The 72,089-nt window shown below is 43.2% G+C and overlaps 1 protein-coding gene across 1 annotated transcript; it reads left to right on the top strand.

The window, feature by feature from the left end:
- The first annotated feature begins 24,053 nt into the window (after nucleotides 1-24,053).
- LOC121866244 (peroxiredoxin-6-like) lies at nucleotides 24,054-47,592 on the top strand. Its single transcript, XM_042365860.1, has 4 exons — nucleotides 24,054-24,285; nucleotides 40,233-40,389; nucleotides 41,714-41,928; nucleotides 47,049-47,592. Exons 1-4 carry the CDS (start codon nucleotides 24,200-24,202, stop codon nucleotides 47,248-47,250), a joined length of 660 nt encoding a protein of 219 aa, XP_042221794.1. The 5' UTR covers nucleotides 24,054-24,199; the 3' UTR covers nucleotides 47,251-47,592.
- Nucleotides 47,593-72,089: the final 24,497 nt, after the last annotated feature.

Raw genomic sequence — 72,089 nt, forward strand, 5'->3', positions numbered from 1 at the left:
ATATACTTTGTGTGAGTCCTCTCTACTTATAAATGTGTTATTAATTTTGCTTTTAGGCCGTTGTAGAAGTCTATTTTATATTGACTATATGTGAAGACTTCTGGAAGTTCACTGAAGTGTAGTCTGTAAAATAATGATTCGTGATCTATCTGACCGAAGAATCCGTAGAGTTTCGACGCCGGGTGGTGATGTCAGAAGTCGATGACATCCTGCTCTGGGAAGGATCACGCCACACGTCTTGCGGCGATCAACCTGGGCTGACCTTTCTTGCGGCGATCAACCTGGGGCTGACTTTTCTTGTGGCGATCAACCGGGGCTGACCTTACTGCAGGCGATCAACCTGCTGACCTTTCTTGCGGCGATCAACCTGGGGCTGATCTTTCTTGCGATCAACCGCAATGACCTTCAAAAGTATCAACCCATAACCTTTCTGTGGCGATCAAACTGGGCCTAACCTCTTCGCGCGATCGACCTGGGGCTGACCTTTTTGTGCACTGAAAGGCTTGCTTGTTTACAAGAGACTGCCTGCTTTGCAATAATCATGGCAAACGTCCTAGTAACACCTGTGTTATAGTGCAGAGCGGCAGAAATTGGACAGTGATACATAAGTTCTTCAAGATCGTCTTAGTGAGGTGAAAGTGTAAATCGATGTCGGACTTTTCATGCTAGACACGATTGTATTTTGAAAACTCAATTTCCACCGAGTTGGAGGTACAGCCAGGGTCACAGGCCTATAACCACACAATCACTGCCACATGACAAAGCTTTATTTTATTTTATTTTTTAGGGTGTTGTGGTCACGGCTGTGATAAGGCCAACCAGAGTGTAGTACTGTGCCTTCAGTTAAATCAGTTCATAGTTGTCATCAGTGAATACAGAAGAGACTATAATAACTTAAAAGTGAATACATATTGGCAATCAAGCTGGTAAGGACAACTGCCAGCCTATTCGTGTCATAGGTGCCAAGAGACTTTAAATTTTATTTTGTTTGTGTGCTTTCCCAGGACTGAATCTGTGTTTATAATACACCACTCACAGGGAGATACAGTGTACACAGTGATAGTTCATAGTGATGTCAGTGACCGCTGAAGTTGTAAATAACTTAGTGAGCGCTCACTGCAAGCAAGCTGGAAAGGCACCGTGCCAGCTGAAACCAAGTCGTGTCATAGGTGCCACAGAGACTTTAAATTTTATGTTGATTGTGCTTTCTCAAGGACTGAAACTGTGCCTACAATACACCATTCACAGGGAGATACAGTGTACGCAGTCGCAGACGACAACTCCATAGGCAACAGAGAGTGCTAAGTACTTTTCTCTCTTTATTTTCTTTGAAATAGGTGTAGATTTATACACAGTCTGCACCTAACAACAACAACCATGAGTTTGATATGTGATTACTGCAGGGAGACGTCGGATATGGAGGATACAGGCCTAACTAATGCAACGTTTAGGAAGTTACTAACTGCCGTAAACGATGGCTGTTGCTGGTATTGCTCTGGCTGCATAGTCAAGGTGAATGAAGCGATTGCAATCCATAAGGAACAAGTTCTCTAGGGACGAAAATAGATGAAGCAGGAGCCCTGCTGGTTGACAAACTGGAGCAAGTTGGGAAGAGATCCTTGCTAAGACTGAGAGTAGCTAATAGAATGGAGGTGGTTGCTAAGAGGAGTTATGCTGACGTATTGAGATAGAATCAGTACAGGTTCTACAGCAGATTGGGACTCTGAAAAAAGTGTGTCGAAAATGAAAATTGCACCTACTGTTGGGAGAGGAGGAACACCAGGAACGGCTCCAGCGCAGGAACAATGTAATAGTTTTTGGAGTCCCGAGAGCCAGGCAGAGAACTGTGAGTAAAACACGACAAGGTGCTGTTTCAACAGGTTCACGAGATTCCAGCCTCAGGACTTGCAAACATGACAAAAACTCTGGAGAAGTGAAACAATGTGACACGAGGCCAGGCAACAAACCACCCATTTCCTTCTGAATCTGAAATTCAGTTCATACCATTTCGATTCCATGATAGAGGTACCAACCGCCTGTTGGGTTGTATGTTCAGGGGAGAATCGACCCGGAGGAATCCAGTTCAGTATTCGATGACTCATTTCTGAACTAACTCAGGCTCTGCAGAGAATGTGGTTATCGCTGAACATAAAACAATACAAGGATGTTTTTGAGATAAATCAAAGGAGACATATCAGTAGAGATTCAGATCCAAAACTGTGACCCTCAAATCAAGACAGACACCAATAAACAATGCTCAACCCCTCTTATCGTGAGACTTGTATGGGGCTGGTAGTCCCCTGATGACTCCAGTATTTTCTGAGCTGTGTGAGGGCATTACAGAGAATAACCATACTCATCATATCTTAATGATAACTAGACACCACTGATTCAATCCTGCGATCATGTTCGTTCAACTTTATTTCAAGTTCTAGAAGACAATTTACGACGGGAATTTAGTATTACAGTACGTGGATAGGGAAGACCAGGGTATCAACTGACTTATTAGGTACAAACATGAACACTTCGCTGAATAATATAAACACTACTAAAATTACACCAACCAGATATTGTGGGGTTGTAGAACTGATTGTACCAGAACAGGAGAATCGACCCAGAGGAATGGGGTTTAGTATTGCCAGACCGCACGGTAATGCAGAGGAACAGCACAAGAAGCTCCTGCAGGACTTGAAGCAGAAGAGGGAGGAGTCGAGGAGGAACGGGGACAGGTGCACATGGGTTATACTCAGGGGAGGTAGTGGAAACAAGTGTGCCGACACAGGGCCAGGGGCAGCAGTGCACCCTCCACCCACCAACCCCCACCCGGGAGGCAGGCACCAGCTCAGCCTACCGACAGGAGGGAACGAGCGCCAAACAATAATTTTTAACCACACCCTGCAAAATACAGTGTACTTAGCAAATGCTGCAGCTTCTGAGAATGTGGGTGGAGCGGGTTTATTACTAAGAGCAGAGACGTTACGAGAACAAATTCTGGCTTGAATGTCATGTACACTAAATGACACGTTCCTTGATAAGAGAGAGGAGTTTGAAACACTACTAAGAGTACACCAACCAGATATTGTAGGAGTTGTAGAACTGTTGTACAAGAACAGGAGAATCGACCCAGAGGAATGGGAGTTTAGTATTGCTGGATATGACTCATTTACGAACCTAACTCAAGAATCCTGCAGGAGGTGTGGTTATCTACGCTAGGCAAGACCTTAGAGCCAGCCAGGCGAGGGTACAGGGAGAGGATGTTTTGAAGAGTCCAAGTGGTAAAATTAAATTAAAGCAAAGATAGAGTGTAGGAGGCATGGAAAAGGAGTTCCAAAGGCTGGTTGCACGCGAGGTCAAGTCAAACCCAAAGGCGTTTTACCGCTAAGTCGAAATTGAAAACGCGAGTAGGAGATCAGACCTGAGGCTTGAAGATGGTAGTTATGCAGATTCTGATCAGGATAAAGCTGAGGCATTGAACAGCTTTTTTCTCAGTGTTCACAAGAGAGATGCAACTAACCTTCCTGCGTTTGAGGACAGACGGTTCGACACAGCACTGACCCACATTGTGTTCACAGAAGAGGGTATTAGAAATAAACTGTCCAGGCTAAAGGTCCATAAGAGTCCTGGACCTGACATGGTGCATCCTAGAGTGCTAAGGGTTGGGTCTAGATCATGATGACAACACACATAAAAAACTACAATGGGATGAGGGAAGAGATGAGGGTATCAACTGGTCCCGACTTATTAAGGCACAAGAAAGACACTACGCTGAATATCATAACTAGTAAAATGACCCATTTCATCGGATAATGATATACCCAAGACCAAACCTGCGTTTTAGGAACAGAGGGATCCTACATATGAACCATGCGGTGTCGACAAAATTAAGAAGAAAACCCAGAAATCGAAGATGTGGGTGGGTCAACGATGAGCAAGACAGGAGGATGGCAAGAGCCAGAAACCAAGGTAAAAGATAGAGTGTAGAGGAATGGAAAAAGGAGTTCCAGCGGCTGGTTATAATGCGAGTCAAAGTAAAACCCAAAGGCGTTTTTTACCGCTATGCAAAGTCGAAATTGAAAACGCGAGTAGGGAGATTGTGACCCGAGGTTTGAAGATGGTAGTTACGCAGATTCTGACCAGGATAAAGCTGAGGCATTGAACAGCTTTTTCCTCAGTGTTCACAAGAGAGGATGCAACTAACCCTTCCTGCGTTTGAGGACAGACTTGTCTGACACAGCACTGACCCACATTGTGTTCACAGAAGAGGGTATTAGAAATAAAACTGTCCAGGCTAAAGGTCCAAGAGTCCTGACCTGACATGGTGCATCCTAGAGTGCTAAGAGAGCTGTGCAACGAGCTTGCAGAGCCCTGAAGATTCTGTTTTGTAAATGCCTGGATGAACAAATGGGTCCCAAGGAAACAGTGGCCATGGAGTCCTATCTTCAAGAAGGAAGGAGAATACCCACGAACAACTATAGACCGCAGGAGTGACCAGCATAATATGTAAAGTACTTGAGAGCATTATCAGAGATGCCGCGATGGAACATCTACTGGGCTTAAGTCAACCTTGCAAAGATTGCCAACATGGTTTTGCCGGGCGCCTTTGCTTGACACAATTGCCTGGCGGCTTGGATATTTGGCCCCATATTCTAGAACGGGGTGGTAATATCGACACATTACCTAGATTTTGCCAAGGCTTTCTTTGCTGTGTACCCGTACGAAAGGCCGGGAAAATCAAACTGGAAGGGTACGAATTCGGGAAATGTCCTGAAGCGTGGATAGAAGACTTTTCTACACATCACAAGCAATGTGCAGATTAATGGCACGAAATCGTCATCTGTACTGTAAATAAGTGGGTACCGCAGGGTAGTGTATTGGGCCCGCTGTTGTTTGTTTGTTTCATAAATGATATGCCTGACGTTGTACACTCCTCCATACAAATGCTTGCCGATGATGGAAGTTGGTTTCCGGGAAATTAAGAACCAAGTGGACTGTGGAAGGACTGCGCATGACCTCTGTGGGCCCGGTGAATGGTCGCAAGAATGGCTGCTGAGATTCAATGTCACGAAGTGTAAGAGGATGCACCTGGGCGCAAATACCAACGGTAAGGAGGTGCAGTATCATATGTCCCAACGGGATAAAGAAATCAAAATTGCTGCACTGTGTGTGAGAAGGGACCTAGGTGTGGGCAAGGACAATGATGGAAGTTCTGGGCCATTATGAGAAGAAGGCAATCAGGCAAATAAATTATTGTCTTATAAAAAGGTCGTTCAGATATCTAGACGGTCCGTCCTCGTGATGATCTTCAGGAGTGAAGTGCTTCCCATCTGAGTACTTTCACCCCATCTGGTCCCTCGAGATATGCTAGGGACTGTCAGTTGGCTGAAAAATGTTCAAAGGAGGGCCACCAAACTGGTGCCTGCACTTCAGCACCTCAGCTACCCTGAGAGATTGAGCGCCTGAACTTGCCTAGCTTATACTACAGACGGGCAAGGGGACCTAGTTGAGGTTTATAAGCATCTCAGGGGGCATCACACTCTCAGTTGAGTGTCCTTACTTGGAGCTGGAGGACGCCTGCCCCACAAGGGGTCACAGCTCAAGATTGAAGAAGCTGCAAGTCCAGAAAAACCCGAGGGCAAACTTTTTCGGAGGAGGGTTGTAAACTCTTGAAACAATCTACCAGAGAGTGTTGTGACGGTACCCGAGTGAGCTCTTCAAGAGAAGACTTGACCAACACTGGAGCGGGTCTAGGTGTTATCCAGGAGCCGGTATGCCCAGTATTTGCCAACAGTGCGTGACAGAGACGTGACCGATCGCCCGGTGGCTAGCGAGCCGATCTTTGGTGAAGAATATAAATGAAAGAGACGTGACAGATCGCCCAAGTGGCTAACAAGCCGATCAGTGGCGAAGAGGATAAAAGTAAAACAGGCCTGACTTTATTAAGTACAAGAACGCAGACAATACGTTGAACATCATAACTAGTAAAAATGACCCATTTGATCGATAAATATATACCCAAGATCGTTCCAGTGCTTCTAGGAATACGAGGATCCCTACACATGAACCATGAGGGCGGGTCGACAAAATTAAGAAGGAGAAACCCAGAAATTCAAGACGTGGGTTGGGTCAAATGATGAGCAAGACAGGAGGATATATGCAGAGCCAGAAACCAAGGTAAAAGATAGAGTTCCAGGAGGCTGGTTGTGAAAGCGAGGTCAGGTCAAAACCCAAAGGCGTTTTTACCGCTATGCAAAAGTCGAAAATTTAAAAGAAGTTGAGTATCAGACCTGAGGCTAGTGGATGATAGTTGGCGCAGGATTCTGGACGAGGATAAAGCTGAGGCACGGAACAGCTTTTTCCTCGGTGTTCACAAGAGAGGATGCAACTAACCTTCCTGCGTTTGGAGGAGTCAGACGGTTTGATACGGTGCACTGACCTACATTGTGTTCACAGAAGAGGGTATTAGAAATTAACTGGTTCAGGCTAAAGGTCCATAAGAGTCCTGACCTGGGACATGGTGCATCCCAGAAATGCTAAGAGTTGTGCAACGAGCTTGGCAGAGCTCCTGTGAAGATCCTGTTGTGTAAATGCCTGGATGAACAAATGGTCCCAAGTGAATGGAAAGTGGTTTATGTGAGTCCCATTTCAAGAAGGGCGATCATCACCCACAAACAACCTGGCGTGACCGGTGAGCCTGACCAGCATAATATGTAAAGTACTTGAGAGTATTACCACGTGAGTTTCTATTCTACCTCATTCCTGAGTGTGAGATATCTACATGTACGTACGTTGTGTGGCCATACAAAGAGATAATAGACGTCTGAAGATAATTGACTACTGGCCACAATACAGTACGCTACAATTTGGACCCATATTCTGGAACGGGTGGTAATATCGACAATATTTACCTAGATTTTGCCAAGGCTTTCAATAGTGTACCCCACGAAAGGCTGAAAATCAAACTAGAAGGGTACTGAATTCGGGGAAATGTCCAAGCGTAGATAGAAGACTTTCTACATGACCGCAAGCAGTGTGTGGTGATTAATGGCACGAAATCATCATCCGTACCTGTCACAAGTGTTGTTTGTTTGTTTCATAAATAACATGCCTGACATTGTACACTCCTCCATACAAATGCTTGCCGATGACGCCAAGTTATTTCGGAAAATCAGGAACCAAGCAGACTGTGAAGAGCTGCCGAAGGACCTCTGTGGGCTCTAAGAATGGTCGAAGAAATGGCTGCTGAGATTCAATGTTTGCAAAGTGTAAGAGGATGCACCTGGGGCGTACCAACGGTAAGGAGGTGTATCATATGTCGCAACGGGATGAAGAAACTGCATTATTTGAGACTGAATGTTAGAAGGACCTAGGTGTGTATGTTGACAATGAACTGAAGTTCTCGGGTCATTGCGAGAAGAAGGTAAATCAGGCAAATAAATTATTAAGTATTATAAAAAGGTCGTTCAGATATCTAGACGGTCCGACCCTCGTAACGATCTTCAGGAGTGAAGTGCTTCCCCATCTGGAGTACATGTACTGTCACCCCTTCTAATCCCCGAGATATGCTAGGGACTGTCAGTTGGTTGAAAATGTTCAAAGGAGGGCCACCAGACTGGTGCCTGCATTTCGGCACCTCAGCTACCCTGAGAGATTGGAGCGCCTGAACTTGCCTAGCTTATACAACAGGCAGGCAAGGGGTGACCTAATTGAGGTGTATAAGCATCTCAAGTGGCACTACTTAGTCGAGTGTCCTTACTTGGAGCTGGCGGACGCTCGCCCCACAAGGGGTCACAGCTCAAGATTGATGGAGCCACAAGTCCAGAAAACTGTGAGGGCAAACTTTTCCTGAGTGAGGGTTGTAAACTTTTGGAGCAATCTACCAGAAAGTGTTGTGACGGCACCGAGTGTAAGCTCTTTCAAGACAAGACTTGACCAACGCTGGGGCGGGTTCAGGTACATTCAGGAGCCGGTGCATTCCCAGTACTTGCCAACAGTGCGTAACAGAGACATGACCGATCGCCCAAGCGGCTAACGAGCTGATCAGTGGTGAAGAGGATAAGAGTTAAAGTAAAAGTACAGAAATCTCTACTCTCTAGAGCAGTGATTCTCAACTTGGGCGGTAGCGCCCCCCAGTGGGCTCTTTTTTTTTTTAAGGGGTCGGTAAACCCATATGGGGGCGGCAAGGGGGTGTGGAGTTATGATATATTGGTTCACTCAGGATGGGATGGAGAAAGGAAACTCACAATGTGCTCTCTGTATACATATTGTATTGGATGTACAATGCAGCTTCTTGCTGGGTAGGCAGCATGGTAATAAGCGTTGAGTAGAGAGAGTTGGGCGGTGAGGGTGCCCGAGGAGGACACGCAGCTTGAGGGACGCCAAGGTCGCCGGCGGGAGCGGGAGCCGCCAGGCTGGCGCGGAGGAGGAGGTGTTGCTTGCTGGTGGCAGTGAGTAGAAAGAGACTGGTCGGTTGGTTGGTTGGTTGTACGGAGAGAAGAGAGCAGTAGCTCTAGGAGTGGGAGAAGGGTAAAAGTACAAGGTAAAGTTCAGAAGTGGGAAGTAAAGGAGAAGGTTAACAGCAGGTGGGCTATCCACCTTGCGGAGACGGGTTTTTTTGTCTTCCGTAACTGTGCTGCATTAGAGGTTCATGGGGTTAGGGAAGGCCGGTCTCAGCCAAGCTAAGCTAAGTTATTCCGAGTTGTCCTTGGGGCATATTATCTTAGGGTGGGGGGGGGTCCCTCCAGGTCCTTGTGGCACTGTAGGGATGATCCCCATCTTTTTTTTCTTTTTTTTTAACTATTTAGGTCTCTGTTTATTTGTGGGGTCCCTCCAGGTCCTTGTGTGACTGGAGAGTTGTGCCCATCTTTTTGGTTCTTATTTGTTGTTATTTTGTTGTTATTGTGTATATAGAGGCTCTGGTTCTTCATTATCATTTTTCCTGCTTCTAGGCCACCATCTGTGTGATGTGTTGTTGTTTTCCTCGATTAATTTGTTTAGTATGGGATCCTGTTCTTGCTGGATTTTTTCCCATATTGCATTTGCTTGGGTGTGTATTCTGATGTTGAGTGGGTCTATGCCGTGTTCTGTGTGTATGTCTTGTACTGTTTGTGTGTATGGTGGTTGGTGTTTTGCCGCTCTTCTGAGGGCTATATTTTGTACTGCTTGATATTTAAGTTGATTAGTTCTTGCGATTGTGTTCAGAGGTATCGGAGGGTATTCTAAGTGTGGTCTGATCAGTGCTTTGTATAGGTGCAATTGCGTGTTGGTGTCCAGTTGGAGGAATCTTCTGAGTTTTGTAAGTTGTGTTCTTGCCATAGCTATTCTTTCATTAATGTGAGGGATTATTCCGCTTCTGGATATCTTGAGTCCTAATGTTTTTCCCTTGGCAACATATGGTATTTGTTGATTGTTGATAATAATAGGGCATGGGTTCGTTTTTGCGATGTGAATTATTTGGAGTTTTTGGACATTGGTTTTTATCTTCCATTTTCGATCATAGTTGTTTATTAACTCTATTTCTCTGCATGTTCTAATGGCCATCATTTGTTTGGATTTTCCCGGGTACCTGATTATCTGTGTAACATCATCTGCGTATGCTATGTATTCTGATTGCCGTGGTTGCGGCATATCTGCCGTATATACAGTGTATAACGTTGGTGATATATTGCTGCCTTGGGGAACTCCGCTATAAAGGTTGAAGGTTTGTCCTACATGGTTGTCAATGATTAGTTTGGCCTTTCTGTTATCTAAGAAATTACATAGTAGTTGCTGTGATGTTTGTAGGCATGTCCAATTTGATTATTTTATACTTCATTCCTTCATGCCAGACTTTATCAAATGCTTTTGAAACATCTCTTAGAATTATATTACATTGTTCTTTGTTACTTGCAGCATTTGCGATTGATTCGTATATTAGTGCTATTGCTGTATTGGTTCCTCGGTTTTTTCGAAAGCCGTGCTGTCTCGGGTTATATTTGTTTTCTTGGTCTAGAAAATTTCTGAGTCTGTGATTAATTATTTTTTCTAATATTTTACCGGGTGTTTCCAGTAATGAGATGGGTCTGTAGTTTTCTGCTTGAGTATGGTTCTTTCCTGCTTTCGGGATGAGTCTGATTTTGGCTAATTTAAATTTGGTGGGGAAAAAGCCAGTTGCAAGTGAGGCATTGTATATATTTTTGAGCTGTTCGATCATAGTCTGAGGAATGTTTTGTAATACGATTTTATTAATTTGGCTTATGCCAGGTGCTTTATTCTTGAAACTTGCTATTGTTTTTACAATATCATTTTGAGTTAGAGGAGCAATTATTGGGTTGTTGATGTTTAAAGAGTTGAGGTTAATTTTTACGGTGGGTTTCCATTTCTCTGTGTTCTGGCTCAAATATGTCCTTGTTGCCTGTTCTGTTTCTTGGCAAAAGCTTCTATTATCTTCGTCGTTGATTGTGAATATGTTTTTCCAGAATTCTCTAAATATTGGTTCTTTTTCGTGTGGTTCTGTTGCTTTTCTACCGTTTTTGTCCTTAATATAACTCGTTTCTACCGAATTAGTTCCCATTAGGTTTTTAATTTTTTTCCAGAATGCTTTTGGGTTTCTGTGATCTGCTTGTGTGTCCTGAATCAGCTTGTTCCATGTTTCATTGTGTTTGTTCTTACTTATTTCTTTCAGTTCTTCTTTTATATTCCTGTATAATATTCTGATGTCATTGTTCCACCCGTGTGTTTTGGTGTATTCATATAGATTGGTGAATCTAGCTTGTATCATTTTCTCTTCATGTGTTAATTGTGCATGTGGTAATGTACGGTATGTTGTTTTTGGGATATTGTTTTGCATTGCTGTTGTTACTTCATTGTACCATTTGTCCAGCGATTTGTCGATCTCAGTTGTGTCTTTATTGTGTAGGAGTGTTGGTTCGTTTTTGCTGAGATCCAATTTAAATTTTTCCCAATTTGCTCTATTAAGTGAAAATCTTGGGATTGATGGAATTTGTATCGGAGATGTGGATAAAGTTGCTATTATGGGTAAATGATCACTGGTTGTTGTGGGTCCAGCTTTTAGATGTACATTTAGATGGTGATGCCTATTGGTTAAAACAATGTCAGGTTTCCCAGTATTACCGGCTGATACGTAAGTTGCGAAGTCGGGCCCAAGGTGAGTTATTGTCCCGTGTTCGATGAGAGCATGTAGAATTTTTCCTCCTGGGTTTCTGATATTATTTCCTAGGGTTGTGTGTTTTGCATTGAGGTCTCCTATAAAGTATGCTGGATTGTTTTGCCTCATTAGTTTTAAAATATCACCTGTAGGGAATATTGGCCTTCTAAATGTTAAATAAGACGTTCCGATTAATATTGGGCATCTGGTTGTGTTTACTTCGGCTGCAAGAAAGTTGCTATGAAAGTTGTCTATGATTTTATACTGTATGTTGCGTTTTATAGCTATTGCTATGCCGTCGTGTGGTTCATCATGAATGTTCATTTGATGTACATGGTAGTTAAAAATCTTGATTTTGTCACCTTTTTTCCGACCATGTGCGTTGATAAGAATAATGTCTGGGTCTATTGTGCTGTATATATTGGTGAGTTCTGATTTCCTCGTCAGATTCCAGGCAAGGACGTTGTGCTGGATTATCTTTAATAATTTATTTTGTGTAATCGTGGATCCCGAGAACTTGGTGTAGGGTGTTTGCTGGCTCGTGCATCTCCTGGTGAGTGTCTACTCCTTTCCTCCTTCAGTCCCGTTCTGATTTTCTTAAACTTGGTTACATCCACTCTTTCGATTCTATTATATTTGGTATTTAAAAGTCCTGCAGTTATCAATTGGTCTATATATGTTTCTTCTACCCTATCGTCTTCGTAGGTGAATTTTACAGTGCCTTCCTTGATTTCCTGCAGAAGTCTGTCATTTGATATTGTAGGTGGTGTGTTGACTGAGTAAAAGCGGATGCCGATCTCATTGCCTAGGTCTGCTGGCTGCACATCGCTTGGTGAAGATGGGGGGGCACGATGGCCAGAGTGGGATTCTTTTCTTAATTTTGCTTTGGTTGGATCAAATTTTGCAGATTGTGATTTCTCTGTTTGCTGAGTGGTGGAGTCTGATGATTTGCGGTGTGGTGTGACTTCTTGGGTGATAGGGTCTGTTTCCATGACGGTTTCTTCTGTGAATAGTTTGGTTTTGTGCTCCCGTGGTTTCGTTACTCCCAGGCTACTCTCGGTGACGATTTTAAATATTTCTGTTGAGGGGGCGTCGTCTGGAAATTTTACCTCTGGCAGATTGTTTGCCGCAAACATTTCTCTAATCGTTTTTCCGAATGTTCCTGGTTTTGCAATGTTATTAAGGTGTGCATGTATGATACTAGTTAGGATCGTGAAAGGTAATCCTTCACTCAGATTGAGGTATGTCGGCTGCATGAGGGGATTTTCTTTAGTTTTCTTCAGGACTTTGGAAGTGGTATCTTGTAGCTTTGCAATTGCTGCGTATGTTTTGTTGGGGTCTGTTTCAATCTTCTTGTTTGTTCTTTCTTTCTCTCTCAGGTTTCTAATTATTTCTTTTCTTATGGGACAACGCGCTGCTAATGTTCGGTGGTCCCCATTACAGTTCAGGCATTTTGGGTTATCTTTATTACTACATTCTCTGAATGTATGGCCCTCTGTTGCACATTCGGAGCAGAACTTCTTATCTTTTAGTGGACAATTTACGGCTAGATGATTATATTTGTAACAGGTCCAACAGGGTGTTATTGGGAAAAATTCCTCCTGCTCAATTTGATGTTTTGTCAGATGGTAGTGGGAAATACAGAGGCCATTCTCTAGGGCTTTTTGTGCCATGGATATCTCTCCAAACCTAACCTTCATCATGGTAGGAGCACCAGGCATTAGCACAACCTCCTCGACTCTGGCCCATGTGTTCTTCTCTTCTATGTTATTGGCAATATCACTTGGTGTTTGTTTCAATATGTTCTTATCTACCCTTTTAATCACTATGGATTTTTTGGCTCGTAGTTGTGGTGGTATTACTATTTCGAATCCGTGTTCTTTTAATATCTTTGTTGATTCGTCTGAGAGCATGTTGTCCACATCTTTTTCTTCAAGGCACAGGACTATGTATGAGTCCTTTGTTTCTATTAATGCGGCGAATTTGATGTTTAACTGGGCACACAGTAGTATACCCAGTTCCTCCTTACGTTTTTCCGATACGCCCCCCAAGAGGGAGCGTACCCGTATCCTGTTTCCGGTTGTCCTAGGCATTGCATTTGGTCGTTCTCCGTGTCGTCAGTATTAATATGGTTTTTACAGTCACCCTACCTATTCCAGGCGAGCAGGTCTTATAAGGCAGGGGTAGGTGTGGGTTGATAGTTGACCCCCGCTCCGTAGGCGGCGCTGGAGGCGTAGGCTGGGGAATTCGAGAAGGTTCGGCTACTCAGCGATAAACGGCGCTTGTAGGGGAGGAATCCACTACAGGGGCACTCAAAAAATATTGTGAAACAAAATTTTTAAAAGCTCAAACAGAAATTTTATTTTTCCACAATGCTGATATGTTTATCACCTTTGCATCTGTTGACCTACAATCCTGTAATCTACTACAACACTAGACTAACAGTGTGTCTAATCATGTTGGAACCTACTTTGAGTCATGGGGTGTGCTGGCGCCGACACAGACGATATGTATCTCACAGACGCACGGTGATTGGCTTTCTGTTTTCTGAGGTTAGACAAGCAGTAATATGTCTCGTACTAGGTAAACGCCACACAAAAAAATATGCTGGTCTACTGTCTTCAGTTGAGATCCCAAGCGAGTGGTGCACATCGCGTACACATCATCTGCTTAATTAGTTAGATTGCTTGTTGTTTCAATGATAAATAGTCACTGATCAACATGGACAAGAAGAGAAAGTGCTGGTAATATTCACAGGATTACTTAAAATTTGAAATTATTCCATCTCCTTCAAATGAACATCTCAAATGAAGCTATGAAGCCTTCAAGATTGAGTGAACATTTAAAAAAGAAGCATGCAGATAAGGTGGGCAAAGACATATCATACTTTTGAAATTTGAAGGAAAAATATGAAAAGCGAGTTACTGTTAGTGGACTATTGAAAAAAAACATTCTAGCCAAATAGATAAATGGCCTCTTGTTTCCAATAAGATTTCTTTATTAATTGTTAAATGTGGAAAACCGCATACTATTGGTGAGACCTTGATTCAGCCCGCTGTGAAAGAAGTTGTTAACACTATGTTGGGTCCTGGTGTAAGTAACGTAACCTCACCAATTCCACTGAACAATAATTCAGTGTTAAGACGAATTGATGAGATGGCAAGTGATATTGAAAGTAAGCTGTGTAACGTATTGCAGACTACCAAATTTGCGTTACAGCTGGATGAGCCAAGTCTCTGTGATAATGAAGCCATACTACTAGCTTAAGTGTGTTATGTAAACATCAGTGAAGTAGTGAGTGAAGAGTTATTATTTGCCAAGCCGCTGACAGCAGACACCAGACGCTTGTCAATATTTCAAGTGGGTGAACGTTTTTTTGCTGAAAAAAAATCCTCTGACAAATGTTATTGCATGTGTAACAGATGGTACACCAGATATGATTGGCCGTCAACCTGGTTTCATAGTACATTTATTCATCGGTAGCATTTAGTTGCGAAACATCTCACTGATAGACTGCGTAAGTTTTAAGATGACCTCGCTAGTCTTGTAACTAACACTCCTTAGTATGAACCCAAGTACTTTATTTGCCTTGTTTCGAGCCAAGTAAACAATACACAATGTTTACTTGGCTTAAGATTCCTACTTATCATTACTCCTAAATCTTTCTTGCAGTCGGATTTCCCAATAACATCCTTGTTCATCTGGTATCTGGTTTCTCTGTTTTCATCTCCTATACTGAGTACTTTACATTTGTCCACATTGAATTTCATCTGCCATTTTTCAGACCATTCTAAAATTTTTTTTAGATCTTCCTGTAGTTTTGCGGAGTCCTCGTCAGATTTAATTACACGCCCTATTTTAGTGTCATCAGCAAATTTACTTATGTTGCTTTCTATGCGGATATCTATGTCGTTTTTGTATATAATAAATAACAATGGTCAGAGTACTGAGCTTTGGGGAACTCCACTAGTGAAGTTGCTCCAATGGGAGTTAGTGCCGTTAACTGTTCTTTCGCTGTTTCCTGTCCTGTAATCACGCCCTAATCCATTTTAGAATATCTCCTTTAATACCATGAGCCTCCACTTTTCTTATTAGTCTTTCGTGGGGTACTCTGTCAAAGGCTTTGCTAAAGTCGAGATATACCACATCATAAGTGTGCCCCTCGTCCACTGATTCGAAAACAGATGAAAAGAATGTTAATAGATTAGTTAGACACGAACGCCCTCTTGTGAAACCATGTTGGGAATCATTGATCAACTTGTGCTTCTCCAGGTGATTTCGAATAGAGTTTGAAATGATTCCTTCCAGTAATTTGCCTACAATTAATGTTAGACTGATTGGTCGGTAGTTAGAGGATAGTGATCTATCTCCCTTCTTGAAAATCAATATTACATTCGCTATCCTCCAGGATTCTGGTACTACACCCGTTTTTAAGGACACAACTTTCCTAAGGGCATACTAAGCTCTTCCGTACATTCCTTTAATACTCTAGCAAATATCTCATCGGGGCCTGGTGACTTATTAGGCTTTACTTTGTCTATTTCCTTACTAGCATCGTTACTAGTCACTACTATCTCGCTTAATTTATTTTCTTCACTATCTCTGTATAGAGTCGGTGCCTCGGATATCATGTTTAAATTTTCGGTGGTGAAAACTGTTGAAAAATATTTATTCAGATTATTACTCATTTCTCCATTGCTATCAGTTAGCTCGCCGGTATCTGACTGTATTGGTCCAATCTTTTCTCGTGTTTTAGTTTGATACATTTGATAGAATCCCTTGGGGTTTGACTTCGCCTCCCTTGCTATCTTCAGTTCATTATTCCTCTTTGCTTTTCTTATCTCTGTCTTAACTCTACCGGCCAATACCTTATAATAATCATGGAGGTAAACTTTTCCACGATTTATTCTCCTACCTATAGCCTTCCTTTGTCCAATAATATTCTTTAAATAATTATTTATCCATTTAGGGTCATTGTTGTTTGATCTGGGTTTTTTGTATGGTATGTTCTGCCTTTGTGCATTAATTAACTCATAATTTAAATTGTTGTGGAACTCGGCAACCTCAAATCTCGTTATCAGGTCATCCCCAACCACAACCGTCAGGTCTCCAGGGAAGGTGAGGTCGCCCTCTGTGGGTACATTGTGTGAGGTCATCTCATGTGAGGTCATGTAATTCACCCCCAAGTGCGATACCCTTCTCTCAGCTGCCTCTTCAAACTATCAAAATCTGGGACTTTAGTGGAATTTTCCTTGTGTCTGCTCTGAAATTCTAACTGGAATCTAATTTCTTTGTGTTCGCTGTTAGCAAGTTCGTTCCCTACCTCGACATTACTAATGAGCTTTTCTCTGTTTGATAGAACTAAATCGGGTATATTATTACCCCGGGTGGGTTCGGTTATATGTTGGCTTAGGAAACAGCCCTGGATTGTTTCAAGAAAATCCTCTGATTCTGAGTTACCCATGAGGTCATTCTAATCTATTTGGCTAAAGTTAAAGTCGCCTACTATACAGACTTTGCTATGAATGGAAGCCATGCGCATTTCATCCCAAATAAGTCGCTCATTAACTCTATCAAGATTAGGAGGTCTACTGTATATATTACTCCTGTGATTAATTTTCCCTACCTTTCACATCCCCAACTTTGTAGATATACTGTAGGTACTTTTATACAGCTGGTTGGGCTGAGGGTACCCCAGGATTAAACCAGCGACCCTTTGGACAGGAGTAATTGCAATGAGTGATAAAAATAAATAAAACCCGAATTTTTTCTAAATTATACCTATTAGTAGAATAAATATTCGAACATCGATAAATCCTTATGTGGTTGAAACTGAATTCGGTTTTGTGTGTGTGTGTGTGTGTGTGTGGAGAGAGCACTAACATATGCGTGTTAGTGAACGTGATGTAAGTATAAGCATCTCTGCTGCAACCTGCAACAGGGTCTATATCTATAAAGAAGGGGTGATGTCACTGTGTCCACTACTCTAGGAAGAGGTAATTTCCTTTGGTAAACTTTTGTTGGAAACGAAGAGTCTTATGTTAACAAAGATATCATGACACACCATTGAAGTACAAAATTATAAACCTGCCAAGTCATCTCTCGCTCCAAAGGGGAAATGAGAGGCGGGTGAGACGTGGTTGGGTAAGCAGAGGTAAAGGGTAAGTAGAGGTTAACAGGAATGAGCGTATTTATTTTTCATCTCTGTTTTATTATATACTCGTATTATATAATATATTTTGTGTATTAATCACAAACACGCTGTTATATACGGTTGTGTTACCACTTACCATTCATATTCAAGGTCATCCACTGTTCACAGCTCTCACTCTGAAAAAGTTTGTCCGGACAATGTTTTGAACTTGAGCTTCTTCAACTTTAAACTGTGACCTCTAGTGCAGCAGGCATCCGCCAGATCCAGGTATGGACACTCAACTGAGAAGTGCCCTCTGAGGTGTTTATACACCACAATTAGGTCACCTCTTGCCTGTCTGTAGTATAAGCTTGGCAGTTGCAGGTGTTCTAATCTCTGGGTAACTGAGGTCTGTAGTGCAAGCACCAGTTTGGTGAACCTCCTTTGGACATTTTCAATCAACTGACAGTCTCTTGCATATCTTGGGGACCAGAGAGGGTAACAGTACTCAAAACGGGAAAGCACCTCACCTTTGAAGAGCTGTACGAGGGAAGGATCATCTACGTATCTTAACGACGTTCTTATAAAATCCGCAAGCTTAGTGGCTTGATTTACCTTCTCACAATGCTCTCAATTTTTTAGTTCGTTGTCAACATAGGCACCCAGGTCCTTTTCAAATTTTGTCTACGTTAATGTTGTCTTTTCGTCCCATTGGGTGATACGCTTCCTTACTGTCAGTACGACCCAGGTGCATCCTCTTGTATTTTGTCACGTTGAATCTTGACAGCCATTCCTTTGACCACTCTTGAAACTAACAGAAATTTTTTCTGTAGCTTTTCACAATTCGTTTGGTCTTTAATTTCCCTGAATAACTTGGCATCGTCTGCAAACACTGGCATGAAGAAGTATATAGCTTCTGGCATGTCGTTTATGAAACAAATAAACAACAACGGGCCCAGTACACTGCCCCGTGGTACCCCACTTGTCACAGGTATGCATGACGATTTCATGCCATTTATCACCACACACTACTTACGGTCACAAAGAAAGTCTCGGATCCACGCTAGGACACTTCCCCGAATCCTGTACCCTTTCAGTTTAATTTTCAACCTTTCATGGAGGACACTATCGAAAGCCTTGGCAAAGTCCATATATATATATATATATATATATATATATATATATATATATATATATATATATATATATATATATATATATATATATATATATATATATATATATATATATATATTGTCGTTATTACCACCATGCTCCAGGATCTGGGTCCACACTTCAAGGGCAAGTAATTGCGTCGAGCAGGAGTGTCCCGGCATAAAACCGCACTAGGATTAATTTTCAAGGTTGTTTTGTAATAGATGTTCCATCATGGCATCTTTTAATATGCTCTCTAGTACCTTACACACTATGTTAGTCAAGCTCACCGGTTTAGACTTATTTGTAGGGTGGCGATCTCTCTGTTTGAATATAGGATTAATATAAGCCATTTTTCAGTCGCTGGGATGTACCATGTCACGGCCCGAGCTCTTATAAATCTTTAGCTTTGACAATTTGTTCCTATTACTCTCATCTGAGAACATAAAATACCTCAATGCTGTGTCAAACCCTCTTTTCTCAAATGCAAGATGGTTCGCATCCTTTCTTGTGAACACTGATGAAAGGAATTTGTTTAACGCCTCCGCCTTGTCCTGATCTGAATCTGTGTAACTACCATCTTCAAGTCTCAGATCTGGTACGGCCGTACATGTCTTTAATTTCGACTTTGCTTAATGGTAGTAAGCGTTTTGATTTGTTTGACCTCGCTTGCAATCCGCCTCTGAAACTCTTTTTTAGCCCTTCTATACTCTGCCCCGTTTATCATTTGTCTCGACCAATCTCTTGAATTTCTGAGATTTCATCTTAATTTTGTGAACCGCTGTATAGTTCAGGTGTAATGGTTTCCTTGTATTCCCGGAGCCACTGGGTTTTGTCTTGGTTATATATTTATCTATCAAATAGTTCACTTTACTGATTATGTGTTTTTGTTTACTTTTTACTTTTATCCTCTTCGCCACTGATCGGCTCGTTAGCCGCTTGGGCGATCTGTCACGTCTCTGATTACTTTTCCTTTTCATTTATCCTCTTCACCAAAAGATCGGCTCGCTAGCCGCTCGGGCGATCGGTCACGTCTGTGTCACGCACTGTTGGCAAGCACTGGGCATGCACCGGTTCCTGAATGTACCTGAACCCGCTCCAGTGTTGGTCAAGTCTTGTCTTGAAAGAGCTCACACTCGGTGCCGTCACAACACTCTCTGTTAGATTGTTCCAAGAGTTTACACCCCTCACTCCGAAAAAGTTTGCCCTCAGAGTTTTCTGGACTTGCGGCTTCTTCAATCTTGAGCTGTGACCCCTTGTGGGGCGAGCGTCCGCCAGCTCCAAGTAAGGACACTCGACTGAGTAGTGCCCTCTGAGATGCTTATACACCTCAACTAGGCCACCCCTTGCCCGTCTGTAGTATATGCTAGGCAAGTTCAGGCGCTCCAATCTCTCAGGGTAGCTGAGGTGCAATCAAATCAGGCCAATGAATAGCCCTCATCTCCTTCATCACCATTATAATATTTCAACCTTGGTCTGCTCTTATCATTACCCAAGTAAGAGTCAAATCTGAAGGACAGTGGGAGTGAATTCAAAAGATCATCAAGATCGTCTTGGGAATGTGCTGGTGTAAATCGATATGACATTATTGCTGTTATTCGCGATTAAATATTGAAATATTCTTTCTACTTGACCAAAGCCAAACTGTGTGGGTACAACCGTAAAATCAATGTCATATGCTGAGAGTTATACAGAAAATTTGAAATTGGCGTGCAGACGTGTCCATCGCTTTGATTGACCGTCCATAAGTCGATCATAGAGTCTAATACTGTATGTTTTCAGCTAAGAAAGTCCTTACTGATAACAGTGACTACTTTGAAAACTTAAAAGAAAATATAAGTGGTATAAATTGGAGGAAACAGTAGGCCTGGAAGTAACAAGGAAACAATATTGAGGCCACAAAGAAAGGAATTTTTCTGTTTTCTAAAGAACTGTGATAGTGTATTATGATCCATCATTCATAGGAAGATCTAGTGTGGCAAGAATTACTTTAGAGGAACACACACTAATACAGGAAAACTAGGAAAAAAAATAAAACAAATTAAAGTGGGAACAAACTTTCCCAGACAGTAACCCAAGTCGAACGAGGGTGCCAACGAGGTCAAGACCAGCAGGACAGCTAAACGACTTTTAAATAATATTATCCTTTCACTAGGGCACGGACATACACATATCTTAGTACACTTAGATGACATCTTGCAGGAGGTGTGATTATAAATGAAGTCATCCCAGTAGCGTGGTGGTTTAGAACATAAGAACATAAGAATGGAGGAAACTGCAGCGGGCCTATTGGCCCATACTGGGCAGTCCCGTTTACACCCAACTCCTATTGCTCATATAAGCATCCAACCTATGTTTGAAGCTATTCAGCGTATTCGAGTTAATGATGTTATTTGGTAACTTGTTCCATTCATCCACTACTCTGTTTCTAAACCAGTGTTTACCTATTTCACGCCTAAATCTAAATTGGTCTAATTTAAAACCATTGTTACGAGTTCGCTCCTGGTTGGATAGTTTGAGTACCTTTGTAATGTCCCCTTTGTTTAGCCCTGACTTCCACTTATACACCTCTATCAGGTCCCCCCTCGCTCTACGTCTCTCGAGGGAGTGCAAATTAAGATGCTTTAACCTGTCCTATACTCAAGGCTCCTAATGCCCTGGATTAGTCTTGTCATTCTCCTCTGAATTCTTTCCAATGATTCTATATCCATTCTTTATTCTTCCTCAGAAAAAAGTGAGATGGTTACAGAGGTTGGCATCAGCCCCTACCCACCTACACACCGGGCACTGAGGAGGCCTATGTCGGAATGCAGCTTAGTCGTAGGAGTTAAAGGTCTATATCACCTGCACACTGGGTATCGGACACTTTAAGGACCCGATTAGTGGCAAAGATGATAAAAGTGAAAAGTAAAAATGCCAACGGTGGCTACATGTTCCAATTTGGCCACCATACCCTCGTTAATTATGATGAAGTGGGCTGTACCTCCAACTCGGTGGAGATTGAGTTTTCAAAACTACAATCGCATCTAGCATTAAAAATACTACATCGATTTACACTTTCACATCACTAAGACGGTCTTGATGATCTTATGTAATTAGTGTCCAATTTCTGCCGCTCAACAACGAAGGCCCGAGTGCCGAACACATGTTGGAACAGAAAATTATCTCTCAGAGTTCCTACAAAAAGAGTAGCAGGGTTATTCAAATCATTTGGGGTGAACTCGTTTCTCCAGTCGATGTCGCCATAGTTAAAGTCCCCCATGATATGGGGGTGGCTAGGGTTGAGTATCGCCGCGTTGTCATTCATGTAATAAAACTAATTTACAAGACGTTGAAATTTTCATGGTATTATACAGTATTTATCCAGAATTACGATCAATCCCTTCATGAGTGTTGTCAAATAATAACTCTGCTTGTTTGTCCAATTGTAAAGCCCCTTTCATTTTTTTATATATTATTTAATTTCTCAGCTAATTAGCTGTTCGAGCGGTTGGATCGTTCTTTGTTACTTTGTTATGAATTATATTTATCCAGTTAGTACAGGAGGAAACTGTAATTGTTGGTAGAATACACTGGATACAGACATTTCTCACGTTTGCACGGGACAATCAGGACTCGAACCCGTGACAATACGATGAGATAGGCGCGTTCTGCTGTACAACTAACAATCCAGACTTTTGTTTCTTCTAATTTCTAAGGTGTTTGTCGAGTGTTGAGTGTCGAGTAGAATTATATTTCTGTATAGTGACAAAGCTTGGAGTACAGTTTGCCAATTACTCAGAATAGGAATCTGTACTCCAAGCTTTGTCAATAAATGTGTTAAACTAAAAAAAAAATAAAAGTATAGTGGTAAATGATTGAGCGCAAATGTTATATTCATTTGTCGGTTTGTCCTCGGTTTTACCGTGGTCTTGGCTTTGGTGAAACTGAAATACAGTTATATGTACCTGACGGCATCTGGCAACGTTTACAATATTACCTTGTAATTTTGGTTCAAATGTTTATTTATAAATAAATTTAAAAAATATAGTATATGAAGCAAATCAAAATATTGAAAACGTCATTTAATGGGGATATAAAGCATACTCAGGCCAGAATTACCATTGTCGGAAATGCATAATTGGTGACTAGAGTCTTCTGTCACTGTACAGTGTAACTCAGCTGAGCCAAGTGTTGCCACCTTGTGGAAATTTCCCACAAATTTGGGGAAAATTACCTCACGTGGGAACTTTTGTGGGAGGACATTTCAATCATGAAATCTGCGGGATTTTTGCGTTGGCATTTGACTTTTTGTAGGATTTTTTATGGGAATTTTATCTCGTGTGGGATTTTTTGTGGGAAAATAGCCCACAGGAGAACAAAAATACCAAAATATTTCATCTCTTGCAATAGCATTATTTTCCCTTCCCTTTTCTAAGGTCTCTGTAGTGCGTATATTTTCTCAGATGAATGCGGTTCACTCTAAATTGAGGAATGTCTTTAGTGTGCGATCAGTTGAGGCAATACTTCAGATCAGGTATGGGTTATCACTTCAGGGAATATCATGCGTGAATTTCACATCTCAGACGATATGCTGAAAAATTTTGCAGCTAAGGGATGTTGAGGGGTTTTTGGGATGTTTGGTTCACACTCAGGATGGGATGGAGAAAGGAAACTCACAATGTGCTCTCTGTATACATGTTGTATTGGATGTATAATGCAGCTTGGTGCTGGGAAGGCAGCATGGTTACAAGCATTGAGTAGAGAGAGCTGGTTGGTGAGGATGCTCAGAGGAGGACAGCTTGTGGGTCGCCATGCTCGCCGGCGGGAGTGAGGACCGCCAGGCAGGCGGAGGAGGAGGTGTTGCTGGCTGGTTGGTGTAGGTAGAAAGTGGACAGGTCACCACGAGGTCAGGTCTTAAATAGCGGGGGTAGGCGTGGCTTAGTAGTTGACCTCCGTGATGTATGGCGGCGCTGGTTGACCTAGACCACGAGGCACACACTGTGGAATTCGTGGGGTCGGCTACTCAGCGACAAACAGCGTTTGTAGGGGAGAAATCCACTACAATGTGTTCAAATTGAAGGAGAAAATAATAGCGACGATAGCCAAGAAATTGTCACACTTGAACTGGAAGCAGGGTAGAGTAGTTTGCTCACCCAGAACCCCAAGGTATATAGATGTGTAACTCTACAAAGTTACTGTAACACTGAACTGATTATTCATAAGTTATGAGGAATCAGTATAACCGTTGGGTTATGAGTCATAATCCAACGGTTATACGATTCTTAAGTTTTATTGGTCCCACAGCATGCAGCCAATAACCTAATCGCCGTTCTTTTTAACACTTAATGCTTTGTTTGAAATAAGGATACTACATTACGTTTTGTTTATACCAATATAAGCTGTTACTGTAGCATTTGGGAGCTTGAATTTTGTCTTCCAGCAATTAATTTACTTTACTTTTACATCTTTTGATAATAAATTTGGAGTACCGTAATTTCGGTTATGTATTATTTCAACACTATTTGTGTAAAAATATTGTGGGAAAATCTGTGGGATTTTATATATTTTTGTGGGAATTTCGTGGGGAAAATCTTGCTCATATGTGGGAAGTGGCCGGGAATGAGATTGAAGTGGCAACACTGTGAGGCTCCAGTACATGTTGGTTCAACGTCGCAACCCCGGTCCACTCAGCCTCATTCACATTTCCCAGCTGGACGTGCGAGGTGTAGACGTGCTGCAGCGACACCTTATCCCTCTGGTACCATATTAGTTACCTTCTTAAGACAATGGTGAACCTTGGCGACGTCTTCCCTAACTTCACGGCCAATTCTACAGTGGGCACCATCAAACTCCACACCTACCTGGAGGACTCGTAAGTGTTTGTTGGTAGTGCCCAGTTGGGTGGAAAGTGGAACTAGTACTGTGTTCAGTTTATTGGTAGTGACAGTTTTGTGCTATTTTTTTCTTGGTCCTTAGTCATCATGCTGTAATATGTTTTTAAGAGAATCAGTTGGAGTTACGTGATCTAGGGTATTATGTGACCTTGGTGTATTATTGTGTGGCGGTGACCCCCTGATATGAGGACGGTAGTGTATTCAGATTGCTTAATTAAGTGGTAATGTCTGAGAATAACATTACCACCAAAGATGTTATTATATTACCTATTAACTATTAATTATTTTAAGAGGTGACTTTACTAGAACAGATTTCAGATTTGCCCCCGAGGGGGCTAGTTTATTGGGCACCCCCTTACATCCTGTGCAAGGTGAAGCGCAGAAGCGTTTACAGCGCCCAACAGGGAAGTATGAAAAGTTCATACTTGCCTTTATGACTCGTACATTAAGGGCGTAAAAGCCTGAAGGGTCATAGGTTTTGTCAAGTTACATAAAGTGAGAGAATGATGAGTGTGTGGGGGGAAAGTTCCCGGTACATTTTATCTGTTTATGGCAAAGAGTGGCAGGTCCCTAATAATGTCAAATGCCAGGCATACTTTACTAGAACCTAATAGAATCTTGGCTAATATGGAGGTTATTTGTTTTGATGTTGATATCCTTACTAGAATTTCATTAGTGAGTTCTGATATGATAATAATTTTTATGGAAATTGCTTCGTTTGGTAGATTAATTAGACGACTAGGCATGCACTACTTTGTCTGGCGCACATTACTGTCTCTCGGTGTGATGTGGCTGTACTATGGTGGACAAAAGTTCCTTCCATCAACCAGCCACAATGTGACTGAACCACCCGAGGTAATAACGAAGAAACTGAGGGGGGTCCGACTAATTACCCAAATATAGCCGCAATGAAGTCAAATAATGGTCCTACATGAATAAATCGGACTGCCAATCACTTCTCGATTAGTATTTGGTGTCGCAAAGTCACAAAAAATTGGAAAACTTAATTTAATCTGAGTTAATAGATCACGTGCATGTACCGAGGGAGCGAGTAATTACCCAAATGTACCCAAATGTAGCCGCAATGAAGTCAAATGATGGTCCTACAAGAATAAATCGGACTGCCAATCACTTCTCGACTTGTATTTGGTGTCACGAAGTCACAAAAAATTGGTAAACTTAATTTAATCTGAGTTAATAGATCGAGTGCATGTACCTAACCAAACCTAACTCAACTCAGATTAAATTAAATTTACCAATTTTTTGTGACTGACACCAAATACTAATCGGGAAGGGATTCACAGCCCGATTTACGCTTGTAGGACCATCATTTGACTTCATTGTGGCTACATTTGGGTACATTTGGGTTCATTTGGGTAATTAGTCGGACCGACTGTGGGAAGTGCTGTAATCGTCCAACAGATGGCACACTGTGTAGTGTGTATGATGGTTGATAGGGGCCAGAGGGAGGGCTGAGGGAAGGGACCATAGTATATAGCCAATCATCTCTGATCAATACCAGTCACCAGTTTATGTTTATAAGCCAATGGACAAAGTAGCTGCACTCATGTCCACAAAAAACGTTAAATTTCACCATATAATAGTAAATTCTTTCTGTTTAATATGCTGGGGGATCCGGAGGGTTGAGCCTCATGGCTAGGAAGTTAGGTGAGGTTAGGTAGGTTTCTTTGATTAGGTTTGTAAGGTCTTTTAACAAGTTTCTACAGCCTGTTTTAATTATCAACTAAGGTTAGGTTAGGTTTAGTTGATGAATAATCACTTTTTAACTCATTTGCCATAACTACGATAGTGAAATTGCAGCATTTTAAAATTTGTTTTCTATGAAAAATGAGTGGCTGTGAAGTCGTAACTAATTACCAGAATCTTACCTAACCAACCAAAGAAACCTACCGTACCTAACCTTACCTAACTTGCTAGCCAGGGGGCTCTGCCCACTTAAACCATTACCATATTAAACATAAGAATATAAGAATGAAGGAAACTGCAGCAGACCTATTGACCCATACTGGGCAGTCCCATTTACACCCAACTCATATTGCTCATATATCCATCCAACCTATGTTTGAAACTATCCAGCGTATTCGAGTTAATGATGATATTTGGTAACTTGTTCCACTCGTCCACTACTCTATTTCCAAACCAATGTTTAACTATTTTGCGCCTAAATCTAAATTTGTCTAATTTAAAACCATTGTTACGAGTTCGCTCCTGGTTGGATAGTTTGAGTACCTTTGTAATGTCCCCTTTGTTCAGCCCTGACTTCCATTTATACACCTTGATCATATCGCCCCTCACTCTGTCTCTCGAAGGAGTGCAAATTAAGAATCTTAAACCTGTCTCAGTACTCAAGGTTCCTAATGCCCGGGATTAGTCTTGTCATTCTCCTCTGAATTCTTTCCAAGGATTCTATATCCATTCTGTAATACGGTGACCAGAATTGAACTGCGTAATCCAAGTGGGGTCTCACAAGCGCAAGATATAGTTTTAAGATGACCTCGCTAGTTTTGTAACTAACAATCCTTTGTATGAACCCAAGTACTCTATTAGCCTTGTTTCGAGCAAATACACATTGTTTACTTGGTTTAAGATTCCTACTTATCATTACTCCTAAATCTTTCTCGCAGTCGGATTTCTCAATGACATCGTTGTTCATCTGGTTTCCCTGTTTACATCTCCTGTACTGAGTACTTTACATTTGTCCACATTGAATCTCATCTGCCATTTTTTAGACCATTCAAAATTTTTTAGATTTTACTGTAGTTTTGTGGAGTCATCGTCGGATTTAATTACACGCCCTATTTTAGTGTCATCAGCATATTTACTTATGTTGCTGTCTACGCCGATATCTATGTCGTTTATGTATATAATAAATAATAATGGTCAGAGTACTGAGCCTTGGGGGAACTCCACTAATGACGTTGCTCCAGTGGGATTTAGTGCCGTTAATGCTCACTCGCTGTTTCCTGTCCTGTAACCACGCCCTAGTCCATTTTAGGATATCTCCTTTAATGCCATGAGCCTCTACTTTTCTTATTAGTCTTTCGTGGGGGACTCTGTCGAAGGCTTTGATAAAGTCGAGATATACCACATCATAATTGTGCCCCTCGACCACTGATTCGAAAAAAGATGAAAAGACTGTTAATAGATTAGTTAGACATGAATGCCCACTTGTGAAGCCATGTTGTGAATCATTGATCAACTTGTGCTTCTTTAGGTGATTTCGAATAGAGTTTGAAATGATTGCTTCCAGTAATTTGCCTACAATTGATGTTAGACTGATTGGTCGGTAGTTAGAGGATATTGATCTATCCCTTCTTGAAAATTGGTATTACATTCGCTATCCTCCAGGATTCTGGTACCACACCCGTTTTTAAGGACACAACTTTCCTAAGGGCATACTAAGCTCTTCCTTTCATTCCTTTAATACTCTGGCAAATATCTCATCGGGACCTGGTGACTTATTAGGCTTTACTTTGTCTATTTCCTTACTAACATCGTTACTGGTCACTACTATCTCGCTTAATTTATTTTCTTCACTATCTCTGTATAGAGTCGGAGCCTCGGGTATCATGTTTAAATTTTTTCAGGTGAAAACTGTTGAAAAATATTTATTCAGATTATTGCTCATTTTCCGTTATCAGTTAGCTCGCCGGTATCTGACTCTATTGGTCCAATCTTTTCTCGTGTTTTAGTTTGATACATTTGATAGAATCCCTTGGGGTTTGCCTTAGCCTCCCTTGCTATCTTCGGTCTTAACCCTACCGGTCAATACCTTAAGATAATCTCGGAGGTAGACTTCGCCATGATTTCTTTTCCTACCTATAGCCTTCCTTTGTCCAATAATATTCTTTAAATGATTATTTATCCATATTGGGCCATTGTTGTTTGATCTGAGTTTTCTGTATGGCATGTTCTGCCTTTGTGCATTAAGTAACTCATTATTTAAATTGATGTGGAACTCGGCAACCTCAGATCTCGTTACAGGTCTCCCGGTAAGGTTAAGTCGCCCTCTGTGGGTACATTGTGAGAGGTCGCCTCATGTGAGGTCATGTACTAGTTCACCCCCAAGTGTGATAACCCTTCTCTCAGCTGCCTCTGCAAACTATCAAAGTTTGCCATTCTGAAATCTGGGACTTTAGTTGAATTTTCTTTGCGGCTGCCCTGAAATTCTAACCGGAATTTAATTTCTTTGTGATTGCTGTTAGCAAGTTCGTTCCCTACCTCGACATTACTAATGAGGTTTTCTCTGTTTGACAGAACTAAATCGAGTATATTATTACCCCTGGTGGGTTCGGTTATATGTTGGCTTAGGAAACGGTCCTGGATTGTTTTAAGAAAATACTCCGATTCTGAGTAACTGTAAGGTCAATCCAATCTATTTCATCCCAAATAAAATGCTCATTAACTCTATCAAGATTATGAGGTCTATATATTACTCCTATCATTAATTTTTCCCGACCATCGATTAGTTCTATCTAAATTGTTTCTGTATTCCGTTCTGTTTTTATTACCTTATTAATTTCACACTTCAGATTATCCCTGACATAGATTGCTACTCTGCCTCCTTTCCTAATCTGCGTATTGGTATGGAATAATTTGTAACCTGCAGTTTGGTATTTGACAGATAACTCAAGTGAGTAAGTTTGTCCATGTTTCGGTGAATGCTATTACAGGTTGTACCTCTCTAGTCCGGCAACCTCGGGACCTGACCGGTGCCGGATCATGGAAATTCACCCTTTTCCTGGATAGATAAAGACTTGTGTTTATGCTTGGAAGCACTAGCACCACGTTCTCTGCATCATGGTCTCTTTGAAAACATGTTGAAGGGTTAAATGTCGTATAGTAGCTTCTCAAATTTCGCGAGTTTTTAATTCAACGTATTTTATTGGAACACACAAAAAAAAAAGTAAATAAAAAGTTTGACGGCGGAAACTTGAATTTCGACGGGTTTGAACGGCCCGCCAACGTGCAGACGACGTGCAAAATCGTGTAAACAGCGTCATTTCTCTTATGTACAAAAGATTCATTATTGTTTATTACTGAATGTCTTTTTTTATTGAATTAATGTTTGTGTGCAAAATGAGCAATACAATTCATAAATAATACGTAGAATATTAAAACACAGGAGGAAATGACACAGCATTGTTTTCGTTGATTACAAAACCAGTGACTGACTGGTTCTACATATAAAACTGAAGAAAATAAGACCTTGGTTGTAGCTGTAGTAAAATTAATATGGTTGTTTTAAGTAATGTTATTTAATGTTAATAAATGGAACAATAGAAGTAGCTAACGATAATGGTAAAGAAAAGAGAGATCGCGTATGTAAGTGCGCATGCGCACATGTGAAAACATATCGTCATTACTCTACATAAGAATATGAAAGCAACACTTATTTACTGCTCATATATATTGAAGGGTTAAATGTTGTACTCTGTATAGACAAGCAGAGAGAGAGAGAGAAAGCAGCCGAACTGCCGGATGTAAACAAACCTTAATTTCCCGCGGCTTTGTTGTTGTTGTTTTTTACGGGGATTAGCCCACCCGGGCATAGGTCACTGACCCACATTGGGGCCTGAGGGGCAAAAATTTAATACTCCTGTAATAATAATAATTCAGATAAGTAAAAAAAAAAAAAAAAAAGCTACCTATTGGACAAACTAAAATCGTTCCGGACCACAGAATGCCGGACTAGAGAGGTACAACCTGTATATCGATTTTTTCGGTACATGCCAACGCCCTGATTTCATCCATTTTGTTTCTCCTACTTCTACAGTTTGTGTAGTAGATATTTAAGGTAATCGTGTTCCGAGTCCTCTCTTTGTCGCGTTTATGTTTTAACTCCCTGCTCAATTTAGTTTTGCCATAATTCCTCGTACTATTTCCCTGTAACCTTTCACTGTGTCTACCTGCTCCCACTGCAGTCTCCTCCACCCCCTTGCTCATAAGTTCTCTTAGCAGTTTAAAGACTTCGACATCTTTTGAACTGCCCTCTCGAGAGAGCCAGCCAGGGTTGCCACCCCATCCCTTCTGCCATAGAAGTTGTCCCAGTTGTCAATGAATGGGACTGATATTGACTTGAAATATCCGTCAAGACGGCCGTTGACACCAACTGCCCTTGTCAACCATTCATTGCCAACTCTCCTAGGCAGGACACCACATATGACAGGGATCCCTCCCTTCAACCTAATACGCTCTATACTTGTCTTGAACTTATCAAGAAGCTTCTCACTCCTACACCGGCCAATATCATTGCCTCCTGCACTAAGGCAGATAATGGGTTTGTTCCCATTACCAGACAAGATATTGTCCATCCTGTCAACTATATTCCCCACCCCAGCTCCTGGCAAACACACCCTCATCTTATTTTTATCTTTACCACAAAAAGCTCTGTCCAGATACCGTACCTGTGAGTCGCCAGCAATTAAGGTTTTCGTACCTTCCTTGTCCCTGCCTATACTAATAGGGTGTGTCATACGGAGGCGAATTTTTTTTTTTTTGAGTTTGAAAAATCGGCCCATGGTATTAATGATGTAGTTCTATGTGCAGAATCATGTGATATCTTCAGATTTGAAAAGTTTTCATTTTTTGCCCACCCTTTTACCAACACCACTAAATAGCTTATTTAAAGTAAAGTAAATGTATCAAGTTAATTTATTAGGATGAAAATGATCCAGAATAGTGAAACGAATGATCTTGACACGTTTATTAAATTTAATATTCCTTTAGAAAACAAAATCATCAAATACAAAAACCGGTTTTACTACTACGACCCGGTGTTGCTGCACACCATAGAGAACATGTCTTTCTTGCTTCTGTTTCTACTCATCACCTCCCTGCTGACCACCTGAGCTCGGATGTAGCCTTCCCTCCTCTCCTGGCTGTACACGTGACTGCTGGCCTCGCTCACTTGCTGTACACAACGCTCTATACTCTGGGTGTGCGAGGGCCAGGCAGGGACATGCATGGGGTTGTCCAGGAAAGCTCTGACTTGAACATTGGTGAGGCTGCAGGTAAGAGGGGGCTCACTGCCAGCCTGGATGTTATCCAGATCTATGAGATCAGTGAGGGTCTTGGCACCTAGATTGACTTCAGGAGTCTTCCTGACCCTGAAGGAATCGCCACCAACTGATTCGTCATGCCCAGATCCTCTCATAAGTCTCATATCCAAGAACTTTTTGACTGCCACTCTTCTCTCCTCCTCATCCTTACTGCAGAGCATTGTCTGCAGAACTGCCTCGGGATGAGCATACCAGGAAGATCTCCTCACAGTCTGCTCCACAATCTGAACAACCTTCCTTGGCTGACTCCTCAGGAGCTCAAGCTGGAAGAGAACATGCCTCGGACCTTCGGAGAACGATGACTTGACCTTGGTGTTGAACCAATTTGGCAAGTAGACACTCATGATGAATTGGACAATAAGTCTCAGGTTGTGAAGCTGGTTCCCTTTCAGTTTATGATGAGCGACCCAAATTCTGCAGAACCTGAGAGCCGTTGTGAGCCACCTAGAATGTGAGACTGGACCTATCTGCAGGTAAGCAAGTCTATCAGGCATGACCCCAGTTTTGATGGCACTGCAAATCATGTAACCATAGTACTGGTCAGTACTCAGGTCGTCAATGACAGTATGTGGAAGCTCAACGAGTGGAGGGCCAACTGTGATTTTTTCAAAGCTCGGATTTATTTCTAACTCAGTGGCAGAGTCCAGCATCTTGCCAAGAGGACCAGACCATCTGTTGTTTGAAAGAGTCTTGCCATCCAGCTCCTGGATCAGATGTCTGAGTGGCAACTCTGGGTGTGGAGGTCACAAACAATCCAGACCAGCTTCCTCCCAATCTTCCGCTCTATCCACTGTATGACCCCCCACCCTGTGTTGTGTTGGTGCTGTCCCCCAATGGCCTGCAGGGTCTGGTCTACGTTCCTCTCTCTGAGCCAGTTCACAATGTTATCTGCCACTATCTCGGCTGGTTTCCTGATGTCATCTTTCTCTGGAGTGAAATGCCACAAATACTTCCCTCCTGGTTCACTGCAGCAGGGAACAACTTGTCAGAATCTCCAACTTTCATGAACACTTTAGTGTCATCCCTTCTCCCATCAAAGAACAAACAATTGATTCCATTTTCTCTTATCCCCTTATCAAACTCCTCTTCTAGGTTACTGACAAGTTTCTCCTGAGCTCTCCTTACTTTGTTATGATCTATCACCAGGTGAACATCATCAGGTGTTATCAAACCACCGTCAACCCAGGCAGCTGTTGCTATCTCTGCAGTTTCTCTGAGACCAGTGTGGTGTCGCATGCTGGCCAGAGCTATGCTCGGGATATCTTTCCTATTTCGAATCTTATGCCTGGAAGGTTTGGGATCATTATTTTCTGGGTTAGGGACAAAGTCACCATTCTCCTGGTCAGCACCGGATCAGCCATGGGGAAGTCATTAAACTCTGAATCAGCTTGACTCCAATCATCGGCCTTTTTTACCTCACCCTGGGCCTTCTCGCCTCTTTTTCCTCGGCAACTCTTCTCCTTCTGCCCTTCATAGGCAGCCTCCTCCTGTCTTGACTCCGAATATCTTGGCTAGAAATCATGAGAGCCCCTATACTGCCAGTCTTCTCTCTCTGTGCTTTGACAAATGCCAGTTCGATCACAGGAATCTTCAGTTCACGCCAAATACAGGAGATGTGGCCTCGGATTTACAGTCACGATCGCATCCAAACTCAGGACAGAGAACAATTGGGCACTTGCAAGTAATTATGTCAAATAACTGGTCCAGGCAAAGCTGTCCTTAACTGCAAGTTTTCCTCTCCCAAGAGAGATATCTCTTGCCTTTTCCCAACTGGCTAGCAGTCTCTCACTAATCTTCTTCTGACTTGTTATGACTGGAGGCTTGAGCTGAGCATTAGCCAGAGTGTACTGTGCCAAGACAGCTTTGGTCATATCACTGGCAATGTCTTTGTTAGTGTAAGTTCTTTGGTTCTTTTCACTGATTTGCCTGATTAAAACACCGTATCTCAAAGCATCTCTCAATGTAGGCAACTCCGACTTCAGGAGCTCTCTCCCAGACCCAAGATAGTGACTGAGATGGCTGGATTTTTGGTTCCTCGTCCTGACACAAGCAGCCATCGCAAATATTATCAACTTATAAATGCATCAGAATCTGAAACAGAAAAAAATATTGTTAGTTGGGTTGTTAAAGAATGAAGTCAGAAAGCAATGTTCACTATTTAATTGTAATGCACTAATGCAGCTGTACGTTAGATTTTCGATACATTTCACTCTAAAATTTACCTAGCAAAAGGTTGCAAAATATTGAAACTGAAATTATTTTCTGTTTATATACACTAAAATCTACCAAAAAAGTGATGGGCCATTAGTTTTAGCTGATCTTCCCTCCTATGACACACCCTACTATACTAACTTCCTATTCGTCTATCAAAGGACTGAAAGGGTTGGTACACTTAGCTGTTGTTGTTGTATCCTTGGTGTGTTTTTCACCACCAGTTTGGTCGTCCCTCTCCTCACAACCTTCCATTCGCCTGAGTTTTCGTCAGACACTGGCTTTCCTTGTCTCGTTTCCTCCTTCATCCTCGCTATCTCTTCCTTTAGTTTCAAGTTTTCTTCCTTGGTCCTCTCTAACTTTGCCCTCAGAAGGGCACAGCCCTGTTCACAAGTAGCACTAGCCATTACTGACAATTAATCCCCGGGAGCTAAGCCTGCCGTGACCTTTCCTCTAGTAGGTCAGAACACAACTGAAATTACTTATTTGGATATATGGTACCAATGAAAGCTACTTTGTTAAAGTGTTACAGTGTAATTTTACATATTTTGTGGATTGAAAGTATGCTTGGACAAAGCAGGTCAGTTGTAAACAGACTCGTCACCCCCTAGGGTGTAATAAATTAATTAAATAAATGACTGCAGATTTTTCGGAGCAGTGTTTATGGTAAATTAATTTCTTCATGTACAAAGCACATAAAGATATAATTTTAGTGTCATGTGATCAGGTTTTCAGTCCTTTGCCCAACAATGTCCCTCATCCTTCAAAAATACAGTAATTATATAGGACTAACCCGTGTGCGAAATTGATTGAAAAAAAATTATAAAAACACCGGATTTTCTTACTAGTTATATTATAGTGGACACTGTTTTAGTTTGTGGAAATATGTTAAAAAATGTATATTTTTAAAATAAACGTTACTTAACGTTGTGGGTATGAAGAACATACCTAACCAAACAAATCTACCTGACTTCCCCGGTATATTGAGCAGAAAGAGCTTACTATGATATGGTGAAATTTGAGGCATTTTCTGGACGCGAGATGATACGGCCGCATCGATGCCATGCAGCCCCAGCAGGTTAGTCCTATATATTAACCAAAAATACTTATAATTAAATTAAGATGTTCTTGCCTCTTTTAACATATTATATTGGTAAGAAAATATGTGGAAAAAATGTAAAACTCAAACAACAACTGGTGGTAGTGCTGTTCTCAGAAATTACCATTAAAGTTACTGTGTAGCTACTTCTTACTCCATAGCTTGTGAAGGCAGTGGTAATTATTCGGAACATGACCGTCCGCTGTTTTTCATTGATGGGTTTAAAAAGACCCCGTTTTTACTGATTTTATTATGGAATACTGTAGTGTGTTGGGGAAAAATATAAAAATGGCTGAAATGTGCTAACCTATTCTAACATAACCTAACTTAACCAAACCTAACCTTACCTAGCCTAGGAGATATATTTCTGTAATTCTAGTTACTGCAATTGATCTAATCATGTGCCATTATATACACTGGAAGTGTAACCACACTGTTTCAGGCACTTTTTTATATTCTATGGTCTTGCTGTTACACTGGAATGTGTGCCAGCCACTCATTACTATACAGATTTTTCCACGGTCAGGACAAACTCTAGAGGTAGGTAGGATACTGTGGTCTGTAAATAATTTAAACGTAAGGTTGTCTTTACCTCTAAATTTGGATACAGTATCCCAAAAAATAACGAGAACACACTTCGCACGTCATGACTGCTCATCCTTTGAAATACTGTACTGTACTCCGCTTGTCCTTTGGAATAGTCGAATGTGGTCGACTGTCTGAAAGAATTTAATTTGGTTGGCTGTCATTACTCAAATGTGATGGGTAACTGAAATACTCGAATGTGATTGGCTGTCATTGTTTACATCTGCCATATCCCAGCTGATGATGCAACTGTAAGTATTGCTATCTTAACTTGCCTATATATAGAAAATGAGGCATTTGTCCAAGAAAATGATGGAAGTGAAAGTAATCTGCATACAAAACTGTTTAAAAAAAATATCTCTTCCCCCATAATTACTGAACCACTGACGGTCACATGTATATTAGCGTAGGCAATATATATGGGGTTAATATTCTGTAGTGTCCATTAGGGTGTGACTGTTGCCCTCCAAAAATAAAAAAATGGTCCTACAATGCTGTTCAAAGTCTGTGTTGTGTATTTATCTAGGAAACCCCTGTAAATTTTCTTGGAGATCGGTGCATGTTTGAGCTAGCACCGTCGGCTTTACAAAATAACAAGGAATATTATTATCTAATGAACAAATTTAGTGGAATTTCTTTTATTAGACTTATAAGATATACTAACACCAAGCAAATGATCGATCATATCAATCTTAACCCTTTGGATGCGACATGCGGGTAAACCCGCCCAAAATATTATATTAATTAAATGCGACAAGCGGGGATATCCCACGGCCTTGAAAAAACTTCCCCAAATGAGACGACATGCGGACATATTATGTATTGAGGTATAGGAGTATTTCCTGAATGCAATATAGCTTACTTTTGTACTATGTTGTTTGATATTATCTGAATATGTAATACATATCTAAATTTGCTGTTTAGTAACCAAATTGATTAAATTTATTTGCCATATACCAGACATTGATTTATACCAATTTCCTGCATTTTTGGGTATAAATGTCATTTTTTCTCTAAAATTTGCATACATATGTGAATTTTTGTTCCAGATTTGGAAAATATACTAAAAGTTCTCTAGGAAAAACATAAAGAAAATGTGATTATATGAAATTCATTTTTGGCAGGATAATTGACACTTTTCAGGAACCGGCGCGAAATTTAATTACGCACCTAAAGGGTTAATACCCCAAAAACAATATTATAGATTAGTACGAAATACAATAATCCCAATAATTGCATTTCTAGGTTCAAGACCCATTTCTCTCAACTGGCGTACAATGAAAAAAAGAAATACTACTACCACCCCGCAATGCCTGGAGTGTTTGAGGAGTTCCAGCAAGAGATGGCTGACTACTTCCGTGAATCTCTAGCCCAACCATTTACACGTGGCGACTACAAGGAGCTGGTAGAGCTTTGTCTGCTGCTTGTAACTAAAGGATCCGAGCCATTGAACTTTACGATGGTCTACCCCGGCGCACTTCACAAAGCAAGGTGGATGGCTAAACTGCTCTATACCCTCAAGATTGTTCTTTTGTCAGGCCAGATCAAAGAGCAGTTTCCCAAAGCCGAGGTTGTGACTAAAAGTCAAATCAGCAAGTTAGAACGGTTTGCTGTGTTCACAGTCGCTGTTTATGTCCCATGGTGGATTGTTTGCCCCGTTCCAGCAAGTACACCACTGAATGACTTGAATTTGGTCGAAACCTTGGCTGAATTTGCCCCCATATGACGCCACAATAGTTGACAAAGCACGTGTGGCATTTGGTAGACACACTTGGTACCTAACTGAGAGTTGGCCCCACTGGCTTTGTTCTCGTCCCAAGTACAAGAAAGGACAAAAGAGGAGATGAGGAAGGCACTGAAGGCCATGAAGGCACTGAAGTTACTAAGAGAGTGGGGCTCAATCATGGGGGCTATGGAAAGCCATATCTTCCCCCTGTCCCAGAAAGTGGCACTGCCCTGGTGGACCTAATTGGGCCTGACTCAAGCCGGTTCTTCACCATTTTAGGCATGCCCTATCAGTTTTTCCACAATCCAGCCAGTGAATGGGCGGATCATGACGACTACCTGAACATGAAACGGGTTGTGGACAAGCTTCAGATCGTCGATGAGGCTGCAGAGCGTGATGTAACACTTTGCCATGACTTTCTTAATGTTGCTAGGGATGAGGAGCGCTTTCAAGAAGTCCTTCAAATAGTAGAAAATGACAGACTCCTCGTTCCTAATCAGCGCAAACAATCATCTGTTTCCGAACAGAAATCATGGTTTCTTGCTCTAGAGAAATAATACCTTGTGAATATGTGATAAAACCCCTTAATGTACCATGAGACAATAAGAATGATTAACTTTTTTGTGTTAGTGATAACAGCTTTTAATTAAGACAGGCAAATGATTTGTGTTAATATCCCTTATGATGGTTGTGTAATCTCATATACAGTATTGTATTACCTCGTTTACGCGGTTTCACTTTACGCGGTTTCTCATATACGCGGTGCCTCGCCAGAACCGAACTTTCACTTTCCGCGGTTCATCTACCCATATACGCGCAGAGTGTCCGGCTCAACGCTATTTTTAGATTCGCCCCACCCGCCTCCTCCCGCCTCCGCCTGGGCAAGCCGCGTGGTAAGGTTGCGCAGTGCATGTCTCTGTTGCGTTATCACTGACGTCATATGACGTATCGGACTGTGATTGGCCATGCATCCCTACCCCCCTCTGCTGCTAGCTGTAATTGGTTTAAAGTAATATGACGTGTCCACCCGGGGAGGGAGGAAAGACGACGCTTGACCTAGCCGCGGCAGGTTCATCCCTCCAGGCCACACCTTGTATACGTGCATCCATTATTCTGTGATAGTGATAGTGAAGGTGACTGAGGGATTTGTCAGGGAAGCCCTGACAACTGTAACTGATAGTGATGGTGATGCACCTAGTAATGGTGATTCACCTGAGGGCCAGTAATCTGCCCTCTGCCTCGGAACCACCCTCCATCCCCGTATGCCGACCCATCTCTTCTACTAACGTAAGTGTTACACCTAACTTTTAGTTTTCCTAACCTAACCTTTATTTTTCCTCACCTAACCTCTTCTATATTACTTATTGTGCATACCATCATAAAGTTAAGATAAAATTTTTACTACAACATAGTTGTGTGTCGTCAAAAAGTGGAGTTTGGGGGTCGGGCCAATCTCTATTGGAATTAATCCCATATGTTCTGTTGTTCCATTTACGCGGATTTCACTTTCCGCGGTACCCTGTGGGTTCAATTGACCGCGTAAATCGGGGTACTACTGTACTGTATAGGCGTGTATGCCGTATAAGCAAAATCGCTATTTTCTAAATTGCTGGTGCTCGCTCAAATATGCATGAATCTTCAAAAAATTGCACGTGGGTATTTTTTATGTCAATATGCAACACCAAAATTTTGAACAGCATTGTAGGACAAAGTTGGGGCAACTGTCACACCCTAATGTACGTAAGACTTGGATTCTCTTTCAGCCTGCCCCTCGTTCAGCCACATCTCCACCATCATCCAGCTTAATGGTACTACCTGTCCTCCACCTCGGACATCGATGAAGAGATTCAACATCGGATCTGATGTGCATTTCAAGCCTTTGGGAGACTCTGTACCTGTGGCTTCAGCTGTGGGGAGCTGAAATTATCTACAAAGTTGCATGTATATTGAGCAGTGGTCCTCCCCTCCCTGTTATATGGCAGTGAGACTTGGGTCACATACAGGAGGAGGCACCTGAAGGCACTTGAAAACTTTAACCAACGTAGTCTACGTTCCATCCTCTGAGTTCACTGGGAAGACGAGAACAAATGCCAGTGTATTCTCGCTGACACCAACTGTAGGAGCATCGAGGTATAAGGAAAACTGAAGAAGTGCCAAATCGACCCCCTCACCTGGGAGATGATTTCTCCACACCGTAATGCTTGGAGGAGCACCACACAAGAAAGTGTCGATACTTTCGAATTAGCCCGACTGCAACCGAATCAGACAAGCGCCAATGCCAGAAAGAGAGTGCCACCGCCCCTCCCGCTCTAGATGTTGTCACCCGCATGTTCAACATCTGTGAACGTCCCTGCCGGTCTCGTATCGGCTTCTTTAGTCGCCTTAAATCTCACCAATGAAGGTGACATCCTTAATAACTCGTCTCATAGCTGGATGATTGTCATACTTGATTCCGAGTGACAGCAAAGTAGTAGTAGTAGTAGTAGTAGTGGTAGTGTGTGTGTTGAGGGTGTGTGAGTGATGTTGGAGGTTATGTGTGTGGGTGATGTTGGGGAGTATGTGTGTGGGTGATGTTTGTGTGCATGTGTACATGCATGATGTTGGAGTGTGTGTGTGTAAGTTGTAAAAAGTACTGGACTTTGTTACATAAGTGAAAGTATTGTTACATTGGCAAAAAGTTACTCACATAAAGGTAAAAATTATCTCGTTCATAAAGTACTCAAGTACAGTACTGAAAGTAAAATGTAACAACAAAATTATTAATTGTCTCAAATATTAAAATAAATTCACAGTAATTTATTAAAAAAAGGTAGTTAACTAAAGGTAAAAATAAAAGACACAGCATTACACATGTTTATTTGCAAATCTTTATATTAAGGTTAATCAATATCTGATGCTGTATGTCCAACACCAGTTTGAAATGAATAAAAATTGACAAAAGATGGCAAAAGTAAGCAGTACAGTACATTGTGAATATCTACAATTACTGCTGCATAAAAAAAAATCGGTTTTCTTTTCAAAATTCTGAGCAAACATGTTACACAGTAGTAGCTCTTGACACATAGGGTGTAGTAATCTATATTCACCTGACTAGCTATTATTGGGACATTGAAAACTAGTTGTCAGTGTGAAGAGATAGGAGCAGAAGTGCATGAATATTAAAAGACAATTACTTTTTCCTCTTCTTAATTATCACAGCTTCCTTTGCAATTATATCCACAGATGGGGTGTTGTCTTCTCCCACCCCGCTGACTACACCCCTGTGTGTACCACCGAGTTGGGCCGTGTCGCAAAATTGGTTCCCGAGTTTACGAAGAGAAATGTGAAGCTGATGGCAATTTCCTGTGACTCTGTTGAGGACCATCATGGCTGGATCAAGGTGACATTTAGAATAGTTTATCATGGCTAATTTATTGGAGAAATGTTTTAAAATGGTAGGTGATGAAACTAGTGTACTGTATGGTTATAGACTTGCTCAGTGAAAGGAGATGGAGAAATTAGAAATAGCAAAAATGTAATAGTAATTATAATAATAGTAATAATAATTCATAGATCCAAGTCGTGTTTCTCACTTTGATCTTTTTTTCATTCTTGTATTTCTTGATTATTATTTTATTATTATTATTATTATTATTAATAATTGTACTATTATTATTATTGTTTTCATTATTTTATTTTTGTTTTTTATTATAAATTTTATTTACTATGAATAATATTATTATTGTTATTATTATTATTATTATTATTATTATTATTATTATTATTATTATTATTAATATTAATATTAATATTAATATTAATATTATACCACCCCCCCCCACCCCCAGGCCCGATGTGGGTCAGTGACCTGTGCCCGGGTAGGATGATCCCTGTATTAAAAAAAAAAAAAATTGCTCCACGAAAAAACTTTCGGTTTTCAGAATTTTGGATAAGGGGTTGTCAACCTGGTACACTAAAGAACTAAAAAATTTGTTTCTGCAAACTATTTGATATCTATACTTAAATTATTCCTTATCATGCAAGGATTCCAGCAATGCAAGTTATATTCTGATAAGTTTAGTCTGTGACATTTTATATGAAAAACTTTAAGCCTAAAATACCTTACCCCTGTTTTGGGAATGCTTCTTGGGGAGGCGTCTTAGCCCAGAACTCCGAATTTTTTTTTTTTACAAATCTTTAAAAATCCGGATTTACAGGGTCCACTTCTTACACATACATTACATTGTCCATGCTCTTCATTTTGTTTATTTTATAATGTTATAATTTTTATTTTTTGGCCACATCGTGTACACAGAGTGGAATAAGTGTTAAAGAAGTCCGTTCTGCAAATCGGTGCATTTTCATGAGTTTAAATTTCAAAGCAATTTCAATTTTCAAATGAACACAGACAAGTGAAAAACACAGAAATTGGGAAACGCTCAAGAAAATGCTTGGATTTATGGAAAACGGACATGAAAGACACAAATTTGCAAAGTCAACCTGTAGCACTGTGCATTGGGTATCCTAAGAGTGAGGTTTAACTAACAGGGAAATATATCTATCCGGCACCTCTCAATCTCCATAGGTGCCAGATAACCAGGATTCTACTGTATTACCTATATGAAATTTACCTTTCAAATTTGGTGTACAAGACATTTCTTTATCAGAAGAACTACTGTATACTTCCTTATGACTTGGATTAATTATGCCAAATTGCTTTGCAGGACATTCAGTCATACAATTGCCTAAGTGGAGACTTCCCATTCCCAATCATAGCCGACCCAGATCGTGATCTTGCTGTTACCCTCGGCATGATTGACCCAGATGAAAAGACTGCTACTGGTATGCCTCTCACATGCCGTGCTGTTTTTATCATTGGCCCAGACAAGAAACTCAAGCTGTCCATTCTTTATCCTGCAACTACTGGACGCAATTTTGAGTGAGTGTTTGGTAGCCTTTTCAGAAGCACTGCAGTTTTACAGTATTTATCTTAATTTCTACCTGTTTTAGAATGATTTGTATTAAGTTGTTTGGTTTCCTCCTTGCTTGGTATAATATGTAAAATGATGATAGGATGAAACTAATGACAGTAGGATGATTACAGTATTATTCTTGCAAACATAGTGGAAGGTAGGAGGGGAATGATAAGCCTCATAAGAGGTGGGTTAAGACCAAAATCAGTAACAGAGTTGTAAAGGTCTAAAAGTGTATGAGTATGAAAAGTTCAAAGATAATTTTTATCTAAGCAGGAGTGAATGGAGATGGAAATCCTCCTCTCAAATCTACTACAGTAAACCCCTGATATAATGGACCTCAACTTTAATGGATATTTTGACACCTTTTGGACTAGGTTTATCCGTTACGGACAAAGGTTTGTTAAAGTAAAAATTAAGAAACTCGGGGCCCAATATGTTAAAAAAAAATATGGACTCGGGTCTATTTGTATCCAAATTGTTGCAAGTAGTACCCCATTTAGCCCTACAGTACGCTGCATAATACTGATTCGTAAACCCTTTTGCCTGGGTGGTTGGGTGCTGTGGTACCCCCCACATGGGGTTTTTAGGAATATCAGAAAAAAATATTTCGGGTACAGTAAAGCCTCGAATAACGACGGTAATGTGTCCTCCAATATTGCAGTGTAAGGTGAATCATCGTATCGTGAATCATTAATTACCATTAAAATAAAGCAATAATAATGAGATGCGTTCCCAAGTGTGACCTTTTCATATCTTTTGTGTGGCTTTTTACCCTCTTTTCCCCCAAAACAATACAATTAATGAAAATTGCAAACTATATTCTGTCAACAATGTTTCTGAATGCACCTTATACAATATATATGAAAAATAATATGGTCACACAAGAGGGTATCATCTTAATCAGTATCACTTGAACATGATATATTATGCTCCTTGCCTTTTGTTTCTTTCAAAAGCTCCCTCTCATAATCACTTTCGCTATCATCAGAGAGAGCATCTGAATCAGTATCAATACTATCCATTAGATCAAAAAAGTAATTACAGTATTACCCCGCCTAACGCGGTTTCACTTAACGCGTTTTATCATATACGCGGTGCCTCGCTAGAGCTGAACTTTCACTTAACACGGATTTTTTCCACATATACGCGGTGAGTGTCCGGCTCCAGACGCTATTTTTAGATTTGCCCCACCCGCCACCCTGCCTGACTGCCTGTTTTAGCTCATAAAATTCATACAAATTACCCGGCCAGAATATAATTTACATTGCTGGAATTCTTATAATTTGGTGATCATTTTGAATATAAACATCATATATTTTGCATTAGACATACAAATTTTAGATAAAAAATTTTCTCAGAGTAACTATGTTATCTTTTGTGCAAAATATATGACATTTATATTCAAAATATTCCTGGTCTTACAAGGAATCCAGCAATGTCAATTATATTATCCTAACTTTAGTTTGAGGTATTATTTATTACAAAAAGTTAAGTATTCTGGTTTTCCCACACATCTCCTTGGGACGGTTGGTGGGGGGGTGGGGGGGAGGGAGGGACCGACCGACCATCTGTTACCCAGTGAAGAATATATTTTTTTTTTTATTAACTGAAGATATTTGTTTTAGCTCATAAAATTCATACAAATTACCCGGTCTGAATATAATTTACATTGCTGGAATTCTTATAATTTGATGATCATTTTGAATATAAACATCATATATTTTGCATTAGACATACAAATTTTAGATAAAAATTTTTCTCAGAGTAACTATGTTATCTTTTGTGCAAAATATATGACATTTATATTCAAAATATTCCTGGTCTTACAAGGAATCCAGCAATGTCAATTATATTATCCTAACTTTAATCTGAGGTATTATTTAATACTAAATGTTAAAAACTCTTGAAGGGAGGATTGGTGGGGGGTGGGGGGGAGGGTTGGGACTGACCGCGCGGTTGGAAGAGGGGGGGAGGCAAGGTGGGGTACTTTGATTGACAGATAGTGTCCTGAAGATTATTTTTTTTTTTATTAACTGAAGATATTTGTTTTAGCTCATAAAATTCATACAAATTACCCGGTCAGAATATAATTTACATTGCTGGAATTCTTATAATTTGGTGATCATTTTGAATATAAACATCATATATTTTGCATTAAACATACAAATTTTAGATAAAATTTTTTCTCTAGGTAACTATGTTATCTTTTGTGCAAAATATATGACATTTATATTCAAAATATTCCTGGTCTTACAAGGAATCCAGCAATGTCAATTGTATTATCCTAACTTTAGTTTGAGGTATTATTTATTAAAATTTAGTGGTTTTCCCCAAAAATTTCTCAGAGAGGGAAGAGCCGGCAGTGTAGTGTGAGAGGGGGAGGGAGTTGAGTCCATTATTTGAATGGACATTAACTTGGCGACTGTATTTCTCTATTTCTCTTAAGTATTAATTGTGTGCATGTACCATCATAAAATTAAGATGTTATTTTTACTACAACATAGGTATGTGCCTTCAAAAAGTGGAGTTTGGGGGTCGGGCCGGTTTCTATTGGAATTAATCCCATATGTTCTGTTGTTCACTTAACGCGGATTTCACTTAACACGGGACCCTCTGGGTTCTATTGACCGCGTTAAGTGGGGTACAACTGTATCTTGCCCCGACAACTTTGCGGCAGCGGCCAAATCTCGTACTGCTCTCTGTGGCATCATGAAACATGCTGAAGTGTCTGTGTTGTATATGGAGACAAACACACAACCCACACGGTTGGCAACACTCATTATCAGCTACAAGAAACCACTTTCTGCACCACCAGATCACAAACATGACACCCGTTGTCTACGGAAAAAACTCGGTGGCACGTCCTGGAATTATTTTTTACTAGGAAAAAAATTGTGCAAACCATAATACAAGGCAGAAATTATAAGACTGATCATTGGGACTCATTGACAGCAGCCATGCTTATTAAGTCTCTCCACCAATGAGAGCGACGTACCCATGTACGAGCGCAGCCAGTCAGCACTCCTCTTTGTGTAAAAATTTTCTTGGTAGCATTCAACTTCCCTTAAAAGCTCGCTCTTTATATGACTGGTGGTGGCAAGTCATGGTGGTGGCAGGTGTTAGTATTGTAAAGTGACCCCACATAGTCACTTTGGACTATGTCTCCATGCGTGACGAACAGTTGCTACAGACAGCTGATCCCCTGCCTCCACCAAGAAGTCCACAGCTTTCTTGACATTGAATGTTCTCCAAAATTGTTTCAAAAGTACTTCTTGCTCGTTTCATCAAACGAGGAGAGGGACAGAGTAGAGAACATCCACGCCTTACGTGCTGTCAGCCAGTGGACATTTAGCTTGGTCATGTCCATGCTCTTGTAGGTGTGCGGCTTGCGTGCTGTGTGGATCACCGATAACTTGAGCTTACAGGTACCAGAGGCATTGGTGGTAAACAGGACGGTGATGCGCTCCTTCTGCAACTTCCGGCCCCGACACTTGCTGGCATTCTTCACAACGAAAGTCTTGAAAGGTAGCTTTTCCAAAAAAGACCAGATTCGTCCATGTTAAACACCTGGTCGTCGGTGTACTGTCCTTCTTCCATAATCTCACGTAAAAACGGAGGAAATTCCCTAGCCCTAACACGGTCAGCACTAGCTTCTTCACCACCACTGTTAATGTTGGTGATCTTGTTCCTCTTCTTAAATCTTTGCAACCACCCAGAGGAAGCATTGAAGGGTTTGGGCTCTGCAATTCCCATCTTACGTGACACTGCAGCATACAGTTCACATGCGTACTCCTTAACTGAGCACGTGTCCACCGCCATGTTCCGTTGCGCCTGACGAATCAAGTAGCTCGTAAGTAATTTCTCTGTCTTGAGAAGCACCTGGTTGTGGCAATACTTGATCATAGAAGCACCTGTAGACTTTGTGATCTTCATGTGCTCTTTTATCTTGGCTGCATCCTTTTTGATTGTCCTGATCGTAGACTCGTTAACACCATGCTGGCGCGCGAGATCAACCTGTCTTGTTCCTTTCTTCAACTCTTGCATGATCTTGTATTTAATTTCGTAGCTTAGGGCGGCTGGGTCCAGGTAATGCAAGGTTTCTTTGTGGTGGTGGTGGTCCGGTGGAAGCCATTCTTATGGAACAATGGATACCGATATACACGATGTAGCCGGGAGGGGTGTAACTGACGCGGATAGGTCAAGGGTCTTGAACGCTCCCGCGGCGGGGCACATCATAGTACATTAAACCAATCACAGCTAGCTGGTGAAGGAGGTAAGGATGCTTGCCCCAATCACAGTCTGATATGTCATATGACGTCACTGATAACGCAACAAAGACGTACACTGAAAAACCTACTCGCGCCGCTTACCCAACATGGCGGGAGAGATGGCGGGGGGTTTGAATCCAAAAATGGCTCGGCACGAGAGGACTGCCAGCTGCTTTCCGTGAAAAAAGGGTACACGCACCGTGTAAAGTGAGCATTCCGTGTACGGCAGGGTACCGCGTAAATGTGGAAACGCGTAAAGTGAAACCGCATACAGCAGGGTTTTACTGTATATAATCCTGGCAAATGCGGCAACTTCAGCCCCCCTCACCCTACTCCCAGCATGTTTATATGTGCAGTGTCTTGATTCTGATACTTAATAGCTCTCATTAGACCTAAATTGATATGATACATGTGAAGGCAGGATTCGATCAAGATGCACACCATGCGACATCCACACAAACATTCAACCGCACGTACAAACTTGCAAACCATCTGAACTGATGCTGGCGATTTCATAGTTTAATGGAATACCTATACAATCTCTTACATCCTAACTTTCTAAATTTAAGATAATTTTAATGTTAGAAAAACTAAGACTACAGTATGTGCCTCCTAGTTAATAGCACATTACTACATCTGAGCCTACGAATCTTCGAAAAATTCAATAATGCCTTTTGTTTAGGCAAAGAGAGGGGGGGTGGGACTTAATTGGTTGTGGAATAAAGAAGATTGTAGATTCATATAAATTCCTGTATTATGAGGCATAAATTAAAACTGAATTTGTTTGATAATTGTATAATTTTGGTCATTTCCAGTGAGATTCTGCGTGTGATTGATTCCCTACAGTTGACAGCTGTGAAGAAGGTAGCAACACCTGCAGACTGGCAGCAAGAGAGTCATTGTATGGTGCTGCCCTCAATCCCTGCTGAAGAGGCCAAAAAAATCTTCCCCGAACACAAAGTTCACCAGGTTCCTTCTGGCAAGGAGTATCTCCGCACCACTCCAGTGCCAAAGTAATATGAATGGATACTTCTCAACTCTCCATTTACTCTGCACACAGTCTTTGCAGTAAATAATGTCCAGTTAATCTTACCAGATCAAAAACTTACATAAGCACATCAATAATCAAGAATTAAACTTTAATGGATAGTGCATAACTTTAAAGCAAAAGTTTATATTAGTTACTATAACATAATTATGTTAAACATATATGATGGCTTTCACAATTTTATACGTTGACTTGTTTTGGGATTTTTGGCCACTTCACCACTGTAAGAAGTTGCTTGGATGATCCTTCACGTGCCTTTGATGGTGATACATTCCAATAAAGTTGCTTTGCAATAAACATAACAAAAATTATGGTAATTTTTCTCATCCTGGATAAAGTTTGTAACTAGTGCAAAATAAGACAGGTGAAGTTTAATAAGGTTGGAAGTGAATGCTTGTTTGCATTTATTTGAATTAAGTACAGGGTAATTGAAATGTTTGGTGTGTAAAAAAAAATAAACTTGTTCGTAATTTTTGCATACCCTTTCATATAGAAATTAAGTCTTGAGCTTCCAAAGTACTGTGTAATTACTTGTAAACAGAGGTGGATGGCAAAAAATTGGTTATTGAGCTCATAAGACTTGTGTAACTTTTCAGACAATTATTGGTACTCTTCATTACCATTTTCTTGGGTGGGGGAGGCATGTCTCGGTAATGTTGTATTTTACCTTAATACTACAGTTATCACACTAAGTATTATTTTCCATGAGTGTTATATCTGACTTTACTCCATGGCCTTGGAAATCCTTCAGTATTTGTCACTATATTTGACAATTCTCAGTGCTTTGAAATGCTTACTGAGGTTGCTGCTATCCACTGCTGGTCCCCACCAAGGGTCACCCTCCCTCTCTCATGGTGCTGCATGTATGTGCTTGTACCCAAACTATTGGTAAGGTTACGTGACTGAAAATTTTGCTGGAGTTATGGATATTATTGACTGTTGTCTAGGGGCTTTAATTAATTAACCCTTAGACCCCCAGGCGTCATAAGACCCTCTGAACCCCCCCCCCCCCTTGCAGGAATATATCCTTAAAAAATTATTTTATTTTTAAATCCGTTGCCACCTTATAAATGAGTTTATCAATATAAGAAAAATACCAGAAGAATGTACTTATGTACAACTTTCATTGTAGCATAGTTGGAGAGTTGTCTGGAGTCTAGATGGGCAGTGTAGAGTGATGAAAGATGTCTTGTTTGAAGCTACCATGCACAGCCTAGAGCGAGCGGGAAGCGATGTTGACACGCACTTGCAACACACAATTCTTACTTGAAGGCACTTTTATATCATATTTCTATTTTATAGAGGTTTCAAAATACAAAATATTTCCATTTTTCTCAAAAGAACTATGAAATAATGAACAGTAGTAATATTGAGGCAGCACAAAACTTATGAATATTTTCTTAGCACTAGTGCAAGGAGTGTGGAGTTGCCTTGTGCATGCCATGTTTCAAAGACTTGTACACAATCGAGAACGTTCTAAATTCAGTAGAAATACAGTTCCCTTCACTAGTGCATTTACAGACTCATTAGGTTTTGTGTACGGTAGTGTGCTGCAGCGCTGTGTTTTTTATTTGATAGAAGAAAACTTGCAATAGTAAACGTACCATAAAATAAAATTAAAATCATATTAAAACAAATATATCAAAGATAATGATTTGTGGAATGTTTTTATGACGAGCCCCTGTAAACGAACTAGTGAAGGGAACTATACTTCTACTGAATTTAGAACTTCTTAATTGTGTGGAAGTCTTTGAAACATGGCATGCACAAGGCAACTACACACTCCTTGCACTGGTTGTGTTACTGCACCCATGGCACTTCCTCTGGTCCTTTGATTTGGCACCCAGAGGTGGCAAATCCTCCAGGAAGTGGCAAGAAATGAAGTCCTGGGTCAGAAGTCTGTCGGGAACTCCACCATTTGCATGACGTCTTGGTGCAGCAGGTTGCAGCACACCATAAGTCTCCAGGATCCCTTCAATGATGCACTTGCTGAACTCCCCGAATGACATGGAGTGACTTGTCTTGGTCTCGTACAGGTTGTACGCATTTAGCACAGATGTCATGAAGGTGCAAGAACATCTTGTACCATTTTCAACACTTCCGCACACACTCCACTGCACCTATTTTCAATTCACTCTTGCCACCAAGCACATGTTGATGTAGTCAACCAGAGCACCTGGTTACATTATTTTTGCTTTCGTTCCTCGTGCCCTCTTGTCACTGTCAATCATGTCGCCGTTATGGATGGGGGTAAGTAAATTCACCTTCCTTTTATCATGCCAGCAAATGGCTAGCAACTTCATGTGTTTCTTGAGGACGACATCACCACGGACATTATCTTTAATGAAGTGTGGTCGGTTGACCCTATTCAAAGGCACTGGGCTATAAGAGATTAGTGTAACCGTGCATAGACCGTGTCGGAAGGTCATAGTATTTACATCTGAGCTTAGTACACCTCGTTACCCCATATGAAGAATAACCACGAACAATGCAATGATCAGAGAATCTTGTGTGTTCAATGAAGTGAAGTGAGGTGAAGTGGGTATACCCACGCCAAGAAAACACGCTGCTAGGCCTTTGTTTAGGTTGGCACCTAGGCTGCCCCGGGCTATGATGCCGAGTTATTGTTATAACCCAATGAATTTCCCCAGGAACTAGCAAACCAGACCCTTACTTTAGTATGTAATTTATAATTAAGATATATAATTATAAGGCATAAAGTCACAATAGATAGGAAAGTGTATATGTGAGAACCAGAATACAGTAATGTCAAAGTGAAAATTGAAGATTGGAAACTGTAGGCCTAGTTCAGTGTGTAACGCGAGGCATCGCTCTCAGTGACCCCCGGCTTCTCACCAAAACAGGTCAGTGAACTCCATCGTGCTCCATCAGCACTAAAGAGACTTATCTAGCAGTTTTACATCTTAAAACCTTGCCTTATGTTATAAAGTGAAGTAATAGTTGTAATAGTGTGGGGTGGTAAAAGCCCCTCAGGCATTATCCTCAGTGACGCCCGGCTTCTCGCCAAAACAGGTCAGTGAACTCCATCAGCACTAAAGAGACTTATCTAGCAGTTTTACATCTTAAAACCTTGCCTAACGTTATAAAGTGAAGTAATAGTTGTGATAGTGTGGGGTGGTAAAAGCCCCTCGGGCATTATCCTCAGTGACGCCCGGCTTCTCACCAAAACAGGTGTGCGCCCAGAGCGTGGGCCGAGCAACCACCACTGCTCCACTGTGAGGAACCCACCGGGTGTGGTGTGTTCTGCTTATGGCCATTATGCACCTCCACTGGGAATCTGTGGATACCCTACATATCACCACCCAGGATAATTGTGTGTTTGAGAAGTTTCGCGGTCGCCACGTGGAGCGACCTAAGAATACCAGGCGTGAAACCAGTACTGGTATGATTACCTGGGAAGTATCCCATCTACCGAGCAAGAGTAAAGTGTGAGCGAGGATTTCCATACTTGTAGGTGTGGAGGGTACCTGAGATGTGGTGCAATCTGTTGGGTTGGGTGTTATGGTAAGGAGGTCAATGGTTATGAAGAATGAAGATGATAATAGTAGTCATTTGATGGAGGTCGTGTACTGGTGTGAAGTGTAACGAACATAATAATAGTTATTTTGATGAAGGCCAAGCATTTTTGTAGTGTGACTGAAATCGGTATGTTTTGGTTAAGAAATAAACTAGGTAAGTTGGGATTGATGTTTCACCCTTCCTCCCACTCTTTATTTGGTCAATGAAAAACCCAACCCAATGCCTGGCTTGCTCTGCCAGCTACCTAAATAAGCTACATACTGTCCAGGGGGTCTGGTGGCAGTGACCTTAAAATTAAGAGTAGAGTTAAGTTATCCCCTTCGGATTAGTGACCCCAGAATTGGCAGCATAGCAGTGACAGCTTTTCCATGGCAAAAATCTTTCAGGCAGATTAGCACGCTGGTATCTGACCATTCAAGAATTCGACCCAGTGTTCAAGTATTTCCCGGGAAGAGTGATGTGGTTGCCGAAGCTTTGTCCAGAACTTAGCACCAGTGACGCCTGTATCTTCGATCACTCTCGCAATTAAGGGATGAACAACAACTGGATCCATTGTGGTCGGCAGTCATTTTTGCTCTAGAGTCTGGGGAGGAGGCCAATCTTCCAAAGTTGCCTCTTCCGTTCAGTCAATTTGAACTATGACAAGACATATTCCATCGCTCCAGACAGATAGTTCGGGTATTGTTACGCAAATTGTCGTACCTGATGCATTTCAGGCAACGGTATTAACATTGTACCACGATGGTCCTCAAGCAGGTCACCCCAGACGTGACAAATGCCTTGTGGAAATCAGAATAAGGGTATACAGTACTACTTTGCCACCGGCTCCAATTCTACAATATCCTGCAGCAGAACGTCTATTTGACACAATCGCCATTGACTTGTTACAACTTCCGGGGAGTCATCAAGGATCCTCGTAAGTACTAGTGTGTGTGTGGATCATTTTTCTAGATTTGTGATTTTAGTCTCACTGAAGGATAAAACAGCCTAATCCGTGGCTCATGCTCTAGTGATGCACCTCGTATGTCCTTTTACAGCGCCCAAGGTTCTTCTCTCCGACAACGGATTAGAATTCAAGAATCAACATTTAGCACTAATGTGTCGACAATATGGCATCCAACAAAACTTTATCACAGCTTATCATCCACAGGCGAATGGCCTCGTTGAAAAAACCTAGAGATTACTCGTCCAGTAGTAAGTAAAATGCACAATGCTACCTCAAGTGGTAGCCTCTATTAACGTGTTGATCAATGGCTCCATTGGCAAATCGCCCTACTATATTGTTTATGTGGCCGGACAGATGGCCGAAGGACATTTGGTCGACGGATGTCTCACCGAATAACATTTGACCGAACGGACATCAAGCCGACGGACATTTGGCCGAACGAAAAATAGACCGAACGGACAACTGGCCGAACAGACATTTGGCTGAATGGACATACCTGGTATGGCCTTTTTAATTTTCTTTGTATTTTTCTTTCTTTGCATTGTATTTTTTGCACATTTACTAAAGGATAAAAGATATTAATTGTAATGTAATTGCTTTATAAAAATTGCTTCAGTCTTGTGTTTAATATGTGGTAGTTGTCGTAAATAATCAGCATTATTCGGAAACAATCGGCATTATTTTCCCCAATTTCAATTTAACTGGTGAATTACAAGGACTGAGAGGTTTATGTACACTCGCACCAAAAAGTATCGGTGCAGGGTGAGATCGACGAGTTCCGAAACGATACGTATGCACTGTGATACGTCGGGAAGGTTGTTAAGTGTATCCTCATAAACCCCCCCCCCCTCCACTAGGTGTTGCCATATGGCAGACAATCAGTGTGTTTGTTTCCTCTTCAGATTGTTGCTTTGTGTCGACTGAATGATGAACAAGGGGTTTGGTCTCGGTTAACGTGGGTATAAAACAGAGGCAACATGAAGCAGTAGAGATCTACACATGCCAGACGACATGGAAATCTCAGAGGGAACACGAGGAGCTATCATTGCCCTTCATGACGAAGGGTTTGGCATAACAGATATTAGCCAGCGGGTTGGTGTCCACAGGAACACCTCTGCACAATGGATGCGGCGATACCTCGAAACTGGTACTACAGACGACAGGTCTCGGAGCGGCCGTCCACGCTGCACCACCCCTCAGGATGACCAGGTTGAATGTTTTTTTTGGTAGCATAAATTAATGTGGCAATATGAACAAGTATCACAAATCATTTTGTTAACAGGGGGCTCCTCATATTTCATACTGTCTATTTATCACTTCCCGACCTTATTTATAACGGTTTGTTTCACTTGACCAGGCCATAGTAGCTGCTCAGCAGGATTACAGGGCTGCCTACATACGGCTGGAACAACTCGCCTTTCCCAATACCTATCGTCACTGGTCTCAAATTGTTCACACTACAGTATGCACCGATACTTTTTGTAGCGAATGTACACAGAGTGACCTTACAAAACATGATCAGGTCAAAAACATGACATCCGTCAATCCACACACCAACACCACCACAAATACAGAAGAAAGGGCGATGTAGCTAATCATGTTAAGTCAGGTCAAGTTTTTGAAAGAATGCTTGTTCGAACTTTTTAGCCACGCCCCAAACCAACCAAACGTTAGCCCTGCTTGCCTGGACCCTGATGCAGTCGCTCTTCAGAGGTTGTAAAGGTAAGCCGATGTTTTAATTGTTGTTGTTATTATTGTTATTATTATCATCATCATTATCATCATTATTATTATTATCATTATTATTTAATACAGTCGGCCCTTAACATACGCGGGGGTTAGGTAGCAGAGATACTCGTGAATGTTAAAAATCCGTGTACAGTACTATTGCTGCCCCCTCCCCCCCTTAAAAAACCCCTGGCCCCCCATGTCCTTATTTACCGTACATACCTGTGTGTAGTTCGAGTTTTTAAGACCAAATTATTTGGCAAAAAATTGGGGGTCGACCTCTAAACGGGTAATAGTTTTGTTAGGTTGAAAAATATTTACCAGTAACTACCAGTAAACAATGGAAACAACGCACCACCAGCTGTGAGTGTCGGTACAGTTGCCAGGGCAGATCTCTTGCGTCATCATAGCAAGCCCAAAGTAGCCAAATGCATGGTATGGTATGCACAGGACGATGTAAAACATAAAGTATTCATTTTTTAAGTTTATTTATAGATACTGTACATAAATTTTTGTTCATTACATTTGAAACATCAATCTTTGTTAATTAAATTTGAAACAAAAGAAAACTACGATACCGTATTTTCATTAAAATATTACATCACAAGTATATTTTACCTTAACTGTGATTGAATGAATATATTCTCAGAAATAAATATGGAATGTAATATTTTGGCTGAAATGACATACATATTACATTGGAAAGTGGGATAAAATCATGACGAAAACAATGACTTTGTAGTGGATTCCTCCCCTACAAGCACCGAACCTTCTCGAATTCCCCAGCCTATGCCTCCAGCGCTGCCCACGGAGCGGGGGTCAACTATCTACCCACGCCTACCCCTGCCTTATAAGGCCTGACACCACTGTGACCGCTCTCTTTCTACCCAGTGCCACCAGCAAGCAACACCTCATCCTCCGCGCCAGCCTGGCGGCTCCCGCTCCCGCCGGCGACCTCGGCGTCCCTCAAGCCGAGTGCTTCTCTGGGCACCCTCACCAACCAGCTCTCTCCTACTCAACGCTTGTTACCATGCTGCCTACCCAGCAACAAGCTGCATTGTACATCCAATACAATATGTATACAGTGAGCACATTGTGAGTTTCCTTTCTCCATCCCATCCTGAGTGTGAACCAATATCTCATAACCCCACAACTTTCGCTTTCTTTCGTTGTTCAAAAGATTTTACCGTAATCGCTTTTTGAATGGTTTTCAGTTAAAAAACTGTTGTACTGTATTACAATAATATTCTATCCTATCATTAGCCTCATAATCCCACAACTGAAAACCATTCAAAAGCGATTACGGTAACATCTTTTGAACGAAAGAAAGAGAAAGTCATTGCTTTCGTCACAATTTTATCCCACTTTCCTCTGTAATACGTACGTCATTTCAGCAAAAATATTACATTTCCATATTCTCAGAAATAAATAATAGTTTTGTTGAAATGTAATGTACAGTATTTAATATTAAAATGCAAAAAGAGCTATAAAAACAATTAATACTGTACACCCGTAATGTACTGGCTGGCATCTCCACTCGTCCCTGCTCCCGCCTCCAGTGTCACCACTCCTCACTCCGCCTCCTCCACATCGTCACTACTGTTGTATTACAATAATATTCTATCCTAATTCACTTTAATAAATACTACGATACCATATTTCTGAATATTTTCATTAAAATCCATCAAAATCATTTTCCTTGTCATCGTCTTCAGCACCAAACAGCTCCTCCCAGTCTTCTCCTTGAACAGGGCTAGAGGGTACATGTTTTTCGAATCTTTTTCAATTAAAAAACTGTTACATCACATGTACAGTATATTTTACCTAAACTGCACCTGAATGAATATATTCTCAGAAATGAATAGTAGTTTTGCTGAAACGTGATGTATTTCAATGTAAAATAGGATAAAATACATGACGAAAACAAAAGACTTTACCTTGTAGCGTACTGTATGTGGCCAGTTGTCAATTTTCTTTAGTTGTCTATTTTCTCTTTGTATGGGCACACAAACGTACGTACATGAAGATATCTTACTCTCAGGAATGAGGTAGAATAGAAACTCACAATGCGCTTTCTGTATATATATATATATATATATATATATATATATATATATATATATATATATATATATATATATATATATATATATATATATATATATATATTGTTGTACAGTGCAGGAAAGGAGGAGCTTGAGAAGTTAGTGTAGGAGCTGTGGAGAGATGTTGCTGGTCCGGTAGCCGAGTGTAGAATGAGTTCCCCGGTTTGTTGTTGTTGTTGTTGAGATTGTCGGACCGCAGTCCGACACGGGCCTTTGCCTATAGGCGGCCCGTTTGGTGGTTCCGGCTGGAGCTCCAGGAGCAGCCAGACCGGATTGGGATTAGAGGTGGTCCCACCTGCAGATTGGAAGGATACTGCAGGTTGCAAGTGTGAGCGGACCCCCGATCAGTGGACGCTTACCACCAACCCCCACTCTTGGACGTGGTCAGTTTCGGAGTGGCGCGCCCCCGAACTGGGGTCCGCACTTGCTGGGAGAGGATGCTTTCTAAGCTATCTGGGTGGTGGGTATCGTGTGATGACCCGGAGTAGGTGGTGAATGTGGTCTGTATGGGCCTTTCGGGTTAGAGTGGCCGCTGGTGTTGTGTGTGTTTCTTGGGAGATTTGAGTTCTGTTTCGGAGGCTTTGTGTGACCTCGCAATCGAGGAGATAGTGTTCAAGTGGGTTGGCTGCTGGCTCCTGACAGTAGGTGCATTCCATGACGTCATTTCCGATCATCTGCCAGGAGCACTTGTACCCTAGTCGTAGTCGATGAAGGCTGACTTGGGTTTGTCTTGGAGTTTTCTTGTCAGCGAAAGGTGGTTCCCCTTTTGTGGCTGCCAGGTACCATTTGGCTGATTGGGAACCAGCATTGAGTGCATGAAGGAAGCTCTTTTTGATGTGGAGCTTGGTAGTCTTTCTGAGGTGATTCTTGATCCGTTGCACACTTGCTGGAACTTGGATGTGTACGCTACTAGAACGTGTAGCTGCCTTGGCTGCTTCGTCTGCCACGTCGTTTCCTCCGATCCCTACATGACTGGGAATCCAGTGTAAGACGACTGGTCGGTTTTGGCTTTGGAATTCCTGTAGCTGTGCGAGGATCGAGGTGATGATGTGGACGTTGTCTCTTGGTTGACTGTGTTGCAGCGCCTGCATGGCCGATTTCGAGTCCGTATGAATTATGACGGACTTGTTGTGTTGTGTTGCAGCGTGTTGTAGGGCCTTTGAGATTGCTACCAGTTCTGTTTGTAGGGTGGAGCAGTCATTGGAAATTCTCCATTGGAGGGTCTGACCTTGGGTGTAGAAGGCCGCTCCGGATCTATGATGTTTTGGGTCCACCGAGCCGTCTGTGAAGTATGATGCTGCATCAGCCGGTGTCTCGGTGGCTATGGCTTCGAGAGTTATTTTTTTGAGGTCCTCCTTCTGGAGGTTGGCTTTACTATCGCCTAGGTCGGTAAATTTGAGTGTGGCTGGTGGAGGGCTCCATGGTGGAGGAACAGCGTAACCATTGTCTCGTGTGTCTTGGTTGTTCTTGACGAGTGTTTCTGCTTGCAGGTGTCGGATGACCTCGCTTGCCTCGTGCGACCAGGTGGCCCCTTGCACTCTGTGGTCGAGGTGGAGGGAGGCACTGATTCGAATCTTGGCAACTGTGGGCGTGTCTGCTCTACAGATTTTGGCGAGGAGACCGGCTGTCACCTGCTTGACTCGTACTGCCAGGGGTGGTAGTTCGGTTTCCATTTGCAGATTGCAAATTCTGGTCCACATGGGTGCTCCGAGCATGGTCCTGAGAGCATTGTTTTGGATGACTTCTAGCTTAGCTATTTGGTCTTCTCTCAGTCCAATGAGTGCTGGAGCACTGTAATCTACCAGCGATCTGATGGCGGCTGTGTAGTAGGCTTTGAGCACATGAAGGTTTGCTCCTGCGGATTTGCTGGTGAGCGACCTCATTATATTGTGTCTGTTCTTCGTCCTGTGCCTGAGATACTCGAGTTGCGGCTTGAAGGTGAGTTTCTGGTCAAACCAGATTCCAAGACACTGGTGGGTGTTGGTCCAGACTACCGGCGTGTTTTGTATGGAGAGCATCTTGTCTGGTGTGTCTGTGCAGATGGCCATCGCTTTCGACTTGGCTGGATTTATCTTGAGTCCAAGTCTGTTGCACTCCTCTTCTATAAGTTGGAGTGCGTGTTGCGTGTTGGCTAGTCTGTTCGATCCTCTTACTATAAGCTCTAAGTCGTCTGCATAGCATAGGAGCTTGGCTGTTTGTCTGAAAGGAAGTTTGACTAGATTTTCCATCAGGACATTGAACAGCATTGGACTGAGGATGCCTCCTTGTGGGGTTCCGTTTTCATGGACCCTGTAACTTGAGGTTGCTCCCTGAAAGCGTACTCGTGCTTCTCTCTGTGTGAGGTAGTTCTGGATCCACCCCAGCAACCTTCCTTTGACGCCTTTTTTAGCGAGCGTAGTTGTAATGGCCAATGGATTTGCTAGTTCGAAGGCTTTCTCCAGGTCGAGGAAGACCACCAGAGCTGGTTTGTTGTCCACTGTGCTGAGTATCTCGGCGATGTTGTTGCCTGTGCCGGTGTTCTCGGTGTAAGCAAAGATGTGAGGGTGTGGGCTGCCTACTTTCCACTTGAGTCGGTTGAGAGCCATTCTTTCTCCCGTCTTCGCTATGCAGCTGAGAAGGGAGATGGGCCTCGGTTTGTCTGGTTCTCTGGGCTTCGGAATGGGCTGTATATCTGCCTTCTTCCATTCCGGTGGGAGTCTTTGTGCTGTCCACGAAGCATTGATGGCTTGCAGCAGAGCCTCGTGTCCGGCTGTACCGGCATGAGAAAGCATGGAGTAGGTTATCCTGTCGGCCCCTGGAGCTGTGTCCTTGCTTCGTTTTAGCGACTTCTGGAGTTCTTGCTGGTTGAATGGTTTGTCAGTGTCATCTTCACTGTTGCAGGCCTCTTCGATCATCTGGAGCCTGACCTGTCGCAGACGCCGTTGTGTCTCCTCCGCCTGTCTTGGGAGGTTTTTCGTTGCTGCTCGGTCAGAGAACAGTTTTGCAAGTCTCTCGGCTTCCTCTTCTGGGTTGGGATGGGTTGGTGGTGGTGGTGTTGCCTTCCCAGATGCCCTTCGGATCTGGGCCCACATCTTGCCAAGGGAGGTGTGCTCGTTCAGTTCGGAGCACCACTTGAGCCAGCTTACGTTTTTTATTTCTTCCTTCTCTTCCCTGGTATCCTTAACTATGACTTGCAGGAGATGTCTGTTTGTTGCCGTGGGATGTCTCCTGTAGTTTCTTCGGGCCATGTTCACTCTGTGGTTGAGTTCTTTCACCCTGGGACAGTAGTACCAGTAATCATTGTACTGTCTTGATGTGGGTTTTGTTTTTGGGATAGCCTCTTCTGCCGCTTGGTGAAACGCCTCGACCATTTGGTGGTGGAGGGTTGTCTCATCCACGGGTGCTGCGCCGGCCGGCTGTGATTTTTCGCGCCACTTGGCCAGGTGTTTCTTAAAGAGTCCCCAGTCTGCCTTTTGGGTATTGTATCTCCATCTCGGGGGGGGTGGAGTGGGGAGTTTGTTCACCTTCAGCGTTGTTAGGGTGGCGAAGTGGTCGCTGGTCAGCGTGGGGTGTATCTGCCAGGAGGCCGAAGGCTGTAGTGCACTGGAGACGAAGGTTAGATCTAGCCTTCCTCCCCTAGTGTGGGTGGGCTCTCCGGTGTTCAGGAGGCAGATCTCGGGTGTATCTTGAAAGGTGGTGTATAGGTGTAGGCCGTCTTCATTTGTGGGGCTTGCCGAGCTTAGGAAGGGATGATGTGCGTTGAAATCCCCTCCTATGAGTGTGGCGTGGTCAGCGGCCGAAGCAAATAATTGAATAACCTCCAGTGAGCCCCTTGGGTTCTTGTAGATGTTGTGAACAGTTAATTCCCGTTCTTGGAGGGTTACTTTGACGGCCTGTGTCTCGATGTTTTCCCCACATGGAAATTGCTGCGTGACATCGGCGGAGGGTATGCTTGACTTGACCAAGATCATACATCCTCTTGTTGATGCCTGCGTGAAATGCCTCCTGTATGTTTTGTAACCGCTGAATTTGAAACAGTGGTGTTCTTGTAGAAGTGTTTCTTGTAGCAGTATGATGTCAAGCTTGTCCTTGGCTGCTGCTTCTTGTAGGAGGTGTTTCTTGTTTTTGATGCCCTGAGCATTCCATGTTAGGATGTTCAGGGTGCTGATGTTTTCCACCACTGTTTCATCGGGGACTTCAGGTGGTCCTCGATGGAGATGTCCAAGTTCGATTCCAACTGGATCAGGTTCATATCTTCGTGTTCTGTGGTTTTTGCCTTCTGGGCCGTGGTTCGGTTCAGGGGAGTTGAAACGTCCAATTTCTTTCTGGGAGCTGTCGGTATCTTGGGTTCTCTGGTGGCCTTCTTCGGTGTAGAGTGTACCTCGGCTGTCACTCGTGTGCGGACCGGCGTGGCTTCCTCCACTGAGTTGGCTGGAGCTGTGGCGACTTGCCCGAGGACGCTCCCCATGAGTATTTGGAGCTGTGTGGGTTGGATCTTGTGGCCCAGTAGTCCGGCTAGGCCCTCACATCGCTCCTGAACGAAGAAGACCTCTCAACAAGACCTCCTGTTGGACCCGGAACTGTGAAGACCGCCCTCTCCCTTGTGCCATTGTTGGCCATCTTCCCGGACCGGACCGCCTACGACTGTCATCGTCCACAACAACTCACGAGCGTTCTCGGTTTATCGAGCATTAGCTTGCCCTCCCCACTGGTGGTGTGAGTGACCCACACTCCAGCTGGAGAGCAGTTATAGCGCGATATTCCCGGCGTGGTTTGAGCTCTTTTCCTTCTACTACTATTTTTCCTTTTTCGCTCTGGCCTAGGGACCTGCACCCTCAAAAAGTGTATTCGTCCTGCGGTCCCCCCTGTAACTGTTCACCTCCCTCCCAGGAGATTGTGAACACGAAAGGGGGTTGGAGCAAAACCCATCCCAGCCGAGTCTTTCCAGGAAAACCGTGATCGTGCGGGTCCACCTGGAAAGAGGGTAGCAATCCTTATCCTTCCCAAATAGGCACACTTAGCTCACGTCTATAAGTGAGCAGTCACATACACTAGGAAGTAGGCTTCCCCAACGGGGCTCCGGGAGAGAAGCTCAGGAACCACTCTACGACCACCAGCCAGTGGGGAGTGCTGAAATTCCTCTGCTATTTACTCAACCGGAATAGGTAGGATCTAAAAAAAAAATAAAAAAAAAAAAAAAAACCGGTTATGGAGCGCGTACGCCCTCCTAACCGCGACCCCCGCCTGAACCGCCAACCTGACGACCCGAACTACGACAGGCTTCGCACAGAGAAAGCGGACCAGTTACGCGCCTTCAATGAAGCCCTGAAAAGTAGGAACACTGCCACCACCTCCAACAACTCCACCACCACTGCTACCGCCACTGAGGACAACTGGACGAAGGTAGAAAACAAGAAACGCCGACGTGCTTTTTCGGGAAACGAATGCCGTCAAGCAGCCCCAAAGGCACCCATCACCACCACCAGCTCACCTCCAACGACACTGCCAAAATTCCGGATCACGAAAACGGACGCAAAAACAACATATGCCGCCGTCACAGAGATGGAAAAGCTAAATCCACTGGCCAAGTTCTCAGTGCGGCCCAACCTAAAGGGGGAGATGATTATTCACCCCAAAGACAAGGACTCCGCCACCACCCTCGACACTTACCTGCAAAACACCACCACCGTTGCATCAACAAAGCTGGACCCCGCCCAGAAACTGATGAAGTCGGTAGTCCTCCGGTACCCAAAGGAACTACCTCTCGAACCCCTGGAGAACCACCCGAAGATCTTAAAAGCCGAGAGATGCTCTCCCCTGTCCGACAAGACGGCCACCACGAAACAAGTGCTCATAACGCACTACGGCTCACCCCCCAGCTCCATAGACCTCAAAACCTGGGGGATCTACGAAGTGAGGCCCTTCGTCCCAGAGCCCCTGCGGTGCTTCAGATGCCAGAAATACGGGCACCATCAGACAAGGTGCACGTACAAGGAAATCTGCGCAGTCTGCGCACAGAAGCACGGCACACACTCCTGCCTCACCAAGTTGAAAAATGGGGAAAAAATTGCCCCCAAGTGTGCCAACTGCGGGGGCAAACACCACGCCTGGAATCCTGGATGCTCCGAGAGAACAAAGAGGGTCCAGGCAAACCGACCAGCAGCAAGACCGGCCCCCACCGCCTACACACCAGCCCCACCAAGTACCTTCGTGTGGGGAACCCAAAGGCCAAAACAACAAAGACAACCTCCTCAGCCAGTCAACACCCAAAGTGCAGCCCAGTTTCCTGGCCTCACTACGGCCACACCTCAGCCACCCAAGCAGCAGACAACGACAACCACGAGAAAGGCAAAAGAAGCACACACCAAGGCACCAGAAGGAATGATACACGCATCAGACCTAGCCAAGGTACTGACAGTTCCCCGGTCAGACGGGGCCGTATTTATGTGATTTAGAAACCTCAGGATTTGAGGTGCTCGTAGCGCGAAGGCCAATCAAGGGAGCGGAAGCGTAGGGTGTAAAACGCTCTGATCCTGAGCTGGAAGTTGAAGGTCGAGAATAGGTCGGCGATCGTACCCCTACGTCCACTGCATAGACCTAGTCTCTCAACGTAGCTGGCTGTACGCTGATTGGCTGGTAGGCGCGCGGCCGTAGCTCAGTTGGGAGTTGTAGGGGAGAGGATCCACTACAATACTCCCCCTCCCGGCGCGGCGGGAGGCTGGATGTTGTCTGGGTTGCGTCCCACACATGACACATACCAGGCAGTTGTACATACGACTCGGCCACTACGGGTAACAACTCCGTCTAGTGACACAAAACCTGTGGGAGAATTAGGGGGAGAAAGAGGGTTTGGGATTAGAGGAGGTTGTATAAGCAATGGGTGTTGTGCTCCTGTCGCTGCAGGGGCTGCATCCTCATGGTCTCTAGCTGGGATGACCGGGTCAGGGGCGATGTCAGGAGGAGGGGCCATGGCAGGAGGAGGGTCCATGACAGGAGCAGGTTCTATGACGGGTGGAGGGCCTATGATAGGAGCAGGTTCTACAACAGCAGCAGGGTCCAGGACAGGAGCAGGGGGTACCTGAGGGTGAAAAGAGGGTGCCCAGAAATGTCGTGGGCGTGATGTTGCTGCCGGTGGCAAGTGCGGATAGACTGGTGCAGGCGTAGTTTGTTGGTGGTGCTGCTGGGCCGGGGGCCCAAAGGGTAAGGTGGCCGGCTTGATTCGGTCTATGCTGATGGTGTCATGTCTGCCATTCCGGATAATCGTTAGGAACTTTGCTGAATGGGTAACCACCTGGAAGTGTCCATCGTAAGGACGTTGTAGTGGGTTGCAGTGAGCATCATGCCTGACGAAAACATACTCGGCTGTTAGTAGTGCAGGAGGGATGTGTTCAGGGCGTCGAGGAGGCTGGCGTGGAGCAGTAGCTCTGAATGCAGAAACTGCTTGTCGTAGCTTTTGGAGTAAGTCGTGACGAACGACAGGAGTGGTTTGGTGGAGGTCAGGAGGGAGTGAGAAATCTCCGGGTAGGCGAAGGGGCTCGCCTAGGGTGAGATCTGCTGGGCTACAGTCCATATCCTCCTTGTGTGACGCACGGATGCCGAGGAGCACTAAGGGAAGCGCATCAGTCCAGCTGTAAGGGTCGTGCTGTGCCTTGAGTGCGTCCTTCAGCTGCCGGTGAAACCGCTCTACCATGCCGTTGGCTTGAGGGTGGTATGCTGTAGTGCGTTGCCTAGACGTGCCGAGGAACTGTAGGAGGTCCTGCCAGAGTTGTGACTCAAACTGGGCTCCTCGGTCAGTGATGACGGTTGCGGGGGGGCCAAAACGGGAAACCCAACCGGACATGAAGGCGCGGACGGCAGTCTCTGCTGTAGCATTGGGCATGGGAATGGCTTCTGTCCACCTGGTGAAACGGTCGATGCAGGTGAAGATGTAGGTGCTACCGTAGGATGATGGAAGAGGTCCCACGATGTCGAGGTGTACTACTTGAAAACGTCCTTTGGGAATAGGGAAGGTTTGTAAGGGGGCCCGTATGTGACGATGTATTTTGGAGGACTGGCAGGCCAGGCACTGGGCAGCCCATTTCTTAGTATCAGACTTGATGCCGGGCCAGACGACACGTTGCGTGAGGAGGCGCTGGGAGGCCCGCACACCCGGGTGGCTGAGACCATGGATGCGGTCGAAAACAGCGCGGCGGTGGACGTGAGGCACGAACGGTCTAGGCTGCCCACAGGATACGTCGCACCACAATTTTATCTTTGTGCCAGGAACAGGGAGTTCTTGGAGTGTGAGGCCTGAGGGGGATGTCTTGTATGCTGCCAGGTCTTCGTCGTTCTCTTGAGCCGCGGCTAGCTGCCCATAATCAATGGGTGGAGATGAGGGAAGAATGTTGGATATACAACGAGAGAGGGCGTCGGCGATCTCGTTGTGGCTGCCTTTAATGTGTTGGACGTCGCTGGAGAACTCCGAGATGTAAGCCAAGTGGCGCAGGACACGAGGTGTATGTGACTGGGAAGCTGAAGCGAAGGCGTGGACGAGGGGCTTGTGATCAGTGAAGATGGTGAACTGACGGGCCTCGAGGAAGTGCTGGAAATGTTTGACAGCCAGGTATATGGCCAGGAGTTCTCGATCAAAGGCGCTGTACTTGAGGTGTGGTGGTTGAAGCCGTTGTGAGAAGAAAGCAACGGGCGTGAGAATTCCGTTGATCTCCTGCTGTAAGACGGCGCCCACTGCAGTAGAAGAAGCGTCTGTTGTGAGAGTGGTCCGGGCGTTAGGTGCGGGGTGGGCCAGGAGGGTGAGGCGTGTAATGTGCTGTTTGATAGTGGTGAATGCCGTAACAGCCTCTTGAGTCCACACGAGAGGCTTGTGAGACTTCTTTGGGCGTCCCTTGAGAAGGTCGTGTAGGGGGGCTAGGACGGTGGCAGCTTTGTCAATGAAGCGGTGGTAGTAGTTGACTAAACCCAGGAATTCTCGGAGTTTCTTCGCCGTTTCAGGTTTGGGGAACTCCCTAATCGCAGTTATCTTCTGTGGTAGGGGTTGTATGCCACTGGGCGAGACTCTGTGACCGAGGAAATCGATGGCAGAGGCTCCAAAGACGCACTTAGCAGGATGAACTTTCATGTTGTTGTTCTGCAGGCGTTGGAGAAGGAGTTGTAGGTGGTGCTGGTGCTCGGCAGGCGTCGAAGATGCGACGAGGATGTCGTCAATGTAGACGGTGACAAAATCGAGGTCGCGAAGCATATGGTCCATGTACCTCTGGAAAGTCTGTGCTGCATTGCGTAGGCCAAAACTCATGAAAGTGTACTCGAAGAGTCCAAACGGAGTGGTGATGGCTGTCTTCTGGGTATCTGCAGGTGCTACTGGGATCTGGTGGAAGGCACGCTCCAAGTCGATCTTCGAGAAGATAGTCTTGCCATGAAGTTTGTGGTGGAAGTCCTGGACATGCGGAATAGGGTACCTGTCAGGTTTGGTGACGAGATTCAGGGCTCTGTAGTCGCCACACACCCTCCACTCGCCGGGTGTTTGCTTAGGAACCATGTGAAGAGGCGATGCCCAGGGACTCCTTGAAGGGCGGATGATGCCGTCTTGCAGTAGTTTGTTGAATTCTGCTTTGGCTGTGTTCAGGAGCTCAGGGCGCAGGCGGCAAGGGCGTGAGAAGACTGGTGGACCTTCGGTTTCGATGTGATGGAAAATTCCCGACGTAGGTGGTGGGGGTAGAGAGACTCGGGGTGAGAAAAGCTCCTTGAATTCGTCGAGCAGGGAGGAGAACTCGTTGGAAGGCGCAAGACAGGTGATAGTGTCGGTGTGTCTGGCACGAGAACCCTGGATCTTGCGTGCTGTAGGCTCATGGATGAGGCATAGATGACTTGGTTTGACGCCGAGCTTGTGGAAGGTGAGGAAGTCGAAACCAAGGATGGGTTGAGACACGTCTGCTATCACGAATAACCAACGCAGAGTCTTGGGCAGACCGAGGTCTAAGGCGAGGGTGCGTACGCCGTAGGAGGCGATGGGGGTACCGTTGTCAGCGAACAGGTCATAAGAGGGTTGCTTTAACGTGTCTTGTAGTGAGGGAGGGATGATGCTGACCGATGAACCTGTGTCGACGAGGAACTTCGTGCCAGAGGTGCGGTCGGTGACGTGCAGTAGTGAGACGCCTGAAGGGACGGGGGCTGAGGCGTCTACGAGCCTCCCTTGTTGCCGTTTCCCGAGTAGGTGCAGTGGGGCTCACAGTTTTGAGCATTGGGGCCGAAACGCCGGTGATACCAGGAGAGGGTATATTCGTTGTGTTGGGGGCTGAGTGCTGTGCGTCGGGACTTGTAGGGCGTGGTGCGTGTGTCAGGAATTGGCCCAGCAGCGGGCATGGAGGAGAAGAACTGCTCAATCGTGTCCATCCTGCGGTTCAAAGTTTGCATCAGGTCCCTGATGTCTTGTGAGGTATTGCTCGGCTGAGGGGTGTTGACCCAGCTTACAAGTTCGGAGGTAAGTACTGGTGTGATCGTGAGGTTGTCCGCGGCGGCAAGGCGCACAGCAGCGCACTCGTTGAAAATTCTATCTGCTGCGGTTGCATATAGTTTTGGTGCCGTAGAGTAATCTACTGCGGACAGGATGATGCGTACTTGTGTGGGTAGCTTTTGTGCGTGAAGCTGGCGCAGGATTGAGTCAGGAAGTCTGTCTGTGTGCCAGGAGTTCAACCTACACATCTCCTCCCAGAGAAGTCCCGGAGTTGAGTTTCCAAGTGAGATAGAAGATAGGTTCTGCAGGAGACTGGGGCGGGTCCGTTGGTAATGCGTTTTTAAGGCATCCCGCAGGGTGGCGAATTTGTTGTTCGCTGAAGGGTTGGAGATGGTCTGTGAGACTTGTGTGGCGACTTCAGTGGGCAAGGAACAGAGCAGGGCGCCGTACTTTTGCTCGTCTGAAGCTGTAGAGCCAATGAGGGTTGCTTCCACATGAACTAACCAGTCCTCTACGTTGTGGTTGAAGATTGGTAGAGAGATCCGTCCATCCATTCTTGCGGGAGTATGTCACACCTGTTAGGGAAGGATGAGGGATGGGTGCTTGTTCCGACCTCCTTCCGTGTTCACAATCTCCTGGGAGGGAGGTGAACAGTTTCAGGGGGGACTTCAGGACGAATACACTTTTTAGGGTGCATGTCCTTAGGCCAGAGCTAAAAAAACAAAAGAAAAATAGGAGAATAGGCAAAAGAGCTCAAACCACTTTTGGAATATTGCACAATAGTTGCTCTCCAGCTGTGATGTGGGTCACTCACACCACCAGTGGGGAGAACAGACTAATGCGTTATATAGCTTACGGTCGTGAGATGGTGTCGTTGTGGAGTAGTGGGGTAGCCAGTGATGCAGGTAAGGCGGTTGGCCTAGGCTGGCAGCAGGTAGGACGATCTTCTCAGCTCCAGGAGTAAGGCAGCAGAAAGGAGTGTGGTGTTCACGGTTCCAGGGGTCACCAATTGTAGAGTACTGTATGTGGCCAGTTGTCAATACTCTGATCGAGTATAACAAAGTCTAATGGCCCAGTATAACAAAGTCCCCAGATCGAGCATAACAAAGCCCCCTCATTATAACAAAGTCCCCTGAACGAGTATAACAAAGGCCTCTGGTCGAGTATAACAGAGTCCCCTGGTCGAGTATAGCAAAGTCCGATAATCAAGTATAACAAAGTCCCCTGATCGAATATAACATATCCCCTGATCGAGTGTAACAAAGTCCTCTGGTCGAGTGTAACTACGTCCCCTAATCGAGTATAACAAAGTCCCCTGGTCGAGTATAACAAAGTCCCCTCATCGAGTATAACAAAAGCCCCTCATCGAGTATAGCAAAGTCCATTGGTCAAATATAGGAAATTCCACTGATCGAGTATGACAAAGTCCCCTGATTAATTATAAAAAAGTCCCCTGGTCGAGTATAACAAAGTTCCCTGATCGAGTATAACAAAGTTCCCTAGTCGAGTATAACAAAGCCCACTCATCGAGTATAACAAAGGCCCCTAATCGAGTATAACAAAGTCCCCTGATTGAGTATAACAAAGTCCCATGATCGAGTATAACAAAGTCCTCTGGTTGAGTATAAAAAAGTCCCCTGATCGAGTATAACATATCCCCTGATCGAGTATAACAAAGTCCTCTGGTTGAGTATAGAAAAGTCCCCTGATCGCATATAACAAAGTCCTATGGTCGAGTATAACAAAGTCCCCTGATCAAGTACAACAAAGGCCCCTCATTGAGTATAACAAAGTCCATTGTTCAAATATAAAAAAGTCCCCTGGTCGAGTCTAACAAAGTCCCCTGATCGAGTATAACAAAGTCCTCTGGTCGAGTATAAACAAGTCCCCTGATCGAGTATAACAAACTCCCCTTCCCGAGTATAACAAAGGCCCCTCAGTGAGTATAACAAAGTCCATTGGTCAAGTATAAAAAAGGCCCCTGGTCGAGTATAACAAAGTCCCCTGATCGAGTATAACAAAGTCTCCTGATCGAGTATAACAAAGGCCCCTCATCGAGTCCAAAAAAGGCCCCTAATCGAGTATAACAAATTCCCCTGATCTAGTATAACAAATGCCCCTGATCGAGTATAAGAAAGGCCCCTCATCGATAACAACAAAATCCCCTGATCGAGTATAACAAAGCCCGCTGGACGAGTATAACAAAGTCCCCTGATCGAGTATAACAAAGTCCCCTGATCGAGTATAACAAAGTCCCATGGCCCAGTATAACAAAGTCCCCAGATCGAGCATAACAAAGTCCCCTGATCGATTATAACAAAGTCCCTGACCGTGTATAACAAAGGCCTCTGATCGAGTATAACAAAGTCCCCTGGTCGAGAATAACAAAGTCCCCTGATACTAGTATAACAAAGTCCCCTGATCGAGTATAAAAATGACGCCTGGCCCAGTATAACAAAGTCCCCATATAGAGCATAACAAAGTCCCCTGATCGATTATAACAAAGTCCTCTGGTCGAGTATAGGAAAGGGCCCTCATCGAATAAGACGAAGTCCCCTGATCGAGTATAACAAAGTTCCCTGATCGATTATAACAAAGCCCCCTGGACGAGAATAACAAAGTCCCCTGATCCTAGTATAACAAAGCCCCCTGGACGAGTATAACAAAGTCCCCTGAACGAGTATAACAAAGTCCCCAGATCGAGTATAACAAAGTCCCCAGATCGAGTATAACAAAGTCCCCAGATCGAGTATAACAAAGTCCCCTGATCGAGTATAAAAATGTCGCCTGGCCCAGTATAACAAAGTCCCCATATCGAGCATAACAACGTCACCTGATCGAATATAACAAAGTCCCCTGGACGAGTATAACAAAGTCCCCTGATCGAGTATAACAAAGTCCCCAGATCGAGCATAACAAAGTCCCCTGATCGATTACAACAAAGTCCCCTGGTCGAGTATAACAAAGGGCCCTAATCGAGTAAGACAAAGTCCCCTGATCGAGTATATCAAAGTCCCCTGATCCAAGTATAACAAAGTCCCCTGGACGAGTATAACAAAGTCCCCTGATCGAGTATAACAAAGTCCCTTGATCGAGTATAACAAAGTCCCCTGGTCCAGTATAACAAAGTCCCCTGATCGTGTATATCATATCCCCTGATCGAGTATAACAAAGTCTCCTGTCCCAGTATAACAAAGTCCCCAGATCAAGCATAACAAAGTCCCCTGATCGATTATAACAAAGTCCCATGACCGAGTATAACAAAGGCCTCTGGTCGAGTATAACAAAGTCCCCTGGTTGAGAATAATAAAGTCCAGTGATCCTACTATAACAAAGCCCCCTGGACGAGTATAACAAAGTCCCCAGATCGAGCATAACAAAGACCCTTGATCTTGTTTAACAAAGTCCTCTGGTCCAGTATAACAAAGTCTACTGATCGATTACAACAAGGTCCCCTGATCGAGTATAACAAAGGGCCCTGATCGAGTAAGACAAAGTCCCCTGAACCGAGTATAACAAAGTCCCATGATCGAGTCTAACATATCCCCTAATCGAGTATGACAAAGTCCCTGGTGGAGTAAACAAAGTCCCCTGGTCGAGTATAACAAAGTCGTCTGATCGAGTATAACAAAGTCACTTACTCGAGTATAACAAAGTTCCCAGATCAAGTATAACAAAGTCCCCTGATCGAGTATAACATATCCCCTGATCGAGAATAACAAAGTCCTCTGGTCGAGTATAACAAAGTCCCCTGATTAAGAATAACAATGTCCCCTGGTCGAGTATAACAAAGTCCCCTGATCGAGTATAACAAAAGCCCCTCATCGAGTATAGCAAAGTCCATTTGTCAAATATAGGAAAGTCCACTGATCGAGTATGACAAAGTCCCCTGATTAATTATAAAAAAGTCCCCTAGTCGTGTATAACAAAGTTCCCTGATCGAGTATAACAAAGTCCCCTCATCGAGTATAACAAAGGCCCCTAATCGAGTATAACAAAGTCCCCTGATTGAGTATAACAAAGTCTCCTAATCGAGTATAACAGAGTCCTCTGGTTGAGTATAACAAAGTCCCCTGATCGAGTATAACATATCTCGTGATCGAGTATAACAAAGTCCTCTGGTCGAGTATAAAAAAGTCCCCTGATTGAGGTTAACAAAGTCCCCTGATCGAGTATAACAAAGTCCATTGGTCAAGTATAAAAAAGTCCCCTGGTCGAGTATAACAAAGTCCCCTTATCGAGTATAACAAAGTCCTCTGGTCGAGTATAAAAAAGTCCCCTGATTGCGCATAACAAAGTCCCCTGGTCGAGTATAACAAAGTCCCCTGATCAAGTACAACAAAGGCCCCTCATTGAGTATAACAAAGTCCATTGGTCAAGTATAAAAAAGCCCCCTGGTCGAGTATAACAAAGTCCCTTGATCGAGTATAACAAAGTCCCCTGGTCGAGTATTAGAAAGTCTCCTGATCGAGTATAACCAATTCTCCTGATCGAGTATAACAAAGTCCCCTGATCTAGTATAACAAATGCCCGTGATCGAGTATAACAAAGCCGCCTAATGGAGTATTTAAAAGTCCCCTGGTCGAGTATAACAAAATCTCCTGTTCGAATCTAACAAAGTCCCCTTATTGAGTATAACAAAGTCCGGTAATCGAGTAAAACAAAGACCCCTGGTCGAGTAAAACAAAGTCCCTGATCGAGTATAACAAAAATCCCCTGATCGAGTATAACAAAGGCCCCTCATTGAGTATAACAAAGTCCATTGGTCAAGTATAAAAAAAGTTCCCTGGTCGAGTATAACAAAGTCCCCTGATCGAGTATAACAAAGTCCTCTGGTCGAGTATAAAAAAGTCCCCTGATCGAGTATAACAAATTCCCTTCTCGAGTATAACAAAGGCCCCTCATCGAGTATAACAAAGTCCATTGGTCAAGTATAAAAAGTCCCTGGTCGAGTATAACAAAGTCCCTGATCGATTATAACAAAGTCCCCTGGTCGAGTATAGCAAAGTCCGCTGATCGGGTATAACAAAGTCCCCTGATCGAGTATAACATATCCACTGATCGAGTATAACAAAGTCCTCTGGTCGAGTATGAAAAAGTCCCCTGATCGAGTATAACAAAGGCCATTGGTCAAGTATAAAAAAGTCCCCTGGTCGAGTATAACAATGTCCCCTGATCGAGTATAACAAAGTCCCCTGGTCGAGTATAGCAAAGTCCCCTGATCGGGTATAACAAAGCCTCCTGATCGAGTATAACAAAGTCCCCTGATCGAGTATAACAATGCCCCCTGCTCGAGTATAACAAAGTCCCCTTATCGATATAACAAATTCCCTTATCAGGTATAACAAAGTCCCCTTATGGAGCATAACAAAGTCCGGTGATTGAGTATAAAAAAGTCCCCTCATCGAGTATAACAAAGGCCCTTAATCAAGTATAACAAAGTCCCCTGATTGAGTATAACAAAGTCCCCTAATCGAGTATAACAAAGTCCTCAGGTTGAGTATAACAAAGTCCCCTGATCGAGTATAACAAAGTCCTCTGTTCGAGTATAAAAAAGTCCCCTGATCGCATATAACAAAGTCCCCAGGTCGAGTATAACAAAGTCCCCTGATCGAGTACAACAAATGCCCCTCATTGAGTATAACAAAGTCCATTGGTCAAGTATAAAAAAGTCCCCTGGTCGAGTATAACAAAGTCACCTGATCGAGTATAACAAAGTCCTCTGGGCGAGTATAAAAAAGTCCCCTGATCGAGTATAACAAAGTCCCCTGATCGAGTATAACAAAGTCCCCAGATCGAGTATAACAAAGGCCCCTCATCGAGTATAACAAAGTCCATTGGTCAAGTATAAAAAAGTCCCCTGGTCGAGTATAACAAAGTCCCCAGATCGAGCATAACAAAGCCCCCTGGACGAGTATAACAAAGTCTACTGATCGAGTATAACAAAGTCCCCTGATCCTAATATGACAAAGCGCAGTGGACGAGCATAACAAAGTCCCCTGATCGAGTATAACATATCCTCTGATCGAGTATGACAAAGTCCCTGGTTGAGTATAACAAAGT

This window comes from Homarus americanus, unplaced genomic scaffold (genome assembly GCF_018991925.1).
Source record: "Homarus americanus isolate GMGI-L3 unplaced genomic scaffold, GMGI_Hamer_2.0 scaffold32583, whole genome shotgun sequence".
Lineage (NCBI taxonomy): Eukaryota > Metazoa > Arthropoda > Malacostraca > Decapoda > Nephropidae > Homarus > Homarus americanus.

What these genes read in the sequence shown, in the direction of transcription:
- LOC121866244 (XM_042365860.1), top strand. Translation starts at nt 24,200, where the DNA reads ATGGTGAACCTTGGCGACGTCTTCCCTAACTTCACGGCCAATTCTACA. An exon ending in CACACCTACCTGGAGGACTC is followed by an intron (nt 24,286 to 40,232) that starts GTAAGTGTTTGT and finishes TTATATCCACAG; the next exon opens with ATGGGGTGTTGTCTTCTCCC. An exon ending in ACTACTGGACGCAATTTTGA is followed by an intron (nt 41,929 to 47,048) that starts GTGAGTGTTTGG and finishes GGTCATTTCCAG; the next exon opens with TGAGATTCTGCGTGTGATTG.